This window comes from Podarcis cretensis (genome assembly GCF_951804945.1).
Source record: "Podarcis cretensis genome assembly, chromosome: 6".
In the NCBI taxonomy this organism is placed as follows: Eukaryota; Metazoa; Chordata; class Lepidosauria; order Squamata; family Lacertidae; genus Podarcis; species Podarcis cretensis.
Window position 1 is genome coordinate 24,134,256 of NC_137175.1, and position 60,948 is coordinate 24,195,203.

Sequence of the window (60,948 nt, forward strand, 5' to 3'; positions counted from 1 at the left end):
GTCACACTGTTGACTTCTTCTACTCCATCCTGCCCAGGAGGGTCCAGTAGCCCAACAGAGCAGACAGAGTCAATCCAGGATACTTCACAGAGAAAATGCCAGCTGAAGTCCAGCAGTTGACCACCACCTGGGGTTGGTGTCCACAGATCTCAGCAGTTACCAACATGGGTGCTCATCTGAATATAACATGTAGCTTGCCCCTGAGCCAAAGGGGTCAATCAGGCCACCCTGCTTGCTGCCCCCTTTCCTGCCTTCTTGCTTCTTCAAGATCAGCACACTTAGCCTGAGGCAGCCAGGGTTGCTCCATAAGCTGCCTTTCCCCCAAATAATACTTAGTACGTTGCCTGAATAAAAAAAGACGCAAATAAAAGACTTACAAAATTGTTTACGTCAGCACTGAACTTTCTCTTACAAAGGACAGCTTTGGTTAAAACCTGGCTTTAATTCCACCTTTTAAACCTGTAGTGAATCAGTTCGTGGCTGGTGATTACTGCTTTTATGCCTTAACTCTTTCCTTGCCGTTGTTAAGCGGCAGATTCTTGGCATGCTCAAAAGCGGTCCCTGCCTGCTCAACAATATTTGTTGTGCATCTCGGTTCAGAAAGACTTGAATAGGCCCAAACTGGCTCAGTCTGGAGATTCTCCTCTTGCCAATACACAACCCCTGCCTGCTCCTCTCCGTATTCTATCCAGCTTGAGAGCACTCATGAGTTTTTGGCATCTTCCAGTGTGGCTGGTGCCCCCTGGGACTGGTAGGGCAGAAGGCAGGGAAGCCCACAGTAGCTGGCTCCCCCTACCTCCCTACAAGCACTGAGACTTAGGGAGAAGGAGGCTGATAAAGAGTGCTATCCGCTGGGCTTGTTGTAAGTAAGAAGGCAGACAGACAATGGTGACTGGCTGAGGGCAGACTGAAATTGGTGAGGCAATGCCCATTTGCCCTAAGGGCATCTTCATTTTGATCACTACACTGCAGCCATCTTCTCTCAAACATCCCCATTTATATCTGCAAGTAGAGACCTGGGTCCCTACTTTCTGAAGTCAAAGATGCACAGGCAGAGGCTAGGAGGGTCTAGGACCCACGTACCTACGGGACCGCCTCTCCTGGTATGCCCCACGGAGGACCTTAAGGTCCACAAATGACAACATTTTGGAGGTCCCAAGTTGCAAGGTGGTTAGATTGGTCTCAACTAGGGCCAGGGCCTTTTCAGTACCGACCCCAACTTGGTGGAACGCTCTGTCACAAGAGACTAGGGTCCTGAGGGACTCAACATCTTTCTGCAGGGCCTGAAAGACAGAGCTGTTCCACCTGGCCTTTGGATTGGACTCAGTCTGACCCTTATGTTTCCCTCCCCTTGTGGTTTTGATCTATGAGCTATTATTTAAAATGAGGCTGCATATTAAATTGTATTTTTAACCTGTATTTTAAATTCCCCCCCCCCCATTATGTTTTATTGTAATTTTACTGGTGTTACTGGGCGGGGTATAAATAAAACCACCTTCTTCTTCTTCTTCTTCTTCTTCTTCTTCTTCTTCTTCTTCTTCTTCTTCTTCTTCTTCCCAATGCATTTTGCAGCCTGAGGCAAAGGACAAGATGGTGCCCCAAACATTCCATGTACAGAAGCTGACTGGGCTGGAAGCTGACTCTTGCTTCAGCACTGGTGATGGGACAGTGTCCACCACTTGGGAGCAGCAGGCTAGCATAAGGGACGCAGTGCCAGCTGTCCTCCAACAGAGGTGGCTCAAGTGGAATGGCAGGGGGCTGCCACTGCTGCATTCCCACCTGAGTACCTACTGCCTGAGGCAGCCACCTCACTCTGCCTAATGATAGGGCCAGCCCTGGCAGCTTCATAGGAGCAAGCAATGCATCCAGTCTAAAATTAGGGAGGCAGCCTAAAGGAACAGAGTCGTACATAAGAAGGCAAGCAAGGAGGCACAGGAAACCCACAGGCAAGCAGATAGAAAAGAAATCTTTTTTTTTCCAAATACATTTTTATTGAGGTTATACACATAACAAACATACAAACAGATACAAAAGAAAAAATTATAACAAAAAAAAAAACACAAAAAAGCGTCAGGATATACAAGCCAACTTTTTCCTCTCTCTAACTATACAAAGATAGATTAATCTGGCTGTTTCACAAAACAGTAAACGATTAAAAAAAAAAACAAAAAAAACACACACACATGCAAAAACCACCTCCTGGACTTCCTTCCATCCTTTTGGTAAGTATCCAATATCTGCTTCCATTACGTATTTGATTTTTAATCTATAGGCCTAAATTCACACGCTGGTAGTATTGTTCTGACCCCGCCAATCACATTAAGCATTTATTCCAATATAGTTCCAGTATTTACTCCAATTTTTCAGAGATTTCTGTTCATCGTGGTCTCTTAATTTACCTGTTAATTTATCAAGCTCAGCATAATTTATCATTTTAATTTGCCAATCATTTATATTGGGGATAGTTTCCACTTTCCAATATTGTGCCAATAAAATTCTCGCTGCTGTGGTGGCATAGAGGAATATCGTTCTATCTTCTTTCTTAATATCTTTACCCGTCATTCCCAGCAAAAAGGCTTCGGGTCTTTTGGGAAAAGTGTATTTAAATATTCTTTTAAGCTCATTGTAAACCGATTCCCAAAAGCCTTTCACCTTTTTGCATGTCCACCATAGATGATATAGGTCACCCTCCACCTCCCCACATTTCCAGCATTTCTTATCTTTTAGTCTATACATTTTGGCCAACTTCACAGGGGTGTGGTACCACCTATATAGCATCTTCCAAACATTTTCTCTCAGAGACATACATGCTGTAAACTTTATATTACAATTCCACACTTCCAGCCACCTTTCAAAATCGATATTATAACCAAAGTCAATTGCCCATTTAATCATTGCCTCCTTCACCTCCTCGTCCTTTGTATACCACTCTAAAAGTATGTCATAGATTCTAGATAGGGTTTTGTTTTTACCTTCTATTACTTCTACATTGAATTTTGATTTTTTGTCATCAAAACCCAACTTCTTCTTGTCCTCTTTTAGCAAATCATTCACCTGGTGGTATTGCAACCACCCAGTGAATAGATTTTTTTATCTCTTCATAAGGTCTAAGTCTTGGCCCTTGGTCTGTTTTTCTTAACATTTCCTCATAGGTGGCGTTTTTTTCCTCCATGTTTGTTTTCTTCACCGTTAAAGCCTCAATTGGTGAGATCCACCATGGGGTCTTTCTTTCAAGGAGATTTTTATTCCTTTCCCATGATTGGTATAAAGGTCCTCTAAAAATATGATTTAGAAAGCTCTTGTGGACCTTCACTTTCCCATACCAAAGGTACGAATGCCATCCGTACCAATTATTAAAGCCTTCTAAATCCAGTAGATCTCTATTCTCCAGTTTTATCCAATCTTTTAACCAAAGTATGCAGGCCGCTTCGTAGTATAGACTTAGATCCGGGAGAGAAAAGCCCCCTCTTTCTTTTTTATCTATCAAAATTTTCATTTTTATCCGTGGCCTTTTCCCCTGCCAGATATACTTTGCCAAGACTCTCTGCCACTCTTTACATTGTTTTAGGTCTTTAAGTATGGGGATGGTCTGGAATAGAAATAGCATTCTAGGCAGAATATTCATTTTGACAACAGCTATCCTCCCCAAAAAGGAGAGTTTCATCCTCCCCCAAAATTCCATGTCTTTCTTTATACTCCTCCAGGTGACATCATAGTTATCCTTATATAAATTTATGTTCTTAGCTGTGACCCATATCCCAAGATACTTCACTTTCTTAACTACTGCAATTTCCGTCCTTCTCTCTAAATCTATTATTTCTTCCTTTGTTAAATTTTTAACCAACATTTTGGTTTTATTTTTATTTATCTTAAGTCCTGCCACGGCTCCAAATTCGTCAATCTTTAGTAAAGCTTCTTTTACACTCTTTTTTGGGTCTTCTAAAGTTAGTACGATGTCATCTGCGAAGGCCTTGATTTTATATTCCCTCTTTCCTACCTGCACTCCTTTTATTTCTGTTGCCCCCCTCAGTCTCTCATTCAGTATTTCTAGTACCGTTATAAACAGTAAAGGGGACAGGGGGCAACCCTGTCTAGTTCCTTTATATATACCAAAATATTCTGTTGTGGTGTTGTTTATTACCAATTTTGCCTTCTGTTCCTTGTATATTGCTTCTATCCCTCTTCTAAATTTCTCTCCCATTCCCATCGTTTCCAGACTTTTCTTCAAGAACTCCCATGAGATGTTATCAAACGCCTTTTCAGCGTCTATAAATACCAAGGCCGCTTGTCTGTCTATACTCATATCCAAATATTCAATAATATCTATCAGATTCCTTACATTTTCCCTTAATTGCCTCCCTGGAAGGAAACCTGTTTGATCTTTATGTATTTTGTTGTTCAAAACCTTTTTTAGTCTTTCTGCCATTATATCTGTGAATAGTTTATAATCATTATTTAATAATGAAATTGGCCTATAGTTTTTCACTTCCAGAGTATCTGCATCTTTTTTAGGAATCAAAGTAATATATGCTTCCTTCCAGGTGTTCGGGATCCTTCCTTCCTTTAATATATTATTCATCACTTCTCCTAGCACTGGGGATATTTGGTTACTTAATGTTTTATAATATTTGGCCGAAAGGCCATCTGGCCCTGGGACTTTCCCACTTTTCATCCTTTTAATAGCCTTTTTTATCTCTTCTTGAGTAATTGTCTGGTCTAATATCTCATTTTCTTCTTTTGAAATTCGTTTTAGGTGATGCACTTGTAAAAAGTGGTCTATTTCTTGCTTTGTTTCCTTTCCTCTTTTATATAAATCCTTGTAATATTTTTGAAATATCTTTCTTATCTCTTTTGGCTCTTCCACAATCCTTTCTCCTTCCCTTATCCTACTAATCGTATTTTGTTTTCTTCTTTCTCTTATTTGCCACGCCAGGTATTTTCCTATCTTATTTGTTGACTCAAACGTTCTCTGATTCATCATTTTAATTTTCCATTCTACCTCTTGGTCGATTATTGTAGAAAATTTAGCTTGTAATATCTTTATATTCTGTTTTGCGATCTCCTCATTGGGGTTGATAGTCAACTTTCTTTCATTTTCCATAATCTGTGTTAGGATCTGTTCCTTATTTGTCTCTTTTTCTTTTCTTACTTGACTATTTTTCTGTATTAAGAAGCCCCTCATAACTGCCTTTCCTGCGTCCCACACAGTCTCTATAGCAATTTCCCCATTTAAATTCCATTTAAAATAGTCTTCTATTGTCTCTATTGCCTTATTTACAATCTTCTGATCATTAAATAAAAATTCATTCATCCTCCATCTAACCGTTCGGATATCTCTACCTTTTAGCTCAATGGAGACCGCATTATGATCAGATATAGTTCTTGGAAGAATTTCCGATTTAGTTAGATTTTGAGTTAGTTCCTTCGAAATCCAAATGCTGTCTATTCTCCCCCAACTCTGATTTGGGTTTGAGAAGAAAGTATATTGTTTTGTAGTGGGGGTTTTAAGTCTCCACGCATCAATCAGTCCCAGATTTTTTACCATATCAAAGAAGGATCTCGGTAATTTACCTTCCTTCTTCTCCTGTTTTTTTGTTGACTTATCTAGGTTTGGGGACACCACCCCGTTAAAGTCACCCATCAATATCATTTTTTGGTCCATCCATTCCATCAATTTGTCTCCTAATGCATCCAGTCTAAAATTAGGGAGGCAGCCTAAAGGAACAGAGTCGTACATAAGAAGGCAAGCAAGGAGGCACAGGAAACCCACAGGCAAGCAGATAGAAAAGAAATCTTAACCAGAGCTAGCAAAAGAGGCTGATATTATCAGGCACTCTCCAAGGCCCACACACCTCAGCAGGGAACGCCCAGAGGACCAAGAAGGACAGCAGCACTGGTAGATAACAGTTGCCAGCATGTATTGATGGTAGGAATGCTGGTGCTGAAGGTGTGACTTTTTACTTGTGGGTTTTTATTTGGTTTTTAGATGCAATATACTGTAATTTATTTGTTGTTCTATTGTCTTGGAGGTCACAAACAGAATGGAGGGGCATACATTTCTTAAACAAATGAATAAATGAAACTGTACGAATCTTCTCCTGCCTCTTCCTAAAAGGTAATCTCATCAAAGAGGAGTAGAAACATTTTCGCTGAGTTTCATATAGCTCTGGGCTTGATTGCACTAAATTGCTTTGCCGTGTTTTGTTTTATTTTGAAGATTAATTCCCTGCCTTACAATCAAATTGTCTGCATGGTGGCTTACAACAGTCTGCAATAATACAACAAACAAACAAATAAAACCCAGACATCTACCCATAAACCTCTGGCTGAGGGATGGAGTTCAGACTGTCAGAGTGTTCTTCCCTTTGATTATGTGGTTTCCCCAGATCAAATCAGTTTCAAATCCCATCTGAGCCATCGTTCACTAAGCAGTGCTAGGAAAGCTGCTCTTTCTCAGCTTCTCATATGCAATGTGGAAATTATGATTCTGGCCTATGTTGAAGGGTTGTGTGGTGGTATTTATATGTGCGAAAGCTGCCCCAGGCCATTGGACCTTTGAAAAAAAAATATAGTTCTCTTTTTCTCTCCTAGAAAAGACTGCGCAAGTTTAAAGCATAACACATTGCTTTACGAAAACATATCTACATGTATTCATATATATATGAGGCTGGCAAACTTATGAGGCTTTACAGGCTTATTCTGAGGCACATGGCAGCACAAAACAAACTTGCAATCTGAAGTAGTACAGTCCATTCTACCACTTCATTTTATTTATTTTATTTATTTTGGGACGCGGAAAGGAAGCTTTGGGATTCCTGCTTACAAGCCACTAATCAGCATGTGGTAAAGAAGGTTTCTCCTTTGCAGCAAAGGCTGCTATATGTAGGGGAAAGTATGTAGGCAGTATTGCTGCAAATTGCCCTAGAGATCTGAAAACACAAAAATGCATTCTGATACAAGTTTATAATGTTTTGTATTACATAAGTGTGTTATTTTAAGAAGATCGTTGCACACCACCCCAATCTCTGAGTGGTGCGAAATTCCAGGCATTTACCCAGGGATCATGTTTCCTTTGGAATGAAGTACAGAAGAGACTGTGGTGTCTTTATGAGACATAGTTTATTTAGACATCTATTTATTTACCCGAGCCTACGATGAAGGGGTTTATGGCATTAACACCCCAAGACGGTCTTGCTTCTGCCATAGCCCTAGCCTTGGATTCAAGCAGAAATCAGGCATGGCTCTGTCTCCCAGTTGTCCAGCCTTGCTTCTTTCTAGCTTCCAGCTCACCTAACTCAACTCTCCACCCTCGCCTTTGTCTTTCTAACTACCAGACAGGTGAGTGAAGGGGGGGGGGGGTCCAACCATTTGTACTCTGGCACAGAGCCACTTCCTTTGTTACCTTAATGACCCATACTTAGGCCATTACCTCACCAGGAAGCTAGGCTGGCTATTCCAGGAATCAAATCTTTGCTTAGATTTTAACACTTGCTGGATCCAGGAATTAGAAGTGTCTTGGCATACAGCCTACCACCTCCCCCAATTTTGTGTTATTTCACACATTAAAGCAGCCATTTTGTGTTACGCCACAAGCTCATGGCAGCCATTTTGTGACCTGTTGGCATCCATGCCACTTTCTAAATTTGCCCGCTGGCCTGTAAAGGCTTGCAACCCCTGATCTAGAGATTATTGGTAGTGGCTATTGTTATAACCCACACCAACACCCAGTGCTGCTGGGAGAATGGCAGTGCCTGTCTTCATCTTACGGTTTCTGGAAAAACAAGAATGGAAAGAGGTTAACTTGACTGGGATCAGCTGGGAATGCGAAGCAGCAAGTCTCTGGGATGCAGGCATGGCTAGGACAGAGTGCACTTGCCTGAAAGTCCTGCACTGTCCAACAAAGCAGGAGCAAATCATAGTGGGAAGTGGATTCCTTACATCCAAATTGTTTAGATTTCCTTACAAATCTAAAAAAAATGTAGTTAGCTAGATTTTGGGGGGGGGGCACAGGTGAAGCCTCCAGAGGGGTGCCATTGAGGCTCCCAGTCTCTCTGTGTGCATACACAAATCCTCATGAGGGGAGTGCCAAATAGGGTCTTTGACCCAGGTGAAATAAAGCCTAGTTTTGCCCCTGTAAAGAAGGTAGAGGTTCCCCTACCTCCATATTAGGCTGCTGAAATGGATAAAGCTTAATAGAAAACCAGGAATGGATTTCAGTGTAAAAAGATTGTTCTGGTATTAAAACAAATGCATGGGCTCTCTCTCTCTCTCTCTATATATATATATATGGGTGTGTGGGTGTGGGTGTGGGTGTGTGCGCGCGCGCGCGCATACTCAGAGAAAACCTTAAATTTAACTGCCTACAGCCCCCTGCCCCCCATTTTTAATTGAGGGACCTTGCTTGTGGTCTATTGAAAAACTAACACAATATCTAGGAAGCGTGAATTGTGTCCACCCCTATACTATACCACGCTGGTTCTCCATGAATTTGAGGGGATGGAGTTCAGGACTGGACCCCAAAGCACAGATCCCAAACAGGGATAAGTACATAAGAAGAGCTCTGCCATGTCAACGGCCCACCGAGCCTAGAATCCTGTTTCCCTCAGTAGCCAATCAAATGCCTCTTAGTAGCCCACCAGCGGGTTACAGAGGCAGTAGCCCTCTCAGGCTGTTGTCCCCCACCCCAGCGACTGGCATTCAGCGGCTTAATGCGCTGAAAAAAGGGAGCCCATATAATAGTCATAATCACTAATACCAATTGAAAAGCTTACAGTCCATTAATGTGTCTGATCTGCTTTGAAAGTGATCAAAGCTGGGGGTCATAAGCACATATTGTGGCGCAGAATCCTGTAAATTAGGCGTGGTGGGAAGAACTTCTTCAAACCAGTCAATAATACGACTGAGGTGGATTGTAACAAATGTAGCTCAGGAATAGGATTTCTAGAGCAGGTAGGAAAGACACAAAATAGGCGATTATGTAAAAATGGACTCCCAAAGCTATTAGCTGCTTAGAACCATCACATATCTATCATCACATGCCCCATGTGTTTTAAGAAGCACTAAGCATTCTTTACCGATATCCTCAGGCAAGCGGACAGACCTTGATTTTCCACTTACAATGTGGCGCCTGCCCTACATGCTCGAATTCCCTCTGCAATGGGGTGTGAAGGTAGAAAGTGAATACCTCCCTCTCCCCCGCGGTCACCCAATAAATGTGAGACAGCCTAAATCATAACTCATGTGTGCTGCTAGGTCATTGAAAGACTGTGCAAAACAGCCCCGTGATGCAAATTTTCATACTGTGCATATCCCAATTTATATCTACAGGTGCAAATTTAGGCTGACTTTCAGAGGGAAAACTGTCTTGTTAAGCAAAAGGTTTGTGTGTGTGTGTCTTAAAATGTAATTTGAACAAGGGGCATAGCAAGGTATTGTGGCAGAGATGGGGAACAAGTCGTTTTCTCATCAGCCCCAGCCAGTATGGCCAACTATCAGGGATATTGGGAGTTGTAGACCAGCAAAAGGGACGCAGGTGGCGCTGTGGGTTAAAGCCTCAGCGCCTAGGGCTTGCCGATCGAAAGGTCGGCGGTTCGAATCCCTGCGGCGGGGTGCACTCCCGCTGCTCGGTCCCAGCGCCTGCCAACCTAGCAGTTCGAAAGCACCTCCGGGTGCAAGTAGATAAATAGGGACCTCTTACCAGCGGGAAGGTAAACGGCGTTTCCGTGTGCGGCTCTGGCTCGCCAGAGCAGTGATGTCACGCTGGCCACGTGACCCGGAAGTGTCTCCGGACAGCGCTGGCCCCTGGCCTCTTAAGTGAGATGGGCGCACAACCCCAGAGTTTGTCAAGACTGGCCCGTACGGGCAGGGGTACCTTTACCTTTTTTTTAGACCAGCAAAATCTTGAGGGCTAGAGGTTCCCTGTCCATAAACTGTGGTATACCTAGGAATAGTGTGAAGCAATGCTATTCACTCATAGGCGCAGGGTGAAGGCTCACATTGGAAGCTGCATTGCACTGAGTCAGACTGCTGGGCCATCTAGCCTAGTACTGTCTACACTGGCTGGCAGCAGCTCTCCAGGATTCCAGTCGTGGATCTTTCTCAGTTCCTCCTTTAGATGCAGGAGATGGAACCTGAAGCCTTCTGCATGCAAAGCAAATACTCTACCCCTGAGCGACCGCCCTTGCAAAGAACATCACGCTGGCAGAACCACAACTACGGTTTGCCGGGGTGGGCATTGTCGTCAGGCACTGAGTTAATAGACACCTCCACTAAAACCCCAATTCTCTAATGGCTCCTGCTTCTCCCCCATCGGCTCCTGCCGCCAGCTCGCCTCGTTTGCGTGAATCGTGGTTTCCCTTTCGCTGCTGCCTTTCTGCTGCCGCGGAGCCGAGCCTTTTCAAGTCGCAGGGAGTGGGTGCTCTGATGTTCTTAGGGGATTTCTGCGGCAGACTCAGCCGCCAGCAGTGAAACCAAAACACCCACCTCCTCGTCCTCCCTGCCTCTTCCCCCTCGCTTCTGATCTTGCCAATGGTACAGGCAACGTAGGGAGGTGGGGGAAAGCCCCTTTGAGAGCTGCGCCTCCCCCCCCCCCTCGATGATAAACCACTTGGTACGCTCTGCCTGAAGTCCCAGCCAGCCCTTCCCAAGCCAGAGCTGGAAGGGAGACAGGCAGGCAGGCAGCCTGAGTTCCTCTGGCGGCCAGAGCAAGCCCTGAGTTGAACCACTCCTTGGGAAGATGAGAAGACTGCTGGGAGCTGCGGGAGGACCTCGCCTCTGACCTGCTGCGAGGGGCGGTTCAGGGGGATCCCCGGGACAGAGGCTGATTCACTGCTTGGGCTGTCATCCTCTCGGAAGGCGATGTCAGGACCTGAAGCTCACAGCCACGGCAGGAGGCTGCCCTGTAAGTCTGGGATTTGCTAAGGGAGAGGGGCAGGAGCTGGTGGATGCATGGGGAGAAAGGTGGGACGGGGTGGGGGTGGGAGGGAAGGCGAAGCAGCGCCGTTCTTGCCTTCCCATCCCAAACTTTTATCAGTCGTTTCTGTGAAATGGGCTGAAGCTTTTCCGCGCTGCCCTTGTCTGAGCTGAGAGGCAAGGCACAGGCGCTTGTCAGGCGCAGCGAGGGAGGCGTCGGGCATCATTCTACCCGTCTCTGCGAATTGTTCCAGGCTATAGACATGCAGGGTTGAACAGCAGCAGCCCATGGCTCAGCGGCCAGTTAGAAGCGCTTCTCTCCAGGTACACTGAAAGCAAAACAAGGGGGTTTGAACCCCGAGAAGAGTAGCTCGCTGGACAAACCCATACCCCCCACGGCTTTGCTGTTGGAAACGCCGGCTCATCAGCTTGGAGATAGATGTCAATTCTGTAGGGCTGCTCTGGGCACAGCTCAGAGGATTGACACCTCTTTATAATGATCAACAGCTGGGAGCCATCCTAGCCATTGTCTTGTAATTGTAGTCACCCATTAGTATTGTATATCATGCAAACAGCAGCCCACGGCATTCCTTTCACAAGTTGAGGTGACAAGCATGCCTGCGGTTGTTGTCTCTCTCATTTCACACACACATACACAATCTTGTGGCTTCCACCTTATGAGCAGACCACTTGTCAACCTTGGCCTTCTGTCCCTTCCTCCTTAGCATTCTGAAAATACACCTTGGCAGAAGCTCCCCTGCAAGCCATAAAGGAGCCTCGGTGTGTGCTTGCGCTGTATTTATGGATAAAATGGATGTGTTTGGTCATTTCTTGGCAATCATTCTCTCTCTCTCTCTCTCTCTCTCTCTCTCTTCCCCTCATGTTTCCACTAGACGAACAGGTTTTGTTCCAGGAAGGGAGAAAATGTAGCTCTGATAGGCAGGGGCAGCATAGGTTTATATTTGGGTCTGCAAGCCACGAACTGTAGATCCCTCTCACCACTAGGGCTTACTGTTACCACCGTGGGGAACGGGACATGGAACTAGATGGGTTCTTGATCTGATCCAGCAGGGTCTTCTTATTTGTCCTCTTCACTTCATTTGGTTTTGTTTTAAATACTCTTACTCATCCTGGGGGGGGGGGGCGGTTAGGAAGCCAAAACTGTATGCTCCTAAGCATGCTGATTTGCAAGGTTCCTGTGGTGGTGGTGGTGGGGGCTTGCTTCCAAGTGAATGCTTGCATTATAACCAAATCACGCACCCCCAATAGCCCTCTCAAAAACAGCACCTAAGGAGGCCAAAGGTAAGGGTTTAGGGCATGCACCCTGCTGTAATATGACTGAGCATTCCTCTAGAGGTCATAATCCCTCTGGGCCCCACATGCCCATCAGCATTTTTCTTTAGTGAATACGAGAGCTCCGCTGGATCTGAGCAGGGGCATACCTAGTCCAATTTCTGCTGCCCACAGTGGGATTTTCCAATGGGAAATCCACAGGCAGGTCGTGAGCGCAACAGTGGCATTGCACTGTTGTTTGTCAGCACTTGCATTCTGTATTCATGTTCCCTCTGATTTCCAGCCTATATCCATCATGACACAATGACTGTTATCCTCCCATGCGTGTTAAGCTGTAAAGGACATGCCACAGCCACCCCCAACATGGTGCTTTATGTGTCTCGGACTACAGTTCCCATCAGCCCCAGGCGGCCCAGGCTGGAGGTGATGGGACGTGCTATCCAAAGCATCCAGAGGGCACCACATTGGGGAAAGCTGCTCCAGCAGCTGTTGCCAGGGTACCGATTCCATTGCTTATTACAATAACAAGATGTTTGCCACCCCTGTGAAAAGATGCCAGGTGGGCTGCATCCTTCCTCATTTGCCCCGCTTGACACTTTACCTTGTGAACTACGTCACCCGCCATCCCCGCAGCCCACTCGCCAGTTCTGACACAGTCACATGACTCCCCCACACACCTCGCGTTGCGCGCTGCCAGCTTCCTTTGCCACGCAGTGCCCATCTTCACGTCATTTCATGCATAGGCAAGCTCAGCACTCTGCCGCCTCCCCGTGTATCCCTGCACATAGAGTACATTCTGCTGCTCCATCAGATTTTTTAAAAAATAGGAGAAGAGACTGCAGATTAAATGCAATGACGTATTTAACATCACACCGAGTGACGGTGCTGCTGGAATTATTCTTTGGTGTGCGCTTGTGTATATGCACAGCCATTGTTTGTCAGCAGGGCTGATGTTTTTCTGAGATGGGTTATCGGGCATCTCTTCCGGTCCAGGCTGAAGGCCTATTCCTTGAAGGATAGGCTACAAAGAGCCATAACATTGACGCTGAGGGATCTACTGCTTATGTCGTTCCTGGAAAACCATAGCTGAGCAAGAGAGGTTGCGGACTTCCTAAACAGTCTTCTGCTTCACGGGGATGAGGAGAAGGGGAACTTGGGAACAGCATAGAGATAAGAGTATTTGAAGAGGAGTTGGCCTGAAACCAGAGGCCCAGCCAGAATCCATCAAAGGCTCTTGTACAAACGCTCCACCCAGCCTTCCTCTTTGATATGATACTGCAGCAAAAGCATAAAATAATCCAAACCACTGTGGGAAGAATTGTAGGAGGGAGGAGGGAGGGAAGGCAATTGAGGCAGCGGCTTTTGGCACAGATAGACAGAGGGCTGAGAGGAAGAGAATGGGGGCGAGGAGGTGGCAACCCATGACTTTTCTCTCTGTCACAAATTCATAATAAAAAGCTAGACCAACCAATCCCCAAATCCCTCGAGTCTCAAAGCTAAAAATATCCCCACAGATCCCTCTCCAGCAGAGAATACATCATAAGACCCTGCTATTTACAGGGGCAGGAGTTGCTTTATATAGAACGACGAGTAGGATAAAACCATGAGAGCATTAGAGGGGATGACGGGAGGACAAGAGGCTCTCCAAGCACCAAGGACAACAAACTCTGACAGCTTCTCCATAATTCCTTATCCAGACTGAATGAAGTCATCATCACCACCATCATTTCCACCTAAGTTCAACCTAATTGCTGTTTACCTTCCCTGAACAGTTTGTAAAGGATACTTTGGGGCTTGGCTACTGAGCAAAAGAAGGTTTCAAATGAGTTCCCCTGTGGGAGAGATTTCCTGAATCTTGCGGTTCTCTTGAAAGGTCTCACACAGGCCATAGGAACAGCCTTAATGCGGATTAAACCACTAGCCCAAATACAGTCTATAGGGAAAGAATCGTGTCTGAACTTAAACTTGGATGGAAGCCACACCCTTTGGTGAGAAAAACCTTCATGTTAAACCCAAGCACAAGTGATTATGTGCAACGAGGGCAAGGCATTCTGCATATGCTCAGAGGAACTGCCCTCTCCAGCTGCTCTACAAATGCAGAACCAAACAGACCCCAGTGATGCATAAACTCATGAACCGTTGGTGAAAATAACTACTGCAGTTGAGCAGGTTGAATAAACCTGGCTGGAGCAATATAGGATGCTCCAGTCTAGATGACACTTGATACATAGTTTATGGAATATATTGTAGTATATTTTTGTGGAATATTCATGGCTGTGTGTGTTCTGTAATCATAATTTATGAGTGTCAAATCTGGTATGGAATGCAGAATTTACCAAATTCAAAGCAGCCCAGTTTCCTTTTTATTTTTAAAACAAGCTTCTAGCTCCTTAGGTTTCAAATATAAACTTGAAAGTGCTTGTGCAATGCCTTGGGGGATCTCAGAAGCCTGAAGTGGATGTGAGCAAGATGCTGGTACAGCTCTTTGCAATTGTCTTTTGACCAGCAAAAGAAGAATAAATCATGCAAAATAAATGTGCACAATTTATATATTACATGCGCTTCTTGGTCCAGCTGCTGATGAAACCAGTTGTTTGGCAGAACTACACAGAATATCCCTTTCATGTTCCTGGAAAACAGAGATTTATTTATTTTTAAAGACATCTTTATTGAAAGTTAGAAAACATGGTACCATGCACTAAACATGGTAAGTAAAAGAGAGTAAAAGATGAAGAGAAACAGCAAAGCAAGTGGGGGTGGGGAAAGAAAACCAAAACTGTATACTTTACAAAGTTTTTATTGTAATTCACCAGATCTTAACCTTCTACAGTATTTGTAAGAATGGATTCCAAATATCATTGAATTTGTCCATGGCAAGTCTGTGATAATATGCAAGTTGTTAATATGTTGTGAGTTTGTTTAAGTCTTCAATACAAACGTAGAAGGGAGCTGCATTTTTATTTTTCCAGTTCATCAATATGAGTCTTTTTGCTGTAGTGAGAGTCCACTCATATTGTCCTTTTGTAAGGTTCCACATGCTGGATATATAATTCAAAAGGATATTTTACACTGTAAATGTAAGATTATTCCGTACAGTTCTGTTGATAGTTTCAGTTACCTTCTGCCAAAAATATTTCAATATAGGACAATGAAAAAAAATGTTTTAGAGAAGACAGAGATCTTAAACTCTGAGCATTAGTGTAGTGGAAGTGCTAAGCATGTAAGCTGAAAAACCCAGATTTCACTTCAGCCATGAACTCAAAAAGTGGGTTCTTTAAGCAAGTCACCGCTGCTGATCTTCACTTTCCACCTGCAATATGAGAATAACAGTGCTAATCTATTTGCATAGTTGTTTTAAAGATTAATTTATGCAAGGTCCTTTAAATACCTGAAATGCAACAATGCATGGTTACTAGATCCACTATTGCAGTCTCATGAGGTGCAACCTGGCCAGGATATTTCTGATGCTGTTAATTTACATTGGTGCCAGTGGCTTCCTCCCTGCAAAGAAAATCTCAGCTGCAGATGATAGTTTTTTATCAGAACTGCAGCAAGGGATAGAAGGGTTACATTTCTACCATGCCTTCTGCCACCCCCATAATTACCAGCTCTCGGCTGATGCTATTTGCATTTTTAAAATCCTGCTTGCTAAATTGACATCTTTGGAATGCATGTCCGCTGTCAGGAGGAGAGAATATTTTTCAAAGGTGTGTTGTAAATGTGTTAAAACCAGATCATATGTGAGCATACAGCTCTCTGGGGGCCAGGAGGAAGAAGGAAGTAGGAAGAAAAGTTGTTCAGGTAGTCCTTATTTGCAAAATGAAACGGGTAGGGCTCAAACATAATTTAGAAGCTGTTGCCTTTAATCTGCAAATATTTACCCTTCTCAGTCCTAAATATGCAAAGGCTGGCTGGTAGGCATTTTGTACATGCTCAGACGCTGTGGGCAGGTGCTGTATAGAAAACATTCTGGCAAATTGTATGGCAGCTATGAGTGCTGTTTTTGAACCAGAGTCTAGGGTTTGAACCCTGGTTCAGATTTAACCCTGCATGAAGGGAAAAGGTCCCCTACACTAGTTCCTTTTGGTTTTTGAACCTTCCTATCTGAACATTTTCCATTTGTCTTCCATGCTTGAACCACGAGATCTAGAAACTTGAGGAAGCAAAATTCTGCATCATGTGTGTTGACTGTGAACAATTATGAGCATAATAAAAAAAGAAGGGCAAAGGGTTGCGATGGCAACCGTAATAGAGTCTGGGAAAACAGTCTCTTTCTCACACATGCAAGCATTTTGTTTTACATTGTGGCCGGGTGGGCAGCCCATGAACCATGGGTTAGAAATCCAAATGTGGTTTGCATTTCCCATCCCAACCCCAGAATCTGTGGCCTTTGTTGGACCCAAAGAGCTACACTGCTGTTCTTCAATCTTGCAAATGTGGTTGTAGCTGTTCCTTAGGCCCCAGCTCTATTCCGAGTTATTTGCCCTTTTAAGCAGTTGGGAGCTTTTCGTGGACATTAAAGAGCCTGGAAATGAAGAAAAGCCTCCCCCCCCCATCTTTTCTTGGATTTATGCCTACATTAACAATCCTCCCCCTCCATCCCATTCTTTCATTTGCATTGCCTGATGCATAGAGGGAGTTTTGTATTCAGGATCCAGCAGGACAAGGGATAATGACAAATGCCACCACTCCCAGCAGAAATGCAACCAGATACTCCTGCCAACTCTCTTGGCCAGAATAGGGCATTGCCTGCATTCTCCAGAACTCTTGGGTCCACCCCATCCTCTGTTCCCAATACTTCCATGTAGATTCTATCCACTGTCTGGCAGCATCTCCTACATCCATTGCTTTCTGAGACAACATAGAGAAGGTTTCGCTGTAAGTTCTGTGCTTTTCATTATTTAGCCACAATAACCATCTAGTGGGATGCGGGTGGTGCTGTGGGTTAAACCACAGAGCCTAGGACTTGCCGATCAGAAGGTCGGCGGTTCGATTCCCCATGATGGGGTGAGCTCCCGTTGCTTGGTCCCTGCTCCTGCCAACCCAGCAGTTCGAAAGCACATTAAAGTGCAAGTAGATAAATAGGTACTGCTCTGGCGGGAAGGTAAATGGCGTTTCCGTGCGCTGCTCTGCTTCGCCAGAAGTGGCTTAGTCATGCTGGCCACATGACCCAGAAGCTGTACGCTGGCTCCCTCGGCCAATAAAGCGAGATGAGCGCCACAACCCCAGAGTCAGCCACGACTGGACCTAAGGGTCAGGGGTCCCTTTACCGTTAACCATCTAGTGCCTCCTTCTTCAGAAGGAGTCAGCCACTAAATACCAGGTATTGGGGAAGACAGCATGGGAGGGCTGTTGATTTCATGCCTGCTGCCTGTAGGCTTTCAGTTGACGCCTGGTTGGCCTCTGTAGGAAACAGGATTCTGGACTAGATCTGAACGTTTCATCTGATTCAGCAGGGCACTTAGAACCACAGAGTTGGAAGATACCTCAAGGCTCACTTAGTCCAACCCCCCGCAATGCAGGAATCTCAGCTAAAGCATGCAAGACAAATGACCATCCAACCTCTGCTTAAAAATCTCCACTGAAGGAGAGCCCACAGCCTACCAAGGGAGACTGTTCCACAGTCAAATAGCTCTTACTATCAGAAAGTTCTTCCTGAGGTTTAGTCGGAATCTCTTTTCTTGTAACTTGAAGCCATTAGTTTGAGTCCTATTCTCCAGAGCAGGAGAAAAGAAGCTTGCTCCATCTTCCATGTGGCAGCCCTTTAGATATTGCAAGGTGGCTATGATATCTCCTCTCAGTTTCCTCTTTTCCAGGTTAAACATACTCATTTCCTCAGAAGGCTTGGTTTTCAGACCTTTGATCATCTTGGTCGCCCTCCTCTGCACACATTCCAGATTGTCTATATCCTTCTTAAATTGTGGTGCTCAGAACTGGGCTTGCTGCACGTAGCACTTTTAAAAGCGCAGAGCACTTTCTCAGACCAAGTAGAATTGCTGTGTCTCTTTACAGGTATTTAAAGTGCCTTACATTATCCAAGTTATTCTGACAGCCTGTAGCAGCTCATGGCTTGACTGAGATTTGAACCAGAGTGACTCCTAATTCATGTTCTTAACCCCCTGTGGTACGCCAGCTTCCTTTGCAATCTCTTATCTTGCACATCCTCATGTTATTCCTGGTAGGTCACTCTTATTTCCACTTTACAGGTGGGAAGCCAGGAGATAAGCAACTTGCACAACATGCCCAAGCAAATCCATGTCTAAAATGGGACTTGAGTCCTCAAGTTTAGCTCCAGCTCTCCTTTCAGTGGAGTTCCCAGGCTGAAATGCTGTCTGCGGGCCACAGTTATTAACTCAAAATAGCCAGGGATTCCATATGCCAGGGTATTTCAAAATGGGAAGCACACCATGTAGGGGAAAGAGGAAACCATTTTGGACATCTCAGTAGTAATTGGCAGGCAAACATTCAGGGCATCGGCAGGAGTTGACTTTGGTAATCTTTTGTAATATGATGCTCCGTGCCAGGCCAAAATTTGGCGCCCCAAAATAGATCTTCTCAATTTTTCACCCCCTCGGCTTGGTGCCCTGTGCTGGGAAACCACCCTAAATCCGGTGCTGACTTGGGAGGTGGGCAGGTATGTGGGTCAGCGCCCCATTAGGGTTACTGCAATGGATATTTGTGGTCATAAGCCCCATAACTGCCGTAGAAGTCAGTTCCCAAACACTGGAGTTGGGAGGGGGCACAGAAGGGAGACCAGTTCAGTGTAGTGAATTGTAAGAGTTACAAGCAACCTCAGATATAATATTATTTCAACCACCTGCTGATGCAGAAAATCTGCTAACTTCATCCTTTATTGTGGGACCGGCCCTGCCATTAGGCAGAGCGAGGAGACTGCCTCCGGTAGCATATGCTGTATGTGTGTGGATATGTGGCGAGGTTTCATTGCCTGCCTTGGGCCTTCCAAGCTAATTCACTGCCCAAGATACGATGGACAGCACTGTCCTGTTACCAGTTTTGAAGTAAGTTCTGTCTGCCAATCCACTCAGCTTCTCTCTATGGAATGGGAGGGGACACCAACTTGCTCTTTGCCTCAGGCAGCAAACTGTCTTGGGCTGGTCCAACCCGATAGAAGCCTTCCAGCCTCTTCTAAAGTGGTTCCTGTGCTGAATTAGGATCAGGAAGAACTGGACCATTAACTCCCCAACATCCATGGAGCTCACAGGGTGACCCTGGGCTAGGCACCATCCCCACAAAGCTGCTGTGAAGATGAAAACACAGTGAATACCATGTACACCACCCCGAGATCCCAAGGTTAGGAGTGAGGAAGCTCCAGTCCAGGGCCGAAATACGGCCTTCTAGACCTCTTTGTGGCTCTTTGGAACTCTCCTCAGGCCACACCCTTGACTGGCGCTGCTTTGTACCCCAAGCATTTTTGCCTGGCTGGAACGTGTCCCTGAAGTCTGATAAAACTTACTGCTTGCCCAGATGAAGAATAAGGGAGCACTTGAGTGGATGTAGAAACTAGCCTGTAAAATTTCCTTTGGTTGCTCCACTCATTCTCATCTCTGGCTCCATCCACCACTGGCAGGTGGCCCTCAAAAGCTTGCCCAGGAGGGAATGTGGCCCTTGCTCTGAAAAAGTTTCCAACTCCTGCCCGAGAGAAAGAGAGCACTAAAAATGCAATCTTGTAAATAATAATATGATCTGTGTGGCACCGAGGAGGAAAACATGGCAGGAGGCTTCCTTCCTTTGATTTATTAAAAGAATTGCCGTTTTATAGCCCACCTTCCTATGACTCAGGCATCCAAGATAGCTTTCTCCTCTTGTTCCCTTGAGAACATGTGAAGCCACTGATGGCGCGGCCAACCCACCTGCTTCCAACTTCTTCCCGTTTGCCAAAAATCTTCCCTGCATGTACACTGAATAGAGGAATTAGGAGGGAAAACCACAGGTCTCTTTTTTCCTTCCCTTCGGTCCCCACACTTGCATTCAGGCTCCGTCTTCGTCGTGTAATGAATGAAGCATGAGAGCCGGAAGGATTAGGCAGGCGGTGGGGAGCCCTGTTGCCCATTTGATGGTCTCGGTGGCAGCCGGGTTGGGAGGTCGGCGTTTCGGGGACAGGGATGGCGGGGGGAGTGGGGCTGCATTCTCCCAGCTGTGAATGCGCTCAGGCCACCATTGGCTGGTTGCCATGGGAAAGAGACCCCAGCAGCAGGGGCAGGTATTTCTCTTTCCCCTCCCCTCCTTAAAGACAGCTTGTAGCACACAGGGGCAGCATTGTGTGTGGATGCCTAGCAGTCTTGGCGAACATGCCATCCCAGTGAGGCAATCTCAGCAGCGTGTGTGAGATGGTGAGACCATCAGTCACAGGGGAAAAGGAGAATGGTACGTTCTCTTCTCTTCTGCTCCTGTCTTAGCCTGCTTGCACACCATCTATTTAAAGCACATTCCCCCTGCCCAGCAAGAATCCTGGGAACTGTAGTTTCCCCTATCGCAGAGCTATATTTTCCAGCCTCTTTAGCCAGTGATGGTACCCGGTGGGGTATACTTTAAATGTGCAGTGTGTACGCAGCCTTAGCAAATAAGAAGGAAAAGTGTGCATACAGACCTCTTTCCTCCCATCCATAAATGGACATAATAGTAAACATCGCCAGATAAAAGGAGGAAGGGAAGTGGTGAACAAGACACTGTCTCTGACCCTCCCTGTAGTCATGGGGCGGTCAGGACCCATCACCAGCTGCTCATCTCGCCCGCTGGCTATCTGTGCAAGTTACATAATGGCATTTCAGTGTTAGTGGCCAGCTGCCCAGATGGCTAATGAAATCTCATCAGGGAATTTATCAGCAGGTTTGTTAATTTACCCCGGGGAATCAATCCTGACACGTCTCTCTGATGCTAACATAAGACATTCTGTGCAAGCTCTGGCATGTACTGACACAGTACCCATCAGTCCCGTCTCTCTTTGTCTGGACGCCTGACCCTTTCTGTGGCCTAGCTTCCTGGCGCATTTCCTTGGTGTTTGTGTGTGTGTGTGTGTGCTAGGAACAAGGAAGAGGAGGAGCAGACACAGAGCAATGGTCCCGAATGCAATGTGAGCTGATACAGGATTGCACAATTGTGAAATAAGACCAGAGATTTAATTTCAGTTGCAGTAAGCCCACAACTTATGTGCATTAAATTGTGCGTGCATTGTGTGCATGACCGAAATATATCAAAAAATTAAAAGGGATGGAAAGGGAGTGGGGGTTCCTGGAAAAATGACTTTGGCAATCCCACCTGACATTGAACCCTTTGACCATACACAATTTTGGCTTTAGATGCAATCCCTGGAATGTTAACCCCTGTGTAATTTGTGGGTTAACTGTACTAGGGTGGATAGAGAAAAGTTTTTCTTCCTCTCTCATAACACTAGAAATTGAATGTTGGAAGATTCAGGACAGATAAAAAGGAAGTACCGTACTTATTCAAAGTTATTCTATGGAACTCACTTCCATAGAAGGCAGTGATGGACACCAATAGCTTTAAAAGAGGATTTGACAAATTCATGGAAGGCAAGGCTATTAGTGACTACTAGCTACAATGAATAGGTTTTGCCTCCACTGTAGGAGGGAATTGCTGGGAATGACATGTAGGAAGAGTGCTCTTGTTCTCCTGTCCATCTTGCACACTTCCCATAGGCATCTGGCTGGCCACTGTGAGATCAGGATGCTGACCTAAATGGGCCATTGGCCTGATTAGCAGAGTTGTCTTATGTTCTTCTGTTGCCCCGTTGAAGCAGAAAACTTGAACATTGGCTGTATCAGAGTTCTGAGAACGGTGTTGTTATTTTTGCTAATATTCTCAGCCAGAATTCAAGTCAACTGAATATGGTTCTTTGTCTGGAGTAAGACCGTGGATGCAAATGGTGCTACTTAAAGCAACGTGACCACATAGTGATGGCCACCAAAATGGATGTCTTTGAAACACATTCATGGAGAATAGGGCTATCAGTGGCTACCAACCACGATGGCTATGCTGCACCTCCATAGCCAGAGAGAGGATGCTTCTGAATACCGGTTGCTGAGAATTGCAGGTAGGGAGAATGGTCCTGCTCACTGGCTACCTACAGGCAATGGTTGGTCACTGGGAGAAAAGGATGCTGGACTAAATGGGCACATCAGCAGGGCACATCATACATACACAAAGGTGCCTGGACACCCAGAAGGACACACACACATAGCCTGCATAGGAGGGCTTAGAGAGGCCTTGGACAAGATGCTTTCAGTGGAGCCATTACTGTTGCTACTGAGCATTACTGCTTCTCCTGCTGGTCCTAGTCTGCACTGCCTTCCAAAGGGGAGAGGACAAGGCGAATGGAGATTAGGAAGCTGCCTTATACTGAGCCAGACCATTGGCCAATCTAGCTCATATATGTTGCAACATTCAGCCTTTTTTGGTGCCGAATTTGGGTTACCACGGCTTGGAAGTTTTTATTTTTGTAGAGAAGAAGTCCAGTATTTGTCTCTTACTATGTTGGTTCAATCTGGGGAACTTCGCAGGAGTTGCATTCTTGTGGGAAATGAATGTTGTCTCCCCCCCCCCCCCCCGCGCACGCTCTGTTGGAATGAAGTTAAGTTTTGTAGCTTTGCATTAGAGAACACACAACAGGTGTCCTGACCGAGTCGATGGCTTTGTGTGAAATCCAACAACTTTGCCTCCAGCGTTTAGCCTTGGGAGGGCCTGTTATTAGAGCAGTCTCTCCCCACAAGCCCTTATCATCACTCATTTGCTCTTGCTTTAATTGCTGGCTGCTTTCTGTGGGAAAACTCAGCTAAGCAGCTGACTGGTCTGGCCTGTTAGTAAAGGATTCCAGTTGTGATACAGCTGGGGCTTTGCTGGAATAAAAGGAAATGGCCCACCATGGTGGAAGAGGCCTGTAGAAGCACCTCCTAGGCATGCTTACTTGGATATAAGAACATCAAAAACTGCTTTATTCAAGGTCAGACTGGAATTTTATCCCATTAATGTCAAGGGTGCTCCCCAGCCAAAGAAATGCACACAGGAGCTAGTTTACTCTTTACTGTCAAAACTGACATTCATTTCTACTGCTCTGAATACCCATGCGAACCAGTCTAGATCTGTGCAGCTATTCCCAGGTCTGCACTATACAGATCAGTTGCAGCAACAGGAGGCCATGCTTATGCATCTTCCCCCGACGGGCTGTGCATGCAGCCAGAGACTATGCCTGCATGCAAGCTGCCTCTGCTCTTTCCACTTCAATTCTCTCCTGCTTCTGGGAGAGTGCTGCAGGAAAGGGTGGGGAAGCACCCAGCCCTTCACTTGCCTTTCCTGCCTCTTCCTCCTGTGCTCCACCCTCCAGCTCTGAAGCTCCCCCTGCCTCTGCCTCTTGCCCCCTGGCTGGTACAGGTCCCCACAAACCACTGACCCCCCTCTCCTGAGTCAAGCTCCTGCCATCCTTTCCCCAGTGCACACTTGTCAGTGTCCTGCCAGTCCTTGAAAATGAAGCACACAATTGTCTATTCTCATCTTCCAGGGTCTTAGCCAAAGGGCTTTCCCATCATCTGCTCCCTGGTTCCTTAGTTTAGCTGAAGATGCCAGGGATTGAACTTGGGACCTTGTCCCTGAAAAGCAAGTGCTCTACCACTGAGCTATAGCCCTTTCACATGAGTAAGTTCCATCCATGACTACTTCTTCATCGGGAGTATGCTGAACTCACTGCACAATGCATACTTCTGCATCCTTACTACTATTAGTCACTGTGAAAACTGCCAGGGGTGGTGATGGTGGTGGCTGGCAGAATAGTCTCCATGGAGGTATATATCTTCCCTTCCTCCCGAGTTCCCCCATTCTTGAGTCGTGTAATATTTGGAATAAAATGACATGTTTACCCTTCCGGATCAGCTAGTTAGGAAAATAAGGAAGCGGACGTCTATTGATTTGTGCTTCTAGCTCAGTATTGTCCACACTGGCAGGCCGTGGCTCTTCATGGTTTCAGACCAAGCACACTCCCAGCCCTACCAAGAGAAGCTGGGGGTTGGAACTGGGATGTTTTGCATGCCCAGCAGATGCTTTGCTACTGAGCTGTGGCCTCTGCTTCCTGTGCTTCAGCACACATTCCAGTGTTGACTGGTGACCTAGGAAAGCCACTGTCAGCAGCCAGAGTCAGGGGCAGATCAGCAATAAAAACAACAACACTGTGTCTGTGAAGTCAACTCTTTATTCAAAGGAACCCAAATAACACAGGCCTAGTGATCCCATAAACATTTGCTTGTAGTTTTTGTCCCAATGAGGCAGTTGCAAGGTCTGAAGGTCCCTGCCTTCCCACAGTTGCCCAAGTCCCAGGGGTTCCCCCCCCAAGCAATCATAGACTGCATCTGCATGCAACCAATCTTTCCTTTTCCCTTTTCATTTCTCGCTGTGTTCTAGGTGACCAGGGGGTAGGGGACCTAGTTGCAGCAGGAGGGGGAGACCCCCTGGATTCTTCAGCAACCTGCCTCATGGCTCCTCTCCTCTGCAGCTTCTTCTTCTGTCTCTCAGTCTGGACTGCTCTCTGCCACAGTCTCTTCCTGCTTACTAAACCCTGTTACCTCTTCAGCTTCCGACACCACCTCCTGCCAGTCTGCTCCCTCTTCTCCCTATGACCACTCATCTTCGTTCCACCACCACTCCCATGGCTCTGAGCCTTCTTCCCCTGGGTTTCCCCAGCTGGTGCCTCCCACCACTCATCTGCATTCAAGCAGTCCATGACTGCCATACTTGTTAGCTGATGGACATGTGTCAAGAAGGCTGCATGAGCCTTGCTTAGCCCAGCAGCTGTATCCCCCTTTCCTGGTAGCTGCTGCAGCATCTCCTGAGTTTTCTCTTGAAACTTGGCACTGAATACCTTAGTCTCAGTAGAGAGACACAGCCTTGTCTGGTTCCTCCTACTTCTTTTTTTCCACAGCCAACACAAAGTTCAACAGTTGCTGCTGTTTGGCTGAAATTTCCCCTGAAGCAACAGACAAGACTGCTGAGCCTGAGACACAGACAATTAAAATGTTCACTGTTTGTTTGGTTTCCTTGGTTATGGCACTGCCCAACTCAGTAATCACATTTTCCTTATACCAGCCAGACTGGTCCCTGCCTCGATGGCTATTGAGTCAAGAAGCTTGGAGGCATCTGAGATTCGCTGCGGAAAATCTCAAAGGCAAAGTCTGATGGCTACCCAGTTTTGTTGTTCCTCCTCTGTTGCTTTGATCATTGACCTCTGGATTTCTCCCCAAAATGGGAGATTGGCCCAACCCTTGTCCTGTTCATAACAGGCTGTTCATAACATTGTTGAGCTTCTTGACTGGTACTTTCCCCTCTTCTGTGGTTTTCATCATGGAAAGAATTAAAAGAATCATTTTTTTGTTGTTAAGGAAAAAAAAACTGAGCAGGAACTGAGATATCTGTGTTCAAGAGGAAATTTTTTTATGGGTTTGGGGAAGTATGCTGATGGACTGAAGAAAAGTGTGAGCATGAAACAAAATAAGCAATAAGCAGACTTGGCAACTTTTCTACTTCAAGTGGGTACCCAAGAGCTCACCTCCTTCCTTCCCTTTAAAATTATAGGGATGGAGGGGAAATTCAGTTGGAAACCTACTTAATTCACACTTCTTTAACCAATTTTGAACTGAAATAAAGCTAGCCTTCAAAATTCTCCAAATTTTGCAGGGCAGTTCTCCAGGCAAGAAAACATGTACCGAAAAAGCCCTGTATTTGATAAAGTAGTTATTGTTGTGAACTGATGCAGAAATGAGGTGAATTGAATTTAAGATTGGAAAAATGAGAAACCAGAATTGACAGACTCATTCTTCCCTAATCCTAATGCTAATTTTAAAAAATATTCTGGCCAGGTCCCTAACTCATATTACTGGCAATTTAGTTGCCCAGTACTAGATCAAAGTGAAACACTTTGGAACCCAGCTCTGCCCTTGTGTAAGTCCACTTAGATTACAAGGGAGCTGACTCTTTGCTTTGATCTAGCAATTTCATAAACCAGGCAGAACCTGGTTTGCTTTTTAGCACATATCTAAAAATACTATCTGAACGAATGCAGATGCTAAATTTGCAAATATTAAAATGTCTACCACTGTTTTCTGCTTTCATCATCAGTCAAGGCAGTGGAAACTGGAGGTGTTGCTCCCATCTAGTACTGTGAGGGAAAGATTTAAACCTCTCCCCTTGATAATTTCAAAAATTGGTTACATATGGAACAGGGCTACCAGATAATGAACTATGAAGATGGCGTAGATAGCAGAGGAGGATGAACCTCTGTGTGCCCAAGCTTCCTTCAGTCTACTGATTCACAGGATGGCTGGGTCTGAATCAACCTTCCCCCAACCTGAGTCCCTCCATATCATTTTGGACTACAGCTCTCATTATCCCTGACCACTGACCATTCTGGCTGGGGTTGATGGGAGTTGTGATAAAAAGTATCTGGGCACCTATTTGCGGAAGACTGGTTTCGAGCATAGATTCTCAAAATGCAGACTGTGGTCCTTTGGTGGTCCATAGCTCCATCTAAGTGGTGCACAGAAAGGAACACTTTAGAATATCTATACTTGGCCCTGCACTTTACTGATTCTTTTCCAGTGGTGGAGATCAAGGACTCTTTTTTTGCCAAGGCTGGCTCACTTAACAAGGCATGTGATTTTCATAACAGAGACTTGGTACAATCTCCTAATTTTTTTCCATAACAATTTGCTAGTTAGAAACCCTTCTCAGTGACAGGGTCTAGGGCTCATATTTTTCACAGTACTATATTGGTTTTGACAATGATGCCTGTGCTTAAGTGGGGGGGAAAGTGTGGTTAAAATATGAGCTCTTTATGTGGTTTGACTGGTAGAACAACTTCCTTATTATGTGGCCTGTCAAGATCCCCAGCAATTTTCCAATGATCCATGGAAGAAAGAAAGAAAAAATTCAGAACCAATGGTTCAGAATATACTTAAGCCTAATGACTGCTCTTCATGCTGCTTACTGTCAGGCTTGTTCAGAGCGGAGATTATCATTCTAGAACAGGGGTAGCCAACCGGGGTCCTCCTGATGTTGTGCTCAGAAACTCCCATCATCTAAGACCATATAACACTGATCCTGAAAGACCTACATTGGCTCCCAGTACGTTTCTGAGCACTATTCAAAGTGTTGGTGCTGACCTTTAAAGCCCTAAACGGCCTCAGCCCAGTATACCTGAAGGAGCGTCTCCATCCCCATCATTCTGCCTGGACACTGAGGTCCAGCGCCGAGGGCCTTCTGGCAGTTCCCTCACTGTGAGAAGCAAAGCTACAGGGAACCAGGCAGAGGGCCTTCTCAGTAGTGGCACCCGCCCTGTGGAACACCCTCCCATCAGATGTCAAAGAAATAAACAACTACCTGACATTTAGAAGACATCTGAAGGATGTTTAGGGAAGTTTTTAATGTGTGACATTTTAATGTATTTTTAATCTTTGTTGGAAGCCACCCAGATGAGTGGAGTACAAATAAATTTATTATTATTATTATTATTATTATTATTATTATCATCATCATCATCATCATCATCCTTGATCCCTGACCATGCTGGCTGAGGCTGATGGGAGTTTCCAAACACAACATCAGGAGGACACCAGGTTTGATACCCCCAGCCTAGGAAACCTACAAAAAGCCTGAAGTACGAAAGGCTGTTGTCTATGCATGCCCTCTGACAATTCTTCATAGGTGGGAGAAATGTGAACAAACACACCCAGGAAAGGGATACAAATTATTTGTCAGCTTGGAAAGAAAGGCGGCTGACAAGGATAGATAAGAGCCCAATGCCTGTTTTCAATTACCTTTCTCCCAACCACCATGCTATAGCTCTGCAGCAAGTAGTGTAGCTGGTTTGGTTAGACAGAAGCAGGATGTCCCTCCTTTCCCCGGAGTTTGAGGTAGTTTGAAAAACAGAATGCTGCCTGTGAACTGCATGGTCATTCTGTTTTCACCTTTGGTAAACAGGTTTTGCAGGTTTTGTTTAAGAAACCTACCCAGACCCTTAGATCTTCCTCTGAGGCCCTGCCCTGAGTCCCTCTTCTGAGGAAGTCTGGGGTGATGGCAAGGGAAATGGCCTTTTCAGTTGTGGCCCCCCATTTGTGGCATGCTCTCCCCAGTGAGGTCTGTCTGGGGCTCTCACTAACAACTTCTTGGTGTCAGATTAAAACCCATGATGTTGGTTGTTGGTTGTGCTTGATGAGTTGTTGCTGATGAAATGTTTGCTGAGGTTTATTGGGGACTGTCAGTGGATCTTTTTATGAACTGCTACATCTTTTTATTATAATGTCTTCATTTTATGCTTGCTTGCTTGCTTGTTTATTTTGTATACCTCCTAACCAGCAGGTCTCATGGCGGTTCACAATTTTAAAAAATGCGTAAGACCCCTGGAGACTTTTTTTTTTGCATAGCGAGTGATTAATAAGTCACTCGTAAGTTCAAATCATCATCGGTAATAATAATAAAATACTTCTTGAAGAGCAGTGACATTATGGCAAAGAAACGCGTGCAGACTGAACCTTCTCACAAAGCAGTTTAAACTCTCATTAAAATTCTGCCTGCCCACTTAACATGCATTTGGCTCTGGGAAGTGTTTCCCTTCAGATAAGAAATGAGAGGAAGCTGCTTCTGATTTCTTTTCCTCTCTCTGGTTCCTTTGCAGCCGACATGGACAATGGGCAGAGAGGGCTGGATGCAGAGCAGATGCAGCAACAGCAGCTCAAGCTACGGGAGAGGCAGAGATTCTTTGAGGAGGTTTTCCAACATGACGTAGATTTCTTCTTCCCAGTATCACATCTGCAGATAGAGCACAGGAGACGTAAGTACCATCGGGGAGGCGTCATAGGCGGTGCGTTAGACTATGGAACACAGTTGCCCCACTTGCATGTAAAAAATTAACAGGTGATGGCCATGCTGAAGGACATCTGATGGCTTCTATCTCTTTGCTAGCTCCCTTAGGCAGCATTTCCTCCATGGAGGTGAATGTGGACATGCTGGAACAGATGGACATGATGGACCTTTCTGACCAAGACACTGTGGACGTGTTTCTCAGCTGCGGGACCGAGGACAATAACAACGTAGCTGCTCTTTTGCCAGGTATGTTCAGTTCCCATTAACTGACCCACATCAACTTCTAGCCGCATCCAACTCTTTCTGGGGCCTGCCTGTTGAAATATAACTCCTCCTTTTTAAAAAATATATATATATTTATTGGTTTTACATATATTTTCCAAATAAAACATAACATAACGTCTCTCATCTTATACCACATTTTGGCTATAAGCCTAGGACTTCCATCAACCACGTCTAGTGATTTTCGACCTTCATCTCTTAGTCTTGCATCGCCTCAGTGGCGTAGCGTGGGGGGTGCAGGGGGGGCCGGCCGCACCAGGCACAACATCTGGGGGTTAGGGGGCGCAAATCCACGGGTTAGGGGGCGCAAATTACTTGCCTTGCCCCGGGTGCTGACAACCCACGCTATGCCACTGCATCGCCTCTTAACTATTACTTTTAATAATCCATACTTTAGAATCCATTCTCCTAATTTTTTTCTGTAATATTTCATATAGTTCTCCTTACAAAACCTCTTGTAATCCTAAAAGCATAGTCAGCTGATTACAATTGTTTTTCAAATAACTCGCATATTTACTCCGGTCCTTCAAGAATTTCTGGTCCCGCTGGTTTCGAATCCTTCCTGTCATCTTATCCAATTCTGCGTAGTCCATTCATTTCATCTGCCATTCCTCTTTCGTCGGCAATTCTTCCTGCTTCCATTTCTGTGCCAATAATACTCTTGCTGCTGTTGTTGCATATAAAAACAGTTTTTTATCCTGCCTATTTTTATCCATGCCTACAATCCCAAGTAAAAATGCTTCTAGCTTTTTTATAAATGTATATTTCAACATCTTTTTCATCTCATTATAAATCATTTCCCAATAACCTTTCACCTTTTTACATTCCCACCAGAGATGATAGAAAGTACCTTCTTTTCCCTTACATTTGCTACTTATTTTATACATTTTAGCTAATTTCACTGGTGTAATATACCACCTGTACATCATTTTCATCACATTTTCTTTCAAGGCATTGCATGCAGTAAATTTTAGAAATATAACTCCTTCATAAAGGGGAATGGCTGGAATGCCCACCCAAGGAATTTGGATTGTGAATTGGACCAATCACTGTTCATCGCTGACATCAATAGAGGAAGGAACATATAGAGGAACATAGTGAGGAAAGAACATATAGAGTGGCTGGGTAAAAACCCAGCCAGATGGGCAGGGTAGAAATAATAAATTATTATTATTATTATTATTATTATTATTATTATTATTAATATAGGATTTGTGTGTGTGTGTGTGTGTGTGTGTGTCACTGTGTTTGTAAGGCTACTTAGGGTGTTCTGGTGGCAGCCTTCTGATTTCTGGTAGGTAATTGCAGACCAACCACCGTATTTTTCGCTCTATAAGACGCACCTAGTTTTTGGAAGAGGAAAGCAAGGGAAAAAAATATTCTGAATCTCAGAAGCCAGAACAGCAAGAGGGATCGCTGCGCAGTCAAAGCAACAATTCCTCTTGCTGTTCTGGCTTCTGGGATAGCCGCGCAGCCTGCATTCGCTCCATAAGACGCGCACACATTTCCCCTTACTTTTTAGGAGGGAAAAAGTGAGTCTTATAGAGCAAAAGATACGGTAAATTGCAGAGCTACTAAAGGGGATCCGAAGAGCTGAGATTAGGAATGAGCCTAGTGAGCCCTTGGACCATGATTCCCCTCACTAGTAGAGAGAATTGATCCAGCCTATCTGAGATACTGGCACAGGGTAAACGCCTTTGAGGATCATACCCTTACTAAGCTCTGCTAGTTAGATCAACTAAGGACAGGGGGCTTGGCTCAAAAGTACCAAGATAAGCTTAGGGTTTATAATCTTCAAATGGAGAACTACTTAGCCCACGTGACCTTAGAAAGTGGATTTTTGATCAGGATGCCAACCAAGAAAGAGCATCCATCATTGCCGCCCATTACTCTACTTGTTACACCCTAATTAAGACCAATCCTTCAAGGCCCCATTACCTTGAGACGTTGACCTTCCCACAACCACGCAGGGCTTTTGTAGAACTAAGATTCCAACAGATGCCCTCAGCATATTGAGAGGGGAGATATCGGGGAATTCCCCATATGGATCGCAAATGTATATATGGATGCAATCAGGTAGAGGACATCACACACAATCTGCTGATTTGCCCCCTGTATACAACGCCCAGAGGAAATTTTATATCGCCAGTTTTTAATTGGCTTCCAGGTCCATCTGCACAGGAAGTGACAACTGAACTGATAGCAGATAAACATCTATATATTACACACCAGGTAGCCAAATTTGCCTTGGCAGCCAAGAAGCTCCATTCCAGCTATGTGAATGCACTCCAATATTAAAATTTAATGTTGTAAATTTCTTTTTATGTTACACACTGCTACAGGCTATGTTGCATGATTTTAGAGGAAAATTTTCCTTTTATTTTCTGTCATCCATTGTAAAGGCCTTTGGCTACATACAATAAAAATGGACTTGACTTGACTCAGGATCTTCTCGGGTCAAGTGGGGCCAAGGTTACTTCCTGCAACAGCATCATTAACAGGCATGTGCTAAGGTTGCACCTGTGCAAGTTGCTCCGTCTGCATTTCTTACCAAGGCAAGGTGGAGCAGACTATCCCTCTGCAGCCTACTGTTTGCATTTTTGTGTGCAAAGGGTGATACAGGAATTACTTGAGAATAAGCACCCCAACCTACTATCCTGGGATAGGGAGAGTGGGATGCTCAGTTGACAACTGCAGGTACTTACGAGTGGCTCTGTCCTTGAGTTGGTCTGCCAGCTTGCTGCTTGGGAAGGAGAAGCAATAGTTTGGAGGAGAGGCAAGAGAAATAAGGAGAGGCATTGAGCTAAGCAGAAGCCTGGTCTACTGCTTACTAGAAGTACTGCCTAGTCCCACCTTTAACTTGTATGCCTTTGGCAGATCATGCCAAATGCTTATTGTTCTTCATAATCACGAGGGCTAGAGGTTCAAAACTAGCTAAACTCTGCCTGATTTTGTAATATGGTTAGGAGTTATGGGGATCACACTCACAAATACCATGCTTTTAGGATTTATGGAACTCATTCAGGTACCAGCAGTACTCTGTTGGACTGATCTGCACCCACACATACATTAGTGAAAAAGAAAAATGAAATTTATGCACTTTCTACTTACCTGTTTGGTATGTCATGCTTGTATCGGTTTGGCTTCTTTTTCTGTGCAACGTGCACGTTAAATGTGGCAGTAAACAGTGAAAAGTCTCTTTTATTATGTGTTTAAATGGTGATGGTGTAAGACAGGATCAAACCGAACACATTCCGTTTCTGAGCATGTCCTCTTCAAAGTAAAATTGTGCTGCCTCTTAGTGGGATTTATAATTTAGGAGGTGAAACCATCGCCACTGCCAAAACAGATTATCAAACAGTCAGTGGAGAAGACCAAAACCTTTATGGGTTGTGTGCCTAAAAATTGATTGCCTTTTTCTTCGTAGCAGAGAAATGCAGATGCTTGAAATTAATCAGTGTATTGGTGTGTTAGTTAAAAAGCCATCACAATATCAACACAAACTCTGCTACTAGCACACAGAAACAAATTTAGCCTTTCAGCCTACCTGCTGATTCCATCCCCACCTGGACCTGTCCCTGCTCCCTATTACTAGTCTTCTTTTTTCATACCCTTCAAATCCTAAGTCAGTGGAAAGTACATTTTTTTTCCTTCTCTGGGGCCTACATGCTCATTTGAATCTTTCCAAACAAGAATAGATGAGGGAGCAAGCACCAAATGTGACAGATCTAATGCTGGCTGATGGATAGTTCTGACATTTTATTCAAATGTCACAGAGGTTCCCATGGATTGGGGGCTAAACAAGTAGCTTGCTTTGCCATTTACAGTGCTTTGGCTATATGCTCTTCTGAGCCTGAGCGATGGGGACTTTGATGCAAATATTCCTAAGACTGAAGAGCAGCAGTACAGGTGAAATGCTATCTGGTTAAAGGAGCAGAGGGGAATGAAACTGAGACTAACCTCTGTCTACTACAGGGGTAGTCAACCTTTTTATACCTACTGCCCACTGCATCTGTCTTGATGGTAAAAATTCCTTAACGCCTACCAGTGCTCAATGGAAGGCGGATTCAGCTTGTGCTTTAGAATCCCCTACTGCCCACCTAGAATCCTGAAATGCCCACTAGTGGGTGGTAGGAACCAGGTTGACAACCCCTAGTAGAAAGGCTGAAAGAAGAAGCCCCGGAAGAAATCTGTGAAATAGGATGGTGATTTATGTCTCACCACGCAACAAAAGAAACATGCCACCAAAAAACACACGAGGGCACAGTCTTGCATAAAAATTGCATTAAATAACTTACTGTATATGTATGGTTGCAAATTTAGAAATGAGCAATATAATCTGAATAAATATACAGTCCATCTCACTGTAGTGGAGAACACTGCGCCTAGGGGAACTTTGTGCCTGCTCCGTCTTCTGCCCATGTATTAACACCTGGTGGGTGAGACTCAGGGCTTTTCCACACCTCGGCTTGCCCCCGGAGGCGTGGAGGACCTTTAGTGCTGAATCAGAACAAACGGCAATTGCCATTTGCTCCGATTTAGCGCGAAAGAGCCGGTTTTCCGGAGGAGAGTGGCAAGGCCAAGGCAAAACAGCAGAGACCAATGGCTAGAAAGCACGGGGAAAGTGGGAAGCTGCTTGGACCCACGCTGTCCAGGCACAGGGGAAGTGGAAGTATGAACAAGCCCTTGTACTCTTTGTTCTTAAGGTTTAAACCAAACTTGAACCAGGCAGCCTCTCAAACAGAGCAAGGATGGCTGACTAATCACCTTCCAGAGGTTGTTGGACTACAACTCCCACCAGCCCCATCAGTATGGCCAGTAGTCAGGGATGATGGGGCATGTAGTTGTAGTTGAAACGCCCCAGTTTAGCCACTCCTCAAAAAGGGGATTGATGCACGGAGGAAGGAGAGGGGATCATTCCATCTGCCAAGCTGCAATGCTTGTGCATGCAGCATGGCTGGAGGAGCGCAACTTTAAATTCCACCCAATGGATCTACTGAGTAGAACTTACCATAGACTGGGATTCAGCTAATGCAGGGGTAGGCAACCTAAGGCCCGTGGGCAGGATGCAACCCAATCGCCTTCTTAATCCGGCCCATGAATCAGCGTGTCTTTACATGAGTAGAATGTGTGCTTTCATTTAAAATGCATCTCTGTGTTATTTGCGGGGTATAGGAATTTTTCTATGCTCATTTCCCCTGCCTCAAAATATAGTCCAGCCCCCCCACAAGGTCTGAGGGACAGTGGACTGGCCCACAGTTGAAAAAGTTTGCTGACCCCTGATCTAATGAGCGCCATCCAAGGGAGAGAGAGCCCTGCGGAAGAACTTCCGCTTGTGCAACGGGCTTCCAGGAGGTTTGCCTGCCCCACGCCTGACGTTCTATGATGTTAGGTGATGCGGTTTGGGACAAACTATGCTACGGGTCAAATGTGGAGGTCTGGCAGGCTTAAAAGGCCCACAGGCTAGGAGTTTCCTACCACTGATCTATCCCATCACTCTGCGACCTCAGCTAATCTTACTGCATAGTGCAATATGAATGCATAACTTTGGAATAAATGTTCAGGGGTGAGGACAGGACACAGAAAGACTGGCCACGCACCCCACTTTGTGAAGGTTAATGCCTTTTCTGGAAAAGCAGTGCCACCACAGCAGAAGGGTGCTTGTTCCCACTGAATGAACTAATTATTATTATTATTATTTAAAAAAAATAATATTTATTACTTTTAAAACTTACAAAAAAGAAAAAGAAGACAAAAGAAAAAAAAGAACAAAAAATAGAAAAAACAATACAATACAATATATAAACTATACAAAGCACAACCTTAACACATTAAACTAAACACAATAAACTAAACCCCACTGAATGAACTAATTAAAAGAATTTGGGAAATGAACTGCCAAACCAAGCTACCAACCAAAACCCGGCACACCATTTAATCAGCTTTTATTATTCTGCAAGCATGGGCCAGTTGTCCCTAAATGGACAGCATCACTGACCCGTCTCCCAAAGAATTTGAATTTATGTTGATTGCATTTATTAAAATACAGCTCTCCGCATCCCCACTCTGTTCACTCTCAGGCTGGAAGGCTCTTTGCCCTGTGCAGGAGGTCAAAGAGAAGGCGACAAGACCCCGCTATTATGCAGTGATTCAGCCAGAGTGTGATTCAAACACTTTACCGGCACAGCCTCCTGCATTCCAGTTAAACGGCCTCACTGATGATGTCTCCAAGCCACGTTATTCACAAGCCATGCACAAAAGCTCCCGTTGCCAAACATGGAGAAGGAATGCGAGGCACGTGGCTTGTACAATGACACGGCCAGAGATTCACGGAGGAGATCTGGCCAGGCCAGGCTCTTGACGGAAGGGGTTTACGGGGTCAACCTGCTCCCGCTGTCATGGAGTCACACGCTGCGCGGCATGTTCAGCGGTGTCTTTGGCTAATGATTTATTAGCAGGGCAGATAATACCATCCGCGCAATGTAACTTTCGCGCAGAAGCACAGGAGGCTGTTTCTGAACAAGATCGGGAGTTAATGAACCATACAGCAGCCTGGGCTGCCAAGTTCTGTGCAGAAGCAGCAAAAGGGAAGATGTAAATTAAGCAAAATCCCATATGTTGTATTGCATAACTCATTCTAGTTTAGAAAATGCAAGTTGTCAAATAGTTGTCTTGTTGTCTTGGCAACGAGCAGTGGAATAGAAGGAAGAAGGGGGCCTGTAAATTTCATGAGCATTAGCAGGCATGGAGCATAAGAACCACAAAGGGAGCACAGGCCCAGCTTTCAGCAGCTGCTGTGGGCTGATGGCCCCAACAAGGCCCCACCACTGCTGATAGCTGTGCCAGATAGCTGTGTCTGCGAGTCCCCAGTTTACGATGTTCTGGTAAGTTTTTAGAAAACTACCCTGCAGACTCTAATATTCCCTTCCGGGGCAAGGTGACAGAGCGCGTGATTGCTGGCCAGCTGCAGGTATGCCTGGAAGCATTTTATCTGGATCCATTCTTGGTTTCAGGCCTGGTTTGGCACCTAAGCAGCCAGATTGATGGCCTCTGTTCAGACAAGCAATGGGGAACGCAACCCTGCTGCTTTCCCTTGACCTCTTAGCAGCTTTTGGAAGAAGGAGCTACTCTCACCCAGAGCCGCCTTTCCCATTGGTCTTAGTGGCCCTAGCGAATGGGGAGCTGTGTGGCTTTGCCTCCCCTTTCCCTGCACGCCCGCTAGCTGCGCCCTGCCAACTATATGGCTGGCGGGCATGCAGCTTCTTTCCCAAGCCTCTGCAGGAGGAGAGCAATCCCTGCAGAGGCTTAGGATGGAAGCTGCACACAGCTTCCCTCATGAGCCTCTGCATCTGCTAAAGACGGCCCTGCTCCTGGTCGTTGTCCTCCTGCTTCCTGACAAAAGGTGGCACGCAGCCTTCCCAGGCTGCCTTCTGGGGCGCCCCGATGCCGGAGAGCATGTCCACCAGCACGTTTTCCTGCTTGATCGCCGCCACCAGGCCGGGGATCGGGGTGGTGAGGGAGGCAGAGGACATTTTCCACTGTCTCCTCCCTTGTTTTGGAGTTGCCGGGGGGGGGGGAGCTGGAGGGATCTTTGCACCACAGTGCCGAATATGCTTAAGATGGCCCTGCTCCCACCCCATCCCTGAGGGTGTTTTGTCCCATGTTTCCTAAAGCTTGGAGCTAATTGATGGAGCAAAAGGGAGCTCCTGAGCATTTCATTTTGGACCCCTGGGTGCCCTGCACCTAATACCTCTCTTGTTTTGCAAGCCTTTCTCCAGAGTCATAAGGGAGAAGGAATAAGTTTCCTTTCTTCTTAAGGTGAGATTTCTGTAGAGCTAGGTTTTGCACTCTACAAGGTTGTGCTTGAGTGGCGATTTCAATGGCATGCAAAAGGTAGCCACATTTCGCTTTGTCTCTGCAGCTGCTCCAGAACAATTATGTAGTGCCCATTTTGAACTTCAGCCAATTCCACACCTGAAATCTCCTCATTGCAAACAGCGGAGTCAAACTGGTGGGCAGCAGTCAGCTGTATTAATTTGACAGGCTCCAGCAATGGGAAATATGGCTGCTCAAGGCACTGGGCAATTTTTTAAAGTAACAAAACTAAACAAAATAGAAAGGCATTCTCTGGGCACCTTCTCAGATTACATTTTGCAGTTTACAGTCTCAAAAAAACCCGTGTGTGTGAAACAGCCAGAAAATGCCCAGAGATGCTAATCTTTAGAATACCTTAAATTAGGTCAGGCATGGTGAGATGCACAGAGAGTCTTAACTTGTGTCTGACTCCTCTGACACTACAAAGGCTTATCCAGACAGCAAGAAGCCAACAAGTCCCGCCCCATTTTAGGCTTTGCAGAATGGCTGCAAGAAATAATCGTTCAAGATCCTTGTGTTTGGGTAGCCTGTCTGTGAGATGAAGGGGTGAGTCTTGTGTGTATATGAAATTTGATGCATCTTAATGCACTGTTACGGAATTTGCCCCCACAAGCAGCAGTGAGGGCCAGCAACTTGGATGGCTTTAAAAGAGGATTAGACATATTCATGGAGGATAAGGCTCTCAGTGTCTGCTAGCCATGATGACTAGGCTCTGCCTCCACAGTTGGAGGCAGTAATGCTTCTGAATACCAGTTGCTGGAAACTGCAGGAGGGGAAAGGGCTCTTAGGCTCAGGTCCTGCTTGCAGGTTTCCCAGAAACATCTGGTTGGCCATTGCAAGCATAGGATGCTGGGCTAATGGGTTGTTTGCCTGATCCAGCAGGGTCTTCCTATGCTCTTATGTATGTGAGGCAGTATCCTAGGACAGCCATAGGCAAGCTCGGCCCTCCAGATGTTTTGGGACTACAACTCCCATCATCCCTGACCACTGGTCCTGTTAGCTACGTGTCAGGGAACTGCCATCAGCTCAGAGGCAAGAGGTGGAAGGGCAGTTGGATTACAGGAGCCTCCAAAGATCGTGGGAAGCAGCACTTCCTCTATGGAGGAGGGAAGCCCCGCCTCTATGGAAAGAGATGCAGAGCTCGGAGGATGCAAGAGAGAGCCAAAGCACCGTGCATGAGCAAAGCGGGGGGGGGGGGGAGGCAGGTCCCCCTTTGCCCACGCCCTCTCTGCGCAGTTGGTTTACACGCAGAGAGGGGAGGCATCGGATGGGGGTCAAGAGACTACTCTGCTGGGGAAAGTTTAAGGACTGCCCACTCTCAGATTCTGCTAGTGACTGAACAAGACATGGAACTGAGATGTTCTGCACTGTAAATGTTTTTGCACCAATAATAAAGCCTTTGAAAAGACCTGTGGGGGTCTTGCCTGTTCGCTCTCGAGCAACCACGCCGGTAGGCATAACACTAAGGATGGTGGGAGTTGTAGTCCCAAAAACATCTGGAGGGCTGAGTTTGCCTATCTATGCCTGCCCTAGGATACCTAGAATCTCAGCATAGGTGTGGATATGTTGATGTTGTGTTTAAGCATAGCTTAAAAGGCCAGAAATGTTGCAGGAGCAGCTTCACATCGGTACAGAGGGCAGCAAAATGTTGGCCAGCCTCATCAAGCGCTTGTTCTCTTTTTGTCTTCCTCCTTGGCCAGATTCCAACCGTTACGAGGAGGAAATTTCTCTGCAAGTGCCCAACTCAACCGAGATCAAATCCCGGATCTCATCCACATCCTCTGCCTCTACAGACCTGAACAGCCTAGACACCAGTGAGGAAGGGGCCGAGACCCCCGTGGTGCAGTCAGATGAAGAAGAGCTGCAGCAAGATGGCCCCGAGGAGCAGGAGAGCAGCAGCTAGCGGTGTGTGTGTGTGCATTTGTGTGTATGTTGCCAATCCACTGCATTGACTCTGCCAGCTGACATGATGAAGAAGGAATGTGGCTGTCTGGCTCAGTGACTAAACCTCACAGCGGTTCCCTATCTCATTTCCTGTACTTGGGGAGAATTAGAAATAAGCCTTCTCCCTGCAAGATGGTCAATGCATGGAGAAGGTAAAGAGCATAGGGGAAAAGGGGTGAGGCAAAGGGACTGTCGTTTTTTGTTTTAACTAACTCTCCAGCCTTTTACAGCTAACGCTCTTGGTTTACTCACCCTGACTACTCAAGTTAGCCATGACCTCGGCTGCAATTATTTCAGGCAAGGCATTTGTGCAGGTTTAGAGTCTCTCCGATTTCAGCACACCACATACACACAAGAAATGTCTTAGTTGTAACATAAAAGAAAATTGTATTCCTTTCAAGCAAGCAGATGGTCATGTATGATCTATTTGAGACCCCTACATTGCAGGGGTTGGGCTGGATGACTCTCGAGATCCCTTCTAACTCTGCAATTCAATGAGTCTACAACTGGGAGGATGTGCATTATTGGGGGGAAAGAGCCAATAAGGCACTGTGGTTCAAGAAGAGATGCCTGAACAGGATTAGATTCCTAGCGGAGGCACTGATAAGCAGTGGAGCATAGTTGTTTATTCTTCCTCCCCTACAAATATAATTTTGCATTCTTACACACTGCAAATATGCAGTGTATATTGGGAAGGTAAGAAGCAGAGGAATGAAAAGAAAAATAGGCTTCAGAAAAGGGGTGCAGCAGTAATAACATCTACTTAGTGTGGGCCCACATACCTTCTGACACACAGAGCAGAATGCAACCTACCCCAACCATGTCTGCCCCCCCCCCCCGATGTTTCCAAGTGATTACAAAACAGGTTCTCACACTTCTGGTATGCTGTAATTGGTGGTTGGTCATGGCATTCAGCTTGATGGGTGACAAAGTTGTGTAGACCTTCCCTAGGTAGAAAAGTTGCCTTGGGCTGCTGCTATGTGGCTAGTTTTTCAATGGTGCAATAGAATTCACTTGGTGCAGTAGCAAAGAATACAGGATGCATGAGATTAATCTCAAAAAATCCTTGGTTCAAATCTTTCCTCTGACATGAACTTCCACAGTGGCCCTGTCCTCCTCCTTCAATAGGGGGAATAGCAGCAATGACCCACCTTACGGGAACACTGAGTTTCTGAAACAATGTACATGAAGAGCTTTGAACACTAAATGCTAAGTATTCTTATTATTCATCATGTTTCTCAACTGTCAGGCTCAACACTAAGTCATGGGGAATGTTCAAGAGGCACATCTGAAAATGAACTGATAGCAAAATGGTGGTTTAGGGAGGAGCTACAGCTTTTCGGTAGAGTACAGGCATTGTATGCAGGAAGTCCTTTTCCAGTTAAAAGGATCTCGGCTAGCAGAACAGGGGAAGATTTCTGCCTATGGCTTTCCCATGCAACTGCCACTCAAAGCAGACTGCATGTTCAGGTGTGTTTGTCCCCCACCAATTTGGGGTTCATGGTGCCATCGTTAGACACTGCTTCAGTCACACTTACTCATAACTAGTTCTCTTTCTTACCCCCTTCTAACATTAACAGTGAGCAATCTGATTGTAAAACAGAAGCCAAAATGAACCAGGATGCAAACATGCATAGGAGATGGGATGATGAATCAAAAGAAACATCTCATGGTGCAGAATAAATAGTGGAGCTCTGAATATCCATGACATTTTAGGTCAGGGGTGGGGAACCTGTGCAACCACTTCCAGATGTTGTTGGGACTCCCAAGTCCTGTGGTCAGGGATGATGGGAGTCGTATCCCAACAACATCTGGAGGACCACACATTCCCCACCCAAGCTTTAGATTACTTGCCTAATGTATTTTATCTGTTGGTAACCTCACTGTGTAAAATTGCTACTATCACAGATGGAGCACTACATATTATCAATGAATTGGTTAGATTAACTGATTAAACATCATGATTGACTAAAAAAGAAAGGTGCTCCCAATTAAATCTTCACTGCATCAGGTGGTTTGAAAGTAGATGAATGGCATCTGGGTTGCAGACTGGCAACACTACTTGATCACAAGCTATCGGTTGTGTGTGCAAGACACAAATAGTTGCACGACCCAACTTCTAGCATCCCCTTGGTATATGCAGCAACAGCTGCAAAAAAAAGTGAGCAATAAAGTGTGCAATAAGCTGAGAGGTTGGACCCAACTGACAGAATTGGGGGGGGGGGGAGCACAGGAAAACCACATGGACAATACCAAGAATAACCATCCATGTGGCTCATCCTCAAGTCATTTTTGAGGACAAGTAATTATAATGTCAGTTTACAAGTGGATAATTGAGGCTGAGAGGCAGTGACATTTTAAAAGCCACCTGTTCTCAGCTGAGGTTCCAAGTTCAAGCCTAGTACTGTTTTCCATATGTATAGTGCAGCTAAACTGTATACAAGTCTAAAATTGTCTTACTACTCTGGCCAACTTGATTGGGTATACAGAAAACAAACCATATAAATATATGGCCATCCAAATGTTGTTGGACATCCATCCCCCACCAGGTTCCCCATGCATAGCTTGTACCATGATCACAACCGGATTTTGTTGGGTTGCTATACAGTGGGAAGCCATAGCTAATCGCAACTTTCCAGCCTCAGCGGAAATACATGTGTATGCAACGGTCCACACCTGAAAGCAATGTAGTTTTCATGCTTTCCCCTACACTGTAAATTAGCATGTCAAATTAATGTTGGGAGCAGCACTCAAGCAATTTGAAGTCTTCAGTCTGCTTTAAACCAGACAGGTGCTGGCCCTGTTGTAAGCTGAACAAGAAAACCACTCCGATTGTGAAACTGGAAGAATCCCAAGAAGAAATAAAAGGAGCCTGGTGTATAAATAACCTTGGGCCGGCCCAGTTCCTGGGGAGCTCCCTTTAGCTGCCTGGCATCGTCATTGACTCAACACATCAGCCAACCCTCTTGGGTCCTGGCAATAACATCTAGCATTTGAGCTTCCATCCAGGTGCAACTGAGTCATAGTTTCTCCATTTGCAAACAACTCCAGCAACGGCTTTCCAGCGAGAGGTCTGAATAGAAGGCGAAGGACTGAGAGGAGGAAGTGACTCAGGGAACTAACAGCACAGGTGGGTGGGGAGAGAGACCAGTGATAGAGATCTAGCAGCCACAAGGACAACCCACCCTAAGCAATAAAAGAAACCAGTGGAAAAATACAACTGGAAAGAGGGTGAACTGCGAACACAGAAAACAACTCTTAGCAACTGTGCGGGGGGGGGGGGGGGGGACGGGACTCGACTCCTGACAGGAACATGTTTCAGCACCAAGTGCACTGCTTTTCACAGAAAAACAAAGTGTTACAGCAACTTAAAGAATAACAAATTTATTTATTTATTATTGTGGCACAAGCTTCTGTGAGTTCATGTCTGTCCATGTCATCAGATGCATAGTGTTATCCTCAGTCAGGTTTGGCTAAATACCTTTTGCTGCCTCAGGTGAACCAGAAAATGTTTGATGACTGGGTAGCCAAGAAGCACTCTCTCCTCTGAACACAAACAGAAACATGCATTCCTCCCCCCACCAACTCGGAGTGGAAATTTTCAACTGGATGGGAATTTTCACTGCTGTTGATCCAACTAGGGTTATCATCCCCTTTTCTGGACATGCTCCTGTGCCTTTAACAATAAGTGACAACAGAATATTCCAGGGATTGGGAATCTGTGGCCTTCTAGAAGTTGTTTGACTACCAATCCCATCACCCCCTGTCTACTGGCTGGGCTGACTGGGAGCTATAATCTATCAGGAATTGGAGGGCCACAATTCTGAAATTTAAAACCAGTGGGACTTCTCTGGCTATTTCAAGTGAAGGTTGCACTTAGGTATGTGATTAGGGGTTAGATAAGAGGGAGGAAATTCAACACTGCATTCCTGGGCTCTAGAAGAAAATGACAGGAATCTGAAAAAGGTTGTGCCTGCCCTCTAGTGGGGAAATTTTCCTATCAAGTTGTGGGAAATTAAGCAACTTGGTTAAGGCAAGAGGCCTTACCCAGCCTTACAAGACTGGCTCAAAACAGTTGACTGCCTGAGGCAATCAACAAGATGGTACCCCCACCATCCCATGTGAAGAAGCTGACAAGATTGACAGGCAAATCTTACTTCAGTGCTGGTGACTGGACGTCTACACTGTATCTAGGGGCTGTGGGATAGCTTAGAACAGGCATGTCCAACCAGTTGATCGTGATCTACTGCTTCGATCATGAGGTATTCTTGGTTGATCCTGATCGCCAGCCCCAGCCCAAAAAAACTCTGTCCTCCGGTCCTCCCCCAAAAGCTCAACAACTCGGGGCAATAACAATGAGTAGATCACTGCCAGTTTTATTATACCAGGAGTAGATCACAGTCTCCAGAGTTGGACATGCCTGGCTTAGAAAGTACAGGGCAGGTCATGTGGCAAAGACTCTTCCATTTTCTAAAACCTCAGCACTCCTCTCACACCCCCAAATCTGCCACTTGAGAGCCACCTCATTCTCCCTAATGGTAGGGCCAGCCCCACTATCAGGGATGCAATAGCAGATTTCTTGCCTAAGCAGGAGGCTGGAATAATTAGTTTGGGAAGTCACTTCTAACTAGGTACAGTGGTACCTCGGGTTACATACGCTTCAGGTTACAGACTCCGCTAACCCAGAAATATTACCTCAGGTTAAGAAATTTGCTTCAGGATGAGAACAGCGGTGGCGCAGCAGCAGGCCCCATTAGCTAAAGTGGTGCTTCAGGTTAAGAACAGTTTCAGGTTAAGAACAGACCTCCAGAATGAATTAAGTACTTAACCCAAGGTACCACTGTATATATTTCGTTACTGTGTTGGCTTCTCTTCTGTGCCTGCTCTCAACTCGTGTCAGATGACTGACCCACATCAGTTGGGGTCTTATGACCATGAATGCTCATTTCAGCAGCCCCAGAGAGAGCTGGAGATGAACATGGTGGTTTAAATCCCATTTCAGACTTGGACTCACTTATCTACTGGAAATAACAATGGCATAAGGATTGGCAAGATAAAATTGCATAGGAAGCTGGTATGGTTTAGGATGTTAAAGCAATGAATTAGGGGTCATTGGGTCCCTAGTTCAAATCTCTGTTCGCTCATGAGCTGCTATACCAAAGGTTGTCAGAACCACTCACATAGAGGGCACATTTGCTGAAAATGATAAGCCAACCAACCATACTGTGCACAAACTACATACTGATTGCTGTCACTTTGCTTCTGCCTTTGCATGAACAAGTAAATGTACCACAAAGGGGATAGCTTAGTGTTATTTTGATCCATGGATCATGGATTTTTTCCTTCCGAGAAGCCTAGCTTATTTGGCTTATTGTCACATGTGAGTAACAAGACTACATAAACCCTACTTAATATTAGGAAGTGTTTACACTTCAAAAATGCAACGTGTTTAATGAGAAGGACATAAGAGCCCTGAGGAATCACATCAACCATTTATCTAGTTCAGCATCCACCAGTGGCCAATCCGATGTCTATGGAAAGAGCCCTCCCAAGGAACTGACACCAATTCCAAACAAAGAGGCTCCATTTAGCCATCACAGCTTAGTAAGAAAAAGCACTGGGTGCGGGGAGGTTACAGTAATCGCATCTTTCAGAAAGAAATGGTTGCAGGGAAACCTGCCAGAAATCTACTTAAGCCATGGCCTAGCTTTGACATAATTAAGGCTGCAGTTCTCAGTAGTTTTGCCAGAGAGACAATGGAACAAATTTGCTTGCTCCGGAACAGGGATGGGGAACCTGTGGCCCTCCAGATGTTTTTTGGACTACAATTCCAGTCATCCCTTACCACTGGCCATACAGGCTGGTGCTGATGGAAGTTGCAGAGAAACGAAATAAAGAAGGGCTAATAAATAAGCACTTCCAGCTTGCATGCACAATGGAAGTAGTTCTTCTGGCCTATTCCTTTGTCCCGAGAAACAACATCCTATACCTGTCATCCCCAACAGATGCCTGTAAACTAAAGGGGTGGATAACCTTTGATCCTCTGTGTTACTGACTATAGCTCCCATTTGTCCTGACTATTGGTCAGGCTGGGACACAGGTGGTGCTGTGGGTTAAACCACAGAGCCTAGGACTTGCCGATCAGAAGGTCGGCGGTTCGATTCCCTGCGACGGGGTGAGCTCCCGTTGCTCAGTCCCTGCTCCTGCCAACCTAGCAGTTCGAAAGCACGTCAAAGTGCAAGTAGATAAATAGGTACCGCTCTGGCGGGAAGGTAAACGGCGTTTCTGTGCGCTGCTCTGGTTTGCCAGAAGTGGCTTAGTCATGCTGGTCACATGACCCGGAAGCTGTACGCCGGCTCCCTCGGCCAATAAAGCGAGATGAGCGCCACAACCCCAGAGTCGGCCACGACTGGACCTAATGGTCAGGGGTCCCTTTACCTTTACCTATTGGTCAGGCTGGCTGGGGCTGGTGAGAGTTGTAGTCCGACCACCTCTGGAATGCAACAGCTTAGCCACTGTTAGTCTTGGTGTATTATTCTTACCTTGGCTCCAAGAGGTCCTGGGTTCAAATTCCCAGACCAGGAGAACTGGGTCCAGTGTTTGGGGGAGGGGCTCTAGCTCAGAGGCAGAAGACGATGCTTTCCATGCAAAAGGTCCCAGCTGCAATTCCTAGCATCTCCAGGTATGAGCTAGGAAGAAACCTTGGGAGTGCCAATATTCAGGTAGAGAAGAATCAAAGGTCTGGCTCAACATAACGCGACTCTCCGTATGTTTTTTTTAAAAGAAATGATTTTATATGTTACAAAGCACAATACTTATATATGACATGTAAAAGGATATGAAACGAAACGAGGATCAAGCTACGAAGAGCATTCCGGCTCCCCCTCCTCCTGCTGCTGCTTCCACAGTATTGCCTTCTGCCTCTGCCGGGGCACGTGGGGCGCCCAACCTCAGCCACTGCAGCAAACCTGCCCCGGCAAGCTCCTTCCGGCATCCCTTGCCTCCGACCCGGAAGCAGATTTCCGAACAACAACAAGGCCACGGGAAGTGTCGCTCTAGCCTCGTCTCTGTCCCTTCCTGAAAAGCCTACATTGGCTCACAGGGTGAGTGGAGGCGGAGTTCCATGGAACCTCCTTTCTCCGCTCCCCATTGGCTAACACGCGCCTCCAGGGCAGTGGGCGGAGCTGTTCCGCTTTGCCGTGAGCGCAGCCGAGGAATGGAGCGACTCGGGCCGCTGCTGCTGCTGCTGCTGCTCTTCTTGGCGACGAGCGGGGCGGAACAGCCGCGGGACTCCCTGCGGGAAGAGCTGCTGCTCAGCCCGCTCCCGTCGGGGGACGTGGCTGCCACCTTCCAGTTCCGGACGCGCTGGGATTCCGACTTGCAGCGGGAGGGCGGTAAGGGGCGGGGCCTGTCGCGAGAGAGGGGGTTTTTTGGGGGGGGGGAAGCGAAGCATTATCTGGAAAGGGAGTCCCTGTGAATCCCGGAGACAGGGCTTCTCCTGCGCCAGTTGTGTGGGGTGGGTGGACTACAATTCCCATCAGCCCCAGCAAGCATGGCTAGTGGCAAGAGGTGATGGGAGTTGTAGTTCCACAACAGCTGGAGAGCCAAAGGTTCCCCCCCCCCTCACACACCTGATGCCTTTTCTCTTTGGGGTTAAATAAATAATTAAATCCATTCTGTTGTAGGTGCTTTATAGTCGAGGTTCTTTCATTGCGGGGGCGGGGGGGGGGTTGGACTCTTGCGTTCCTTTTGAACTCTACCATTCTGGGATTCTAGCACATGAATGTGCAAGAGTACTCTCCCCTCCCATGTTTTCCAGCAACTGGTATCTGGAAGCATTGCTGCTGCCACCAACTGCGGGGGTAGAGAGGATCATGTCTAGTAGCCATTTGGGGAGCGGTGGGGACTCTGAACTGCCGGGGGTACAAGCCAGTCTCACTGGGAAAGCAAAAATGGCCTGAGGTAGCAAATGGGAAATGAGTGCAGCAAAGGGTCAAGGAACCCTGGGCAATAATAGATTGAGGGATAGGCTACTTACTGGGTGACTTGCATGTGTTCCAGCAGAACTTGCAGCAGCATTCCTCTTAAATGGAGCAGGAGAAGGGAAAGTGAATTGGGGAGTTGGGCAGGTGGAGAGGTTGATGTGAAGATATGCTGTTGTAATGCTTCTATTTTTTTCCCTGCTCCTTACAGTCTCTCATTACCGGCTATTCCCCAAAGCCCTTGGCCAGCTCATTTCCAAGTACTCGGTGCGCGAATTGCATCTCTCCCTCACTCAGGGCTTCTGGCGGACACGGAGCTGGGGACAGCCTTACTTGCAAGCTCCGGCTGGGGCTGAGCTCTGGGTTTGGTTTCAGGAGTCTGTCTCTGAGTAAGTAAGCCTGAGCTGATTTTACTTGGTTGAAGGGCTTTCTGGTAAATCATAAGAAGGCTGTTGCATTCTACTTTTCTCACCTGCCCACCTCCTCATGGCATAAGTGCATAAACAAGATAAATGTCAAAGGTCCATTCCATGAAGGCAATCATATGGTTTAAATGAGCAGACGTTGTTCCTTCACCTTCAAATTCTGATGTCTCTTGGGTCTTTCCTTTGCATTGAACAATTTTGCCAAAGGCTGCCAAGGCCCACTGGGACATCCCAACACCTAAATCAGTGGTAGCCTCCAGAAGGGCCATAGTTCTTCTCCCTTGCTGTTGCATCATAATAGGCATTGGGTGGTGGACCCTGGGGTGCCAATTGTAGCACACTAAGCTTCTCTGTCTGGGTCTCGGGACTCTCCGTGCAAAACAGCTAATTTTCAGGCCATACCCCTCACAGTCCCTGCTTCATAGCCTCTTTGAGTGCTTTTTGCCAGACTGGAATGCGCTCTTGGAGTCTGATAATACCTCTTGCTTGCTTGGATGAAGGAAACAGTGGTGTGTGTAGAAAGTTTCCCACAATGCAAAGGTAAAATGTGTGTTCATTTCTCTGTCCACTTTTGCCTCTGGCCCCACCCACAAGTATGTGGCCCCCAGAAGGGAATGCAGTTCTAGTCCTAGAAAAGGTTCCCATTCCTGGAGTAGGTCATCAGGTGCTAGATGGTGCTTGCAGCTGTGGGCTGTGAACATGGCTCATTTCCATATACAGTGGTACCTTGGGTTACAAACTTAATTAATTCTGGAGGTCCGTTCTTAACCCGAAACCGTTCTTAACCTGAGGCGCGCTTTTGCTAATGGGGCCTCCCGCTGCTGCTGTGCGATTTCTGTTCTCACCCTGGGGCAAAGCTCTCAACCCGAGGTACTACTTCCAGGTTAGCAGAGTTTATAACCCAAAGTGTTTGTAACCTGAAACGTTTGTAACCTGAGGTACCACTGTACCAGCACTGCCGTGTTAATGTAGTACTGAAGCAAAGCCCGAGCTATTCATTATTTTATTTTATTTTTGAATTTTATAGAAAGCACCTTCCACTAGAATGGCACCTGAAGTGATGTACAACTGCAAACACGGTCTATGACTTGAAAACACATTTGCTTTCCAAATGGCATCTTGCAACTTTCAGGCAAATCATTCACAGTAAATGTGTATATTTTTCATCTTCAGCGTTGACAAAGCTTGGAAAGATCTCAGCAACATCCTCTCAGGAATATTCTGTGCCTCTCTGAACTTCATTGATTCCACCAACACTGTCGTTCCAACAGCATCCTTCAAACCTCTGGGATTGGCAAATGGTAAGAGTTTGGGCTATTCTGGCCTGGAAGGGTTTGTTTTGCAAGAAGGGGCACCGTTGAATTGCAGCTTGTTCTAAATACTTAAATGACAAAGAGTTGTGTCCAGAGTAGCACTTAAGTTGTCCCATCAGTGCAATGATATTCCCCCCATCCCCTGTGCACCCCCTAAATATTTTCTCTGGGTTCCCAAACCTTCTGGCACAGATTTGGTGAGAGTGCAAGGTGCATGCAGAGGAAGGAGAAAGAAAAAGCCGCCCAGAGTGGCTGAGGGGGACCCAGCCAGATGGGCGGGGTCTAAATAATAAATTATTATAAAAGTCACATTGTACAAGTGGGAATCCTTGTGTTGTTGGCATGTATTAGTTGGTGAAATTAAAGGGAGACCGGAACTTCATAGAAACACCCAAATATCTTGTGGCAGCTTAAAAATTAACAAATGTATTCTGGCATAAGATTTTCAGAAAGTTTTGGGGGTGCTGAAAGGCTCGACATTTTTGGAACATCTGCCCATCTCCTTGTTCGTTATCCTGATTAGGGTTGCTGGTTTTGTAATTGATCTGTGTTTCTTGAGAGCATTGTAAGGATTGTTTGGGCTGACTGGGTAATAAGAATTAATTGGAATTGGGCCAATGCCATAGGTTTTGACTTAGTTTTTAAATGTGTTTATTGATTCTCTTTGACTGTTTTGTTTATATTACTTTGAACCATTAGGACAGCACAGACAATAAATCAATAAATAAGTGGTTTGTGTGATTATAATACCTAGCTTTTAATAGTAGAATCAAAGAATTGTAGAGTTGGAAGGGACCATGAGGGTCATCTAGTCCAACCCCCTGCAAAGCGGGAATCTCTTGCCCGACGTGTAGCTCAAACTCACAACCCTGAGTTCAAGAGTCTCACACTCTACAGTAGTTCCAAGTATTCTACGCTTGTGACCTCAGTAATCCTTAAAGGAATTCAATCTAGTAGTACCCTTTATGTCAGATGCCTGCTTTTCTTAAGGCCAGCTAGTGAATTCATGGTGGAGGCAAGATCTGAAGGCAGGTGATTTCTAGAAGCTGACTTCCATCATCATATTGAGAGCATTTTATTTTATTTTAAATTTTATATACCACCAATGGGCACCCAATCATTTCTTGGAATTCACCATGCCGGCTGGGGCTGATGGAAATTTCACCAACATCAAGAGGAGGAGGGCCACATGTTCTAACCCTTCCTCTCCCTCCTTCAGTTACAGACCACCATTTCCTACGATATGCCGTCCTTCCCCGTGAAGTTGTCTGCACTGAGAACCTCACACCCTGGAAGAAGCTGCTGCCATGCAGCTCAAAGGTGAGGCACATTTCTGTGATCATGCAGGTGGAGCCTTGAACCAACATGTGTCATTGCTCTGGATTCCCTCATCCTAGCCCCCCCCCCTCCCCAAAGCTTGCACATTTGAAACTTTGGGGCCTTGTTCTCAAGTGGAGCAAGTACTCTGGAGGAGAGCGAACTATGTGCACACTGTTGCATGGTGCTTGGGCTTATTTCTAGCTATTGTTGTTTAGTTGTGTCCGACTCTTTGTGACCCCATGGACCAGAGCATGCCAGGCCCTCCTGTCTTCCACTGCCTCCTGCAGTTTGGTCAAACTCATCCTGGTAGCTTCGAGAACACTGTCCAACCATCTCGTCCTCAGTCATCCCCTTCTCCTTGTGTCCTCAATCTTTACCAACATCAGGGTCTTTTCCAGGGAGTCTTCTCTTCTCATGAGGTGGCCAAAGTATTGGAGCCTCAGCTTCAGGATCTGTCCTTCCAGTGAGCACTCAGGGCTGATTTCCTTGAGAATGGAGAGGTTTGATCTTCTTGCAGTCCATGGGACTCTCAAGAGTCTCCTTCAGCATTATAATTCAAAAGCATCAATTCTTCGGCGATCAGCCTTCTTTATGGTCCAGCTCTCACTTCCATACATCACTACTGGGAAAACCATAGCTTTGCGGGGCTAATTGCAGGGGTGCAATTAGTGCCAGCACTGTCCGTTAAGAGTTTGGGTGTAATCTTTGATACCTCCCTCTCCATGGAGGCGCAGATTGCAGCTATAACAAAGGCGGCATTTTTTCATCTCCGCCAAGCTAAGCAGTTGGCTCCTTACCTCTCTCGCCCTGACCTAGCTACTGTGATCCACGCGACGGTCACCTCCAGACTGGATTATTGTAACTCGCTCTACGTGGGGCTGCCCTTGAGACTGACCCAGAGACTCCAGCGGGTGCAGAATGCCGCAGCGAGACTCCTTACGGGGTCTTCGCTTAGAGATCACATTCACCTGGTGCTATACCAGCTGCACTGGCTCCCGGTGGAGTACAGGATCAGGTTTAAGGTGCTGGTTTTAACCTTCAAAGCCCTATACGGCCTAGGGCCCTCGTACCTACGGGACTGCCTCTCCTGGTATGCCCCACAGAGGAACATACGGTCTTCAAATAAAAACACCTTGAAGGTCCCAGGCCACAGAGAGGTTAGGCTGGCCTCAACTAGAGCCAGGGCTTTTTTGGCTGCGGCTCCAACCTGGTGGAACGCTCTGTCACAAGAGACTAGGGCCCTGCAGGACTTGACATTTTTCCGCAGGGCCTGCAAGACAGAGCTGTTCCACCTGGCATTTGGTCAGGGCGCAGCCTGACTCCCTCCTTTGGCAATCTTTACAAAACTTTAGTTTATGGTTGCCATCAATTTTGATTTTAATTAATTTTTATAATGTTTTTATAATGTTGTACTGTTTTAGTGTTGTTAGCCGCCCTGAGCCCGGCTTCGGCTGGGGAGGGCGGGATATAAATAAAATTTATTATTATTATTATTATTATTATTATTATTATTATTATTATACTATATGGACCTTTGTTGGCAAGGTGATGTCTCTGCTTTTTAGGATGCTGTCTAGGTTTGTCATTGCTTTTCTCCCAAGAAGCAGGCGTCTTTTAATTTTGTGACTGCTGTCACCATCTGCAGTGATCATGTTCTATACTACGGAGCAAAAGTTCAGCCGTATTTTCTTTTTTCTTCCTAGGCTGGCCTGGCTGTTCTGCTGAAGGCTGAGCGCTTGTTCCACAGTAGTTACCACTCCCAAGCTGTGCACATCCGCCCCATTTGCAGGGTGAGTCCTTGAACGATTTGGTGCTGTGTCATAAATGGGTGGAAAGAGCTGGAGACAGGATCCCCAATCACCTATGATCTGCCAAAACCTATGATCACATTTCACAAGCCTTACCTTAGAGCAGGCACCCCCAAACTCAGCCCTCCAGATGTTTTGGGATTACAACTCCCATCTTTCCTAGCTAATAGGCCCAGTGGTCAGGGATGATGTGAATTGTAGTCCCAAAACATCTGGAGGGCCGGGTTTGGGGATGCCTGCCCTTGCTCCTGCTTGAAGCCTGCTATTTCTGATGCTTTGTCCTTCTCTCTCAGGATGCCTCGTGCATGAGCATGTCCTGGGAGCTCAGACAGACCCTCACGGTTGTCTTTGATTCCTTTGCCAGCGGCCATGGAAAGAAAGGTAACTCAAATCGCCCTGCAGCACATCACCACTCTGCTATGGTTACAGTGGTTTACTCACTTCTTAATAATGACCTTTGTGCCATTCTCCCACCAGATTGGTCCCTCTTCAAGATCTTCTCCCGCACTCTTACTGAAGCGTGCCCACTGGCGTCACAAAGCAAAGTCTACGTTGACATTTCCAGTAAAGGCCAGGTAACCTATCCTTTCCCCAGTTACCTTCCAATAAGACTAGGACATCAGGACCTTTAGGTGATGCCCACCTTACTCAGAGCTCTCCCTGGGTGAACGAAGCTTGATGGAAACCCCAGATGTAACTGAGTGGAATACAGTCATACCTCGGGTTACAGCCGCTTCAGGTTGTGTTTTTTTGGGTTGCGGACCACCGAAACCCAAAAATACCAGAACGGGTTACGTCTGGGTTTTGGCAGTCATGCATGTGCAGAAGCGCTAAATCACACTTTGTGCATGCACAGAAGCGCCAAATCGCAACCCGTGCATGCGCAGGCACGCTGCTGCCGATTGCGGGCGCTGTGGGTTGCGGATGCGCATCCCGCACGGATCACGTTCGCAACCCGAGCGTCCACTGTATATATAATCGAGAGAGGATTTAACCAGATGCTTACTGCTCTTTAGGTGCTTTGTGTCTCCAGTAATATTACAGAGTCTTGAGAGTAGAGGGCTACTCAGATAATCTCCATGTGTATATCCAATGCATGGCTAATGGAATGGGACCCCCACCCCCCTGGCTATACCCTCAAACACCAGTGTTTAGCAGTGATTGGGAGGAGAAACTACATGCCTGCATCCGTAAGCATGTAGGTTATTCACCTAATTAGGAACCCTCTGCAATTGTGAATATAGCTTTATATAGGCTTTCTTTTCAGTTGTTGTGCTGGGTGCACAGATTGCTTCTTTCTGGGTGATATCCAGTGTTAGTTATACTCAAGAGTAGATCCATTAAAATAAATGAACCTAAGCCCTTCGCCACCCTGGGCTCCTTTTGCAGGGAAGGGTGGGATATTGCCCTCTGCATTTCAAAGTATGTTGTAATGCGCTCTGCAGAGATGTTTTTATCCTGTGAAACAGGCCAGAAAGCTTTTAAATAAATATGAGAATTGGGGCCAGATGAAGGTAGTCTCCCCCACGTACCCTGCCCACGTGCTGAATATATACAAAAATATGATATAGATGGGCTGGTTATCTTTTTGCTGGCTAATAATGATTTTGATTTATTTTGTTTATGTTTCCAGGAGAAAGAGTTACTTGAAGTTTCCCCAGCTCCCTTGTCTGTACATGAAGCATCCGTCCAAGGAGACAGGAGAACATACGCAGTCTATGATCTCCTGAACCCAGGACTTTTTAATGGCTCTCGCAGCCTCAATGTGCAACTAAAATGGAAGCGCCCTCAGGATGGCTGTGAGTTATCAGTAGCTTTCCTGTCTCTAATGCGTTGTCCTCTCTTAGATCGGTAGAAAATGGACACCCTTTGAATGCGAGAGACTCATGCTGTGCATCATTTAAGTTTGTTCATTTATGAACCGGGACACATCTAGTGGTAGTCACAGCAGAAAAATAGTACAGCTACTTTTCTGCTGGGACTGCTACCAGACTTGTCTTAGTTCAGAACTCACATTATCCCAGAGATAATATTCTTGCATTTGGTGGTGCTCCTGTAGTTTGACTCCTAACCTGGTTTCATTTCCTTCCTGCAGTGGATCTGGCAGTACCTGTGCTCCATGCCCAGCGCTATGTGAGTGGCTATGGCCTTGAGACAGGAGAAATCAGCACCCTAATCTATAACACACACCCATACCGAGCTTTCCCTGTGCTTCTGCTGGAGACTGTGCCCTGGTATCTGCGACTCTACATCCACACGCTGACCATTATCACCAAGGGCAAGGAAAACAAACCAAGTAAGAAGGAGCCTCCTAGTAATACACCATTTCCCAACCTGATGCCCTCCGGATGTTTGAGATGGCAACTTCCACCAGCCCCAGACAACATTGCAGTGAAGAGCTTCTGTGTGTCAGTGTGGGCAGCTTTCTGTGTTCCAATATATGTACTGGATCATGTTCTAAGTTGATATGCCAAGGAAATGGAGCAGATTCAGAAAGGGAGGCCTGAGTTGAAAAGCATGAAGTTTTGCCTTCATATCTATACCCCTTAAGGACATGCATACATATCTATACCCCTTAAGGAGCATCTCTTAAGTACATCTGGCATTACATATGCATTTCTCAACAACTGGATATGTAGGCTAGCCATAGTAATTTGCTTTTTCTATGTGTTCAGTGATTTGGCTTGCTGAGGTCTAAAGCCCATCCTCACCCCCCTTTTGATGCAGTTTATCATTAACCTATGTAATAATAATAATAATAATAATAATAATAATAATAATAATAATAATATTTTTTTTTCATTTATATCTTGCCCTCCCAAGCCAAAGCCGGGCTCAGAGTGGCTAACAACAATAGAATCATAGAATCATAGAGTTGGAAGAGACCACAAGGGCCATCGAGTCCAACACAGTTTATATAAAATCACAATCAATTAATTGAAATGCATTCTAAAATCAATTCATTCTAAGATCAATTCAAAATCAAATTAATGGTAACCATTGGGCTAGAGTTCTTTGTGGATTACCGAAGGAGGGGGTCAGACTGTGCCTTGGCCAAAGACCTGGAGGAACAGCTCTGTCTTGCAGGCCCTGCAGAAAGATGTCAAGGTCCCGCAGGGCCCTAGTCTCTTGTGACAGAGCGTTCCACCACGGAACTGAGCTGAAAAAGCCCTGGCTCTGGTTGAGGCCAGCCTAACCTCCCTGTGGCCCGGGATCTCCAAGATGTTTTTATTTGGAGACCGTAAGGTCCTCCGTGGGACATACCAGAAGAAGCGGTCCCATAGGTACGAGGGTCCTAGGCCGTATAGGGCTTCAAAGGTTAAAACCAGCACCTTAAACCTGATCCTGTACTCCACTGGGAGCCAGTGCAGCTGGTATAGCACCAGGTGAATGTGATCCCGCGGCGAGGACCCCATAAGGAGTCTCGCCGCGGTATTCTGCACCCGCTGGAGTTTCTGGTTCAGTCTCAAGGGCAGCCCCACGTAGAGTGAGTTACAATAATCCAGTCTAGAGGTGACTGTCATGTGGATCACAGTGGCTAGGTCAGGGCGAGAGAGGTAAGGAGCCAAAGCTTAACAAGATAATATACCATGGTAGGGATGTAGTAGCAGAAATGTGTATTTGGAAGGCTTTGTGTAAGCCGTAAATGTTTGACTTCCTTAAAAGGAAATGAGTTTTACTGGTGGCATTTGCAGTCACTTCTCAAGAAGTGAAGCATGTTACCCTGTTGATGGTTTCTTATATTATTTGTTTACTTCTGTGCACTTTCCCGAAGTTCTGATAGCCCCACACTATGTATATTTATTCAAAAGAAGGTCCCATTTTATACAGTGGGTGTGCATAGGATTGCAACTCTGGACACAGGTGGCGCTGTGGTTTAAACCACAGAGCCTAGGACTTGCCGATCAGAAGGTCGGCAGTTCAAATCCCCGCAACGGGGTGAGCTCCCGTTGCTTGGTCCCTGCTTCTGCCAATCTAGCAGTTCGAAAGCACATCAGAGTGAAAGTAGATAAATAGGTACCGCTCCGGCGGGAAGGTAAACAGCGTTTCCGTGCGCTGCTCTGGTTCACCAGAAGCTGCTTAGTCATGCTGGCCACATGACCCGGAAGTTGTACACCAGCTCCCTCGGCCAATAAAGCGAGATGAGCATCGCAACCCCAGAGTCGGTCACGACTGGACCTAATGGTCAGGGGTCCCTTTACCTTTATGTGCAATCTTGTGCATATCTATTCCAAAGTAAGTTCCATAGAATTCAATGGGGCTTTCTCCCACATAAGTGGATATAGGACAAGAGTTCCCTGCTATTAACCCTGCTGAGGTCCCTGCATTAGCTGTTAAGCAGGGAGCTTCTGACAGAGAAAAGGGGCATTGATGCTGTGCAAAGTTTGCAGCTGCAGCTCCTTTCTCTGCAAAAGCTGCTGCAAAAAAAGTAGAGGGGGGAAATGCTTCAGCAGAAAGGTAGTCCTTTGTTCCTTGCAAACATGCAAAAAGTGGCCTTGCAGCTTGCAGTTGCACACTTACAATTTTGAGGGTGCAATTGCATTTTAAAACTTAAAGCTGTGAATACCTGAAAGGCTGTCCTTGCAGTTGAGCTGCGTATTGAGTAATTTGCATTCTTCTGCTAGGATTCCTGAGTTGTTCTTGCTTTTTTCACAGTCAGAACTAATAAAGGGTGCAATAGAGCTGCTTTTTCTTTTTAAAGAAACTTTGGTTAAAACAACAACAGAAGGAAAATGGAAGGTGAAACTTGAGTGGTTAGTTATGAATTATATATGTCTCTGTTCCCATGGGAAATGGCTGTGTGTTTGTGAGAGATTGTAGATGAATCTGGCCTCATCCACCACTGGAATGCAGCTTTTATTGGTAATGCTGCCTTTGGCCAAAAAGGTTCCCTGCCCTTCAGATACAGGACTACAGTCTTAACATACAGTATTTTGACTGATCTCTGTGCATAAGAGCTCGTATTCCAAACAAGGGAAATGGAGGCGCTTGGAGAAATATTTTGTGATCCGAGTTTGTTTTCCTCCCCACAGTTGCTAGGGAGATCAGTCGGGCCTAAGTTAAGAGTATTCCTCAGGGCATTATGTAAACATTAAGGGAGGGTTTTATTTATTCATGTTGACCCAAGTGGTGTGTGATGATAGCATGTCTTTGGTGCTAGGTTACATCCACTATCAGCCAGCTCAGGACCGACAGCGCCCCCATCTCTTGGAAATGCTGATTCAGCTGCCGGCAAACTCTGTCACAAAGATCACCATCCAGTTTGAGAGAGCCTTGCTGAAGTGGACAGAATACACTCCTGACCCCAACCACGGGTTCTATGTGAGGTAAGGCTGCAGCTGTCCTCAAGCCACTCGCCATCAGAGTTTGTCGGCCCTGGGTTTGTCTGTGTTGCATCCCTTGTGACCAGGTTCATAAACTCCCTCCCCTCCAAGAGGGACCCATGAAGGGATGGGAAACCTATATGGCTCTCCAAATGTGGTTGGACTCCAGCTCCCATCAGCCCCAACCAGCATGATGAGCAGCTGGAGATGATGGAAACTGGGAGCCCAGTAGCTTTTAAAGGGCCACAGATTCCCCAGCCGAAGCTTTAAGTAATCTCTTTTTGTTTGGCTTGTAGCCCATCTGTTCTGAGTGCCCTAGTGCCCAGTGTCATTGCAATGAAAGAGGAAGATGAAGATCAAAGTCCACTCTTTGCTTCACTGTGAGTGCATTTGATGACTACAGAAAAGGGTGGGAATGAGATGTGTGGGATTGGTATTGTACTTCTGTTGATTATTGGAAACTGCTAGACCACCATGACAGAAATCTGTGCAAACATAGATATCAAACACTTTTCATGAACTGTTTTCAGAAATTACAACCTTGGTTAATCTGAAATTTCATTCTGAACTGAATGTAAATTTTTGAGCAGATTCAAGAAGTAAATTATTTATTTGGCTGCTTCTACACTGGCATTTACTGTGAAATAGCCATGCTTTGCTGATCTGCATTTTACAGGTTAACCACATGATGTCATGAACAAAACACCCTCTTCACATTTTCCCTTGTTCAGTTTGTTCTCCCACCCCTACTCAAAAAATTGTGTTGCTTCCCCCCCTTCAAATCAAGCACTCAGCAGAGTAGCTGTGCAATTTCCCCAGGTGTAAATGGGTTATCACGCTCCTAATCTAGCATGTCTGTTTTGTTTCTTTTTCTCGCCAAAACTGTGGCAGGGGAGGCAATCATGATTTGAAGTGCAGTGAAAGGGAGGCAAAGGTAGTGTTTAACCCTTTCACAACAAACAGTGGTCTCAATGAAAATCTCCCTTCCCATCCTGGACATTCATTGCTGCGGAAAAGGAGACTGCCCTCTGGGGACTCAGCTACATTAGTCAAATTATAGCATTATAAATGCATTATGAAACCAGATGGCACAGTAGAGCTGAAATCACAACTCAAATGATATTTTCAATTGTGAACTTTGCAACGGTTTTTTGCAGAGCATTTTTATAGCTGTGTAGATCTTGGTTTCAGAGTGTCAGAAATCTGGAAACAGAGTTGCCGTTATACTTCCAACTTAAAACCAAATAGCAGTGATCAGTTAGTGCTGATTTTGTAAGCAACCTTTGGATTCAAATAGTGCTACGGTTGTGGTAAGTTTAAGGTTGTACGGTTGCATGAAACAGAGACATTAGCAGAAGTTGCAAGATATTGGACTTCTGCATGCAAGTATGGGATGCATGGAAATGTGTGTTGTATGCACATGTAGTTTTGCAGGGGAATCTGCATAGAGGGAATTGCAGAAGACAGAGAATCAGTTGAGTTCTTCATGTGGCACAGTGTCTACGGAGTGTTGCTTATTTGAAAAGCACTTGCTCATCGAAACCTTTCACATGAATATTCCGTTTGTGATTTGCAATTTGAGGCTGCCCTCAAATATGTGGCACTCCTTCACTCTTGCCTAATCTCCTGATCTGATATGCTTGGAGACAAGGGTGGTAACACATCATTATCTGAATCAGCCCTTAGAGCTCTGCTGATCTCCTTCCTTTTCCCCAGGTTTCCTTCCTTGGACGGCTCCAGCTACTTTGTGCGCCTCTATACAGAACCACTGCTGGTGAACCTGCCGACGCCAGACTTCAGCATGCCGTATAATGTCATTTGCTTGACCTGCACAGTGGTAGCTGTTTGCTATGGCTCCTTCTATAACTTGCTGACCAGAACCTTCCATGTAGAAGAACCTAACAGGGGAGGCTTAGCCAAGCGACTGGCAAACATAATCCGTAAAATGAGGGGCGTCCCACTTCTTTGAGGGCAGGCGATGCAGCCGCTTCTTCAAGGATCTCTACTGCCAAGACTTGCTGGGACAAAACTGCAAGAGGATAGGTGGGTTTAAGGCAGATGTAACACCTGTTTTGCCCTCTAGTTCCTTCACAGCCAATAAATCTGCTGTTTGTGCCTGCCTGCCACCAGCAAGGGAAGCAATCACTGGTACTAGGATGGCAAGAGCAAAATGCCCAGGGATGAAGCTTGCTAATTTAAGGGGAACTTGCATTTGCCGGAAAAACACTGGAAATAAACACGACCTGTTTCTGAACTATGATCACCTTGGCCTTGCTCAAACACTAGAGCCTGCACCACTTATCTCACCAACCTGTTTTTCCATTTTCTTCCACAGCAACTGATTGCTGTGCTAATTATCATTTTTTGAGCTGCCGTTTAATGGATGTAGTTGGAACGCTGAACCTTTCTTCAGGTCAGAGAAAAAAAGCTCGCAGAAAAAATGCTTGGGGAAATGGCAAAACTGAAGGCAACCAGAGAGAGTGCAACAGAAAGAATAAATAGCATTTTAGGCCTCAGACTATCTAATTTTAGCATGCTGTCTCTTGCTGTTTTGGAGAAGAGAATAAGTGAGGACATGAGGAGGCAGCTATGACTGGAGAAAGAAAATTGCTAGGGGGGTTCATTTGGGACTGTGGGGTTTGGGGTGGTCAGGCTGGGCACAGGGGTCACTATGAAATAAAAACCATGCTGTGTGAGTTGATGCCAATTTGATTTGCGTTCGTATCTGCTGGTGATGGGAATAACCACTGTCTGCTGCATAAGAGAGGAAGAAGACCAAAAAAAAAAAACCAACTGTCAGAGATGGATAAGGAATTCAATAAATAAATGCTGTGTGGTGATTATGTCTTCCGTAACACAGGTTTTAATCAGCTTTGTACTTAACATGTCTCCTGGTAGCAATAGGTGGCCAGGTATTCCATGCAGGTGAATGCATAAAATTCCATTCAGGTAAGTTAATGGGCTGGCACTGGTGGAGGAAAAACAGAGAGCCTCACACCTCCAATTTGCTTTCTGTGCAGAAGATAAAGCAGGTGAGTGGGAAGAGGGAGGCCAAGAGACAGAGATGAGTCAGGCTGGTGAAGAGTGACAAGTATCTTCCCCCCCGCGACACGCTGCCCACCTGTCTCCCAGAACCAGGAGAGGGCTGAAATGGTTTGAGCAGCGATAGGCTGCGTGTAGGCGCAGTCTCTGATTGCTTGGGAAAACCCCCTGGAGAGGAGGAGGGGACTTAAACAGCTGTGGGAAGGTGGGAACTTTCAGTCTTAGCAACTGATTTCATGGAGGAAGACCACTGGGAATGAGCTGCTGTGCTCCTTAGGTCTGACACTTAGCCAAGTCTGTGGAGATCGTGGTTTTGTTTTGTTTTGGTAATAAAAAGTTAACTCCTTTGTGAACTGTGTGATTACTAACTGGCACACTGTGACATATAGCAAGCCCATTCATGACTCCCGAAATGGTTTGAAAACCAAGGCTTCCTGTGCTCAATCAGAAGTCGTGTCAGACGTTTGGCTTCCAAAAATCATTCACAGACTGGAACACTCACTTCCGGGTTTGCAGTGTTCGGGAGACAAAACGTCCGAGTACCAAGGCGT

The 60,948-nt window shown here is 45.8% G+C and overlaps 2 protein-coding genes across 2 annotated transcripts; both read left to right on the forward strand.

Annotated features, from left to right (window-relative positions):
- Positions 1 to 10,659: 10,659 nt before the first annotated feature.
- On the forward strand, positions 10,660 to 39,587 carry DBNDD2 (dysbindin domain containing 2). Its single transcript, XM_079980072.1, has 4 exons — positions 10,660 to 10,900; positions 28,895 to 29,050; positions 29,182 to 29,328; positions 38,940 to 39,587. Exons 1-4 carry the CDS (start codon positions 10,858 to 10,860, stop codon positions 39,140 to 39,142), a joined length of 549 nt encoding a protein of 182 aa, XP_079836198.1. The 5' UTR covers positions 10,660 to 10,857; the 3' UTR covers positions 39,143 to 39,587.
- Positions 39,588 to 46,357: 6,770 nt separating this feature from the next.
- On the forward strand, positions 46,358 to 60,195 carry PIGT (phosphatidylinositol glycan anchor biosynthesis class T). Its single transcript, XM_079979318.1, has 12 exons — positions 46,358 to 46,577; positions 47,377 to 47,554; positions 48,764 to 48,891; positions 50,123 to 50,223; positions 51,927 to 52,013; positions 52,325 to 52,412; positions 52,509 to 52,606; positions 53,665 to 53,830; positions 54,127 to 54,327; positions 57,193 to 57,358; positions 57,652 to 57,735; positions 59,072 to 60,195. Exons 1-12 carry the CDS (start codon positions 46,400 to 46,402, stop codon positions 59,322 to 59,324), a joined length of 1,728 nt encoding a protein of 575 aa, XP_079835444.1. The 5' UTR covers positions 46,358 to 46,399; the 3' UTR covers positions 59,325 to 60,195.
- The last annotated feature ends 753 nt before the right edge of the window (positions 60,196 to 60,948 follow it).

Excerpts from the sequence above, each read along its gene's own strand:
- DBNDD2 (XM_079980072.1), top strand. The coding sequence starts at position 10,858 with ATGTCAGGACCTGAAGCTCACAGCCACGGCAGGAGGCTGCCCT. Across the intron at positions 29,051-29,181 it reads GCAGATAGAGCACAGGAGAC|CTCCCTTAGGCAGCATTTCC; the intron begins GTAAGTACCATC and ends TCTCTTTGCTAG. Across the intron at positions 29,329-38,939 it reads CGTAGCTGCTCTTTTGCCAG|ATTCCAACCGTTACGAGGAG; the intron begins GTATGTTCAGTT and ends CTCCTTGGCCAG.
- PIGT (XM_079979318.1), top strand. The coding sequence starts at position 46,400 with ATGGAGCGACTCGGGCCGCTGCTGCTGCTGCTGCTGCTCTTCTTGGCG. Across the intron at positions 50,224-51,926 it reads TGCTGCCATGCAGCTCAAAG|GCTGGCCTGGCTGTTCTGCT; the intron begins GTGAGGCACATT and ends TTTTCTTCCTAG. Across the intron at positions 52,607-53,664 it reads ACATTTCCAGTAAAGGCCAG|GAGAAAGAGTTACTTGAAGT; the intron begins GTAACCTATCCT and ends TTATGTTTCCAG.